This window comes from Neodiprion virginianus, chromosome 2 (genome assembly GCF_021901495.1).
Source record: "Neodiprion virginianus isolate iyNeoVirg1 chromosome 2, iyNeoVirg1.1, whole genome shotgun sequence".
Lineage (NCBI taxonomy): Eukaryota > Metazoa > Arthropoda > Insecta > Hymenoptera > Diprionidae > Neodiprion > Neodiprion virginianus.
This window is the reverse complement of record NC_060878.1, coordinates 39262858-39333675: the sequence shown is the minus strand read 5'-3', so window position 1 is coordinate 39333675 and position 70818 is coordinate 39262858. Positions and strand designations below refer to the sequence as shown.

Sequence of the window (70818 nt, the reverse complement as noted above, 5' to 3'; positions counted from 1 at the left end):
CACCGCTTTTTCAAAGTTCCCGACGAATAATCGTTGCTCTTGAGAATATTGGAAAACTTGCAATTAATCGGCACACGTACCAATGACTCGACGTCCGATACCATCTTCCGTTGCGGTGGTTCCGTTTGCACCTCGATCATCCTGACGCGTACACCGGACGGTGCGTCCACCGGGCAATCGACGTATTGTCGACGATGCCCAACCCCCACCCTCCGGAATTTGTGCAGGTTAACCAAGTCGGGGTGAGATGGTCGTTGGTAGTCGCTGATGCTCGTCGTCACGTCGTGAATGCCATCCTGAGTCACGCAGTTTACCAAACTTCAGGTGACGAAAACTTATCCGAGGAAGTTAGACTCCCGATCCGATTACTTACGTCGTAAAAGACTGGCTCGGACGTCACGACTGCCCTCGGTGAGAAGTCGTTGCTTCGTTTGTAAATTGTGGTTACATCGTTCGCCGGAGGACCGAAGGAACACTCCTCTACCCTCATGCAGGATTGACGCCAACTCCTGGAGAAATGGCAGCGTAAAACAGTGTGATTCGGCGTTTTGTGTTACTTACAGAATCATTAGAGTTATGTCCAGGAGAAACAGGACTGCCTCGATTATGCACAAGATCATGACCGAGAGGAGAAGGACATCCGGATGCGCCAAGTACAGCAGGATGTAGACGCCCTCCGCCGCTGCGGCGAACATCAAAAATCCTATTACGACGAACAGGAACATCTATTGCCGAGAAATTATTGAAACTTGGTGGATATCTTGATCTGTATGCGCAAGGAGGATCAAAAGTAAAAAGTAACGGGGAAAAAAGTCAAGTTTATCTCACCGGCGCGTCGGGTAATGTTCTTCCCGCTATTTGGCTGATCGTGTCGACGCCGAGGATGAATAGATAGGTCGCGAAGAGCGTGATTAGAACTATGACAGCCCCGTCCGTCAGCAGCTCGTTGTGTCTCTCCACCACCATGTAGATACTCAGCGCTAATAGACCCACGAGGATGAGCTTGTTGGGTGGAAATTCGAAACTTTAAACCTCGATAGAACTTTTGGAACTTTGAAACGAATTTAAGTAGATGCGAGGAGTTGGTTTAATGCGGTGAAAAAGTATGAATAGATAATTCGCACTAGCTCAATGGTTCTCAGAGGCCTTGATATTTGATGCATGCGGCCACACCAGCATTTTGGTCTCTCGGAAACTGTCTTGGGGATTTTCTCGCTTTTCTTCACGTTTGAACATTCGTTGTCACTTTTGAAACGCACCGTCGATGAGCAACCTCTCTCTTGACCTTCTGTCGGAAAAGAACGTGAAAAGGATATCATTCATTGTCAGTCAAAGTCCCATTTGGAGTTGATACGACCACGAAAACAAATATCCGAAGCAATATAGGTTGAGTGTGTGAATTTCAAGTAAATTTTAGTCGAACTAACCCATGACAGAAAATTCCGATTTCGGTCCTGTCGGTCTCCCTCGCGATGCCTGCCTGAGCTCCTGGTCTAGTCGATATTCTCTCAACTTAACTTAACTTTGTGATATTTACTGAATAGAAATCGATCAACTGCTTAAGGTATTCAGAGTCTGACATTGATATAGCGATGACAGGCCGTTTCTTTTGTCTTCGTGAGATTGGTTGCCAAGTTGCAAGATGCACGTGACTATACGATTTGACATGTTTAGGATACTGATCGGTAAATTGATTCTTCTTATCATCAACATCTTGTACGAGAAATCGCTGTTACTTCATTACGCCGTGAATTTTTATTCACGTCAAAGTAGATGGGATACAAAAACGAGTAAAACACTTTATATACGTAAGGAGCAAGCCGGATTTGGAGTTGAAATTTTGCTGCACTTTAATAGCCGTAGAGAAATATGAGTAGGACGTCGAGGAGATACAAGACCGCACAACTGCCTGACAGGCAAATAATCAACAAAAGTTCCCAGGATGATCTTCTCGACCAAATAAAAAAAATACTACCCGCAGCTACCAGGAACGATAGAGTGCCAACAACACCGAAAAGGAACATCTGAAACAGCGATACGCTAGTTACACCGAGCCAAGAGTTCTGTCATTTTTAAACAAGAGTGGGCTAAAAAAATTTCCAGCCAAAACAAAAATGCGAAGCAAAACTAGTGGAGAATTACCGGTGTGTCGGGTATCGGATCGCCGCCAAACTGGCTTATGATATCGATTAGAGCGATGAACAGGAAACTGCCGAAGAGAAAGGTCAGTAGAATTGCTGCAACGTTGTCGAAAGGAGTTGGCTTCTTTGAAATGGACCACACTGTGATGCCGAATAGAATCGCGACGATCAACTGATTGAAGGAACAAATTATAGGAACGATTGACTTCTCATTACAAGTAAGAAATCACTCACGAATTGAAATATTCGAATGGGTTTTGCCATGGGAAGGGTTATGTCGTCGTCCGATGTGCCCATTGACGGTGCGCATCCCTGTCTGAGAGTGGGACACGATGGATTCATTATCTTTGTTCAAGGTCAAACGTGATTCGAAGACCTGTTTATCTGAATTATTGGTTTTTTTTCATTAGCGCGACACACAATATAACGCCGATAAACCGATGTAATAAGACTGAAACATTTCCTATTGCACTTACACACTCACTCTCGACAACGTCGAAATCTGACGTTGAAGACATTTTGCAAATTTTGTTTACTCTGAAGTTTTCTTGAATCGATTTTCCATCTCTAGCGATGTGTAATTTAGCTTTAGGGGGGGGGGGGGGGGGGGGTAATTGCGTGTGATTTCCTGGTTATATGCAGTAGTAAGACTGAATGTTAAAAGTTCACCTTGAAATGCAAATCTGAAACCGTTCAGATTCAAAATTAATCTAGTCCTGGAAGCAAATTGGCCTTCTTTCGTATAGTTTCGTATCAATAACAGCTCAGTTTGTTCTAAAATTGTTTTTTTTTTTTACTCTAGCCGAGCAAAGTGCTTCATGTGATACAGTAATTATTTTCCCGGTAATTTTGTGATGTTAATTAACATTATTTAGAACATTTTCCATATTTTCATTAAAATTTTATTTATAAACGCGTGGGTATACAAATATCTACAGTAGGTATTATGTAAAATATGATATATATATGTATATGTATGTATATTGTATAATATATGTATTATAGCGCGTTGTAGGTCTTGTAATAATCGAGATACAATGTGTAGTATAAATACATACAGATTCAAACATTAGTAGATAATTATCATGCATTTTCAGTACGTCGTTGAACAGTGGAACATATTACGACCCTTAACGTAAGGCACAATTAGGCATACCGTTATAGGATTTGGACGAAATTGTTGAACGTGCTACGTTGTAATAATAATAAACCTGTATAAGTAAATGATCGAATCATATTTTCTTATATTAAATCGAATCTACCAATATTTCAGTGCTCGAATTTTCGTTTCGTTTAAAACGTGAGTTCTGAAAAGGCGAGGGAATTAATTCCAAATAGCTCGGGATACTCAATGTTCAAAAGTGCATCGACTTTCTTTATGGTTATCCGTGCACTGCAGTTGTACTATGTGAGCTCGATGCGAAAACTAGCGACATGAAAATGAAATATGTAAAATATATTAATAACTACGATTGATACATACATCTGTTGTATAGAGTTGAAAGTATATGGCGCACAGCGAACAATTATTACAGTTATGGACTAGTTATCGGTTGTTGTTAAAACTGTCGAAACATTCCAAGTGAAATATGTCGTATGAAATTTACGGCTTATACGTGTAACAGCATGATGCAGGGATAAGGCAATATAACGTGTGTGATAACTCTGAATTATGGTAACTAACAAACCTATATTATTAATAAATAACAATTGATGAACAGATTAGTGATAATAAAAGAGGAAAAACGATTTTGAACACTGGAAATTAATTATAAATTGTACACCTACAAGCTATTTAATACATTCATTAATTCATTAATTATACTGAAAAACGGACTAATTTAGAGGTATAAACGGATAAGAAAAAAAAAAATCTTTGGCGTTTTTGGCCAATGCTCGTCGTCGTCTGAGACTATATGTTTTATGTATAAAACTCGAGTCTCTTTATGTAACGTCAACGTCCGTGTGTAACGTTGAATATTGAAGTGTATAACCGAAATCTTTTTTCTTTCGTCATCTTCTTCTTTGTTTGCTGACGTTGTTCATTGATCGCTCTACAAATACTGGTGAGTGATGTAAACGTCGAGGGCGAAGACCGCTGCGTCGATGAAGACGAATACCGCCCCCGATATCAGCATATCCATGTACTGCTTGCTGGCGAAGGTAGCGTTGTTGGACACATCGACGTAGTTTCCACGAAACTTTCGCCAGTTGTGAACTATCACGCTTCCGGCAACGACGAAAAGGAAGGCACCAACCGCGGGAAATAAGACAGCCTGAAAATTTCACGAAAAGCAAGAAAAGCAGGATTAGGATCGTGTCTCAAGCGCCGCACAAAGGATATCGCTCTTTCGGCTGTTCGGTGTGAACGACGGCCTAAAGCTCGCGTCTTTATGCTCGCCTAAGCGAAAAACTGGGTCACGTTAGGTGGACTCGTATGCCTCTCCCTACGCTTGCTCGATTTTCTTGTATGCATATGCCTGCTCATAACCATTTCAGTTTAATAGCACGCGGTTCGGATTATCAAACAAACAAACATGGCCTGGTATGGCTGTAGTGGGCTAACCGTACGTACCTTCGAGGAAAATAAATTGCATATTGCTTTACGACCTGGTTGCATCCGGCGCAGAACTGATGCACTTTGACCGCATATTGCAAAACGTTAACAAATCGTCGCGATAAGTTCAGTCAGTAAAGTAAGCACAGTTGTGACTCATTCGTGGTGTGATCGTCATCGCTGATGAGTGCCTGTCGTCGGATCCGAGGGCACGTAGCTAACCCGCGAATTTTCGACGTGCCATTGTAATGATGTGCCAAATAAACGGCGCCTCATAATTGAGACCGAAATATGATGTAATTTCGTACCGAGAGCCACACCTGATAAATTATCCCAGTTGATTTTGAATTGGTAGGAAACTCAGGCGAGTTGTATAATAAGAGACTGTGGTTGAATAGCGTGTAATGCGTATGGCATCTCATCGTAGGTACATGCATATTACAGCAGTTGGGTATGCCGTCGAGTATTGAATCATATATTCTATCTCGAATGCCTTGGAAAGATGAGAATTGACACACGTGCAAAACGGGTTTCCTTATGTACACTTAATACGCTTGTTTGCTTCAATATCGATTCTATTACAACTGTCTTACTGTGGAAAGCAAGTTTTAAGTCACAGTAAATTTCATGACGGTATCATTTAGTGTTCATTCACGTACATTTCATGCATTTGCATAAATATGTGTATAACTTCACAGCCGGTATGGTGGCGCAAATTGTTACTTTCAATTCTTCAAGTTTTGTACATTTTCTAATCACGTAAGGTTTTTTACCCACTCGACAATGTTACCGAAGCAGTAATTATCGACTTTGGCAGAATCGGATAAGTTCAATAGCTTTGAACGACTGAATATCTGGGATCTTTTACTGAAAAAACGAAATCGGAAAATGAAAAATTGATAAAAATTGCCAACGGTTTTTTTCGTTCTCCCATTTTGCCCGTAATGGAGGACATGAATAGTGTAATACAAAATATTGAGTAACAAATGACAGACGTTGCATGTATGGCTAGTGAAGTGAGTTCAAACTTGCAATTGTGCCTATGTACTCGACAATTATCACCGAGTGTGTTACGCAAGTGTGAGCAGGTATAATGACAGTAGCGGTTATTTACCGTTTTCTTTGGTATACGATCACCCATGAGGTATCCGACAATGATGATCATGTTGATCAAGATATATCCGGCTATCGGGACATAGATTATACCGACATCGTCCAATTTCATTAGAGTTTTGTTGCCAATCCTGTGAAACGAGTTGAACGGATCAACGATCAGACCGATCGCAAAGACGGCTAGAATCTGGACAAAGAGAAACAGAACCGATTAGAAATCACTGCGTGTCAACGCAAAGTATCGAACGCTTGCTTACCACTTCGAGGATTTTCACGCCGATTGGAATAAGCTCATTTGAGGAGCTCTCTTTCGACTCCTCCAAATCTGGAACGGGATCCTCGGCCATCCTGACCCTTTGGTGTCTTGCCTTGCGTTCCTCCAGGTTTATCGATTTATCGATCGTTTTTGCGAAAAGGGTCAATCCGTCGCGGTTCGAGCTCTTCCTCGACTATTCGGGACAAATTCGCCTGCCGCTTTCACCTGCAAAGACCGTGTGCACGGTAATTAGATATCATAATAATTCAAGACGATGCCCTACGTGAACGCACTAACTCGAGTCTCGCAGGAACACTAGAATTTCAGTTCATCTATGACTACCTAAACCTAAACTTATACCCTGCTACGTGGGGCTACTGCTATGCCCCTTTATACTACGGTGTCAAATTCCCTCGTACTGGACACCCGTCGGAAAAACTGTTCCGTTCTCTACGAGCAACGAACTCAGTGATCACGCCTCTCGTATAACGCGGTTCAAAACGCTGTGTTTTGTTCCCGAGTCAACAGTTGATCGCTTCAAACGTTCGACCATCAAAACCCAGGCCGGAACAAGTTCGCTAGCTGTTGAACACTTCGAACCTTAGAGGCATCTCATGCACGAAAGAATTGTAAATTAAAAGCGGTAAACGTTCGCGCCAATAATGTTTCCGGAGTGGTAGCTTATAATTTTAAACCGTTTAAAACGATTGTTTGTAAAACATTAAGGCAAGTTTTCCCGACAAACTATTGTGCGTCAACATCCATATCCCGTTTCCTGTTCATAGTCAGTGAAGACGAAAACGTTTGTCATGATCGCGACGTTCTGTATACCTAATAGATTTTAAAATATCTTAAACGCGACACACCCGTGGCTTAAAACAGTTTCACGTTGTGAGTTGAAGCACACCTGGAACTTAAACTACGGGTAGCTTTCACTGAAAGTTTCCCCACAGCGTGAAAATCGCAGCGTGTTTTCACTGTAATCCATGATCAGACCGGTACCTTGGAAGACACTGGGCGTAGTTTCGGCACTTCTAAACTTCTCTGGAAGTGAACTCCGGACAGTAATGAGAGGATCGCATTCGGCGGTGCAGCGAGCCGTGGATGGTCGGTTGTACGACCTAAACGTGAAAGGGCCACCAAGTTTCTCTGTGTTCCATACAACGGAATCAACGAACCACAGCAAAGCGAAACTCACCGAGGACCGAGTGTTTAACAACACGACACACGCGAGACTGAACCCAGCAGAGCGTCGATCGGTTGCAGAAGGCTGCACAACTTTGACTCACAACTCCCCTCGACACTCGGTTGTGCCCTGCGCCGTCAGGCCTGGACGAAGTTTTCCGCCACCACGACCCGCGTCCGCCGACCGTGTCGTCGTTCTCATCGTGCACGACTTCTTTATTCGTAATTACTAATTACACTCGGAGAACCACTTTATTGCAACGATCGCTATATCAGTGGGTAGGTGTGGCATCAGCGTCGTCAACGAATTTGCAATTTCCTTCTCGATGCGTCATTACCACGCTCGACTTACACGATAAAGCGAATTCTGGTTCCGGTTGTTCCTGCTTGTTTGCGACTTTGTTGATAGTTTTCATCATCGGAGTCATTCGGTTGATGATCGACTAATCTGCCTGCAGGTTGGGAAACCGATTGGCTCGATATTCACTCTTTTGGTTTCTTTGTTCACCGAGGTAAACGTTGGAGTGCTGGGTCAGTCAGATTACTTGGTACCTAGACTTGGCCATTTCCTTTGACACGCACCTACCTACTGCCTATTTTCTAACTGTTTACGTTCAATGCCCGAGCACGTATTCCGTGACCCACATGGTTTGAATGAAAGCTTGTTGAATCGGTCGGCGTTCTCTTGCGCGTACTACGAACCGTAGGTGTATTGCATAGAGTAGCACGCAACACGCAGTGTGCGGGAAGGCATGGGTGATAGTCCGATGTTGTTCTATAACGGTAAAAGTCGTTGGCTGCATGAATTCCCGAAATATCACGTGGGCCGAAAGGCATTAGACGAAGAACCTGCAGCTGCACAAATCAAAATGGTTGTACAATGTACAGTTATTACACACACTGGCGGTATTCTACGTCGGTATAATATGGAATTTCGTTTAGACAATCGCATCGATCCACGGATTGCGCAATCGGGCTTATGAAAACGGCGTGTTCGCGGAGGAGGTGCGGTTTCCTCTCTACTTCTCTCTCTTTCTCTCGTTCGCCTATCCGATGGCCAAGGTTACGTTTTACCAAACACCAGTATCGATTCACTCGTTAGAAACTAGTTTCACCAGCAGAGATTATTAACCGATAGTAGCAACAAAACCCGCGTGCTGCATGTGTCATGGGGGGATCGATCCACCTGTCCCCAATTCAGCGCGCCCTTATTACTGCGTGAAACTTTTAGTCAATCCGCGAATGAACGAACTGCCGTAACCAATTCTCAAATTCTCAAATTCATTTCATTTCTCAGATTTAGATTTAATTCAACTAAATCCAATATGAGATTGACTGCTGAAGCTAAGCTCGCGCAGTTGATGTCAATTGACACCACAACAAACCCGAGAACTACATCGTTCCGGTTAATAGCTAGAGAAGCAATTAGAATGCCCTTCATGGTGTCATGAATGAGATTCGACCCCTGTCTTGCTTGTTGAATTGACCGAATTTTGAGAAGGACGTTGGAGGTAAAACCGTAATACATCTCTCTCACGAAAATTAGCAGCTATGAAATTCGCACAATTAGGCTCTTCTTACAGAGAAGTCACTTACTATTTATATGAAAGTCGCGAACCTAGGTCACCATCAATTTGTTTATCATGTTCACGATCCTTTTACACCGGCCCTTTGATAGTTTGTGTAGTAAATTTTTGGAATGCCAGGTGCAAAGCAATCGGAATTTTTTTTATTCATCGTTTCAAACAATACGGGACAACTTTACCAAAGGATCGATGAACCTTGTGTCGTTCTCAAAATGCAAAACGTTATATTCACAACTTCGGACCTGAGATGCATTTTTAGTCAAGTCACTCGCGTTAATTATATGCAGCAAGTTCTGTCTTTGGACTCTCAGGATACAGAAGATCGCTCGGCTAACTCGGGGTCAAGTCGGGTCAGGAAATTACGGCGTGGGTGCTCGTCATCCGGTACTAAGAGCGGTCACGAAGTCAAGTAGATCAATTAGTGCAACTTGGCGTCGTCAGAGGTTGCGCCCGCCTGGACAACCCCGTATCATACAGTCTGACGGTGTGTGATCCGCCTAGGTGGCCACGTTGAAGAGGATCGTATTTTTGCTTGCACTGGAATTGTGGACTCCGCTACTCGTCATGACAAGAGGAACTTAGCGCCACTAAAGAATTTCATCTGATGCAGGCTTGAGACTAGCTTACAACTTTTGTCCCCAGTCGTCACCTCGATTCTTGAATTTTCTAATTAGCGTGTCGTCAATTATAGCACTTAGAGATGCCCCAGTGACCCAGTTAATAAAGTAGCACTAGGTACTGTATACAATGCGTTTTCCAAATTCTCTCCTCCACTTTATCACCTCGCATTATTCAGTTATTTTACAATAAATACTTCGTCATTCGTCTGTGGATCGTCATGACGTTGGTCAACCGAATCTTCGACCAAGGCTTGCCTCGCCCATGGAAACGCGTAATGGACGAAGTCGATCAACAGCACCGCGGCATTGATCAGACACGAAATGGCCAAAATCAGTTCTTGCCACCTAAAAATCCCAAAAAATCAGGCATCGAGACTAAAAGACATTGCGAATCAGCAAAAAGCATCTACAACGTCTTACCCAATTGTTCTGGCGTCTCCTACTACACTGCTGAACCACGATGCCCATTGATATATCTCGAACACCCCGCATATGAAACTCACGATGCATCCCAAGCCGGCAAACACCATTTCCTACACTTGGCAAGATTAGTGAATGGGGTTATAATGCGCTTGGAGAAGTTAATTGACAGGTTTATTATGCAGTCAAGTTCACAGTTGGCTTCCTTTAGAGATACGTGAGACGAAGTACTCACTATGAAAGTATGTGGACGTCCCATCGCGCTCACGGATATTTCGGAGAAGTTGACGATTATGTACCCGCTAACAAATGATGGTATCAGGATCCTGATCCAGTTCGGATAAAAGACGAGGACTGGTTGGACGTAGCCATAGGAGGCTAGACAACAACAGCACTAGGATCAAGTAAGAAAAACAAATGTCAAATCTGAGGGGGAGTTGATCCATGGATATATTTTACGTTTTTTTAGCCATTGAGGGTTATCTCACCAAGGAAATAAATTTGCACGCCAAGGATACGTTCATCAATCAGTCAAGACTTCCACGTGCAGTTTTACTCCGAGCACCCCATTGACACATTCTTGAAAGGCTGATAAACTCGTTTTATTCATTCACGAAGGATGCACCAAAAAAAAAAAAAAAATGTTACGGGACGAAGGCAGGAATTATAATCAGCTGTCGAAGATTTATTACCGCATTGGCATGTGAGTTTTGCAGAGGTTCAGTTTTGTTTTGGCGTCGAGTCGGCTTGTGGCAGGCGCGAACGATAAGTCAGGGTGACGGACCTTTACGCAAAATATTTATTCTGTATAGGTATGGAACAGTATTTTTTTCCAACATACCCGCATCGCGTTTCTTAACAGGCTTTGTAAAAATGGTTGCGAGGGCGTTCGAGCTTCTGAAAAATCCCAACTTCGTGCTGAAGATTGTAGAGCTGGTATTGTGCTCGAAACCATGACTCTGCCCAACGTTTATTTCTATACTGTTCGCGAAATTGACAATCATTTGTAATTTCTTAACAGGTCCTAGTCCTGGTTGGTTTCGTCTTGGTATTGCTTCAGGATAGATTCACCTGGCCAAATAGCTTGACGATGGTATTTTGCATAGACACAGGAACCTATACGATCATATTGATGGTTATTTTGCTAGCCTATGTGCTAGAGCAGCCACATCAGCTGATCGTTAGTTTACAGTAAAAAAAAGAATGAGCTCTGCCGGAAGTGGAAACTGCAATGTTTTATAAAAGAAATTCTTATGAAAGGAATTGAGGTTCACGGTTATTGGCGTCGTCGTCTTCGTGATTGGCAGTATCATGGCGTTTCGTAACTACGAAGAAGTGCAAGATGGGTCAGACGGGAAAGTTTCAATGCTCGATTTCCATCTGGGCATCATCCTCTCGGGTTTGTTCAGGCAACGCAAATATAATAAACAGTAAAAGTATTGTCAAGAGATGAGATTCTCGATGAAATTGCCAATATTCTAAACTGCATTTTCACTTTCAGTCACAGCTATTGTCATGGTCTTCGACACATTCCTCGGCATGAAATATATCGGCGATGTCATGAGCCGAGACTGAATTTCAGTACGATGCTGGACGCCGACGATTCAATAATGACTGGTTAATTTTTTTCTCTTGAATGATTATTAATGTTACATTATCATAGCCAGATACAATGGAAACAGTAAGAAATAGAAAAAGCAAATGTTCGGTCAGGAATGTTTTTTACTTATAGACATATCTGAAGATCTTTATTTCTCATTATCTTTGAAGCATTTATGGAGCATCAGGTGGTCTCGGTGTATCGCGATTTCCTCCTGACCCCATCTTCATCCTCGTCCTCATCATCGTTTGAGCTGTGCGTCTCAATTACTTTTGGTGTAGAATTGCATGTCAGGTCCAGAACCATGGTGATGGAGCATGCTTAAAAACTCAATATTATGTAAATACCATCAACTTTCTTTAAAATAACGACCAATTATTCATCTGCTTACCGTACATCCAGAAAGCCAACATTCCCTCGGACACGTAGGAGTAGGGCTTTCCATCTTTCGTCTCTCTCTCTTGGAAGACGAAAACTCTGAGCACCATCAAAGTAGCTGATATGAAATTGAGGGCTGCTCCCAAGCCCGTGAAGAGAACGGACTATGTTAAGAAACAATGTCACAAGAAAATGAATGGTCAAACGATTTTACGGTTCTTACCACAAAATACTGCGGCTTTCCAGACAGTCCAACGCATATCAGTGCAATTGATATTAAGGCGTAGCCGATCGTGCTGACGACCAAGAGCGTGAACACAGGAACGTTCCAGTAGCTCATTCGCCAATTACTCACGAAGATAGAACCAACGGCACAGAGGCCCTGCAGCAAACGTATAATATTTTGACCACGTTCAATCAGTGTCCGAATCGCATTTACGCGATCAGTAAATGCGTATGCTTGCGCCTTTTACTTACGGCTTCGGTTATCTTGAATCCAATTAGTCCGTAGTCGATGAGCTCAATTATTGCCATAGCGGTAAATATTGCACCTTGCAGATGTACTTTTAGGCTAAACTTCGACGCTGTCAGTCTGTTTCTTCAAATTTTTTAAACGATTTTAAGCGACGTAACATAAAGACGAGATCGCGCCTTCGTGGAACTTAAAAGCACGATTGGAAGCTTTGAAAAAATTAACTACAGATGCATCCGATCTTTTTTCGCGGTAGCAAGTACTGCACAAAGCTACTGGAATGGGTTAGAAAAAACAAACAAGTGGAGTTATTTTATTTCGTGTCAAGATTTCAAAGATTTCGCATTTCGAAATTTCCAAGTCCACATCATATTTCAAAAATAGATTACATGCTTCGTGTGCATCGTCTCTGCGTGTTACATGGAGGTAGATTCTTGGCCACGAGGGGCATTCGTCGTAGCATTGACGTCATGTGGCACCAGTCTCGTGATCAGTACCGTCTTCATCGTGTCCCACGCGACAAGAAACGTCCACGAATTCACCGTACGTACGAATCAGCGAAAATATTTTCTCGGCTTTGTTACACGAACTACCAATGCTGTGACATTTTCTTTCAGGAAGCCGTGTTCGACGTTTTGTGTATAACAATTTTGGCCGTTGGAATTTGCGTGTCAGTCAAGCAGCGGAGCGGTAATAAACTCGACGAGCTCTTCATCGGCCTTTTGGCTCTGAACGTCCTCTTCTTTCTCTCGGACTTGGTCGTTTATCGAATAGTATACGACCCCGTTTTGTGCTGCTGGATAGCGGTGAGGCCATTGGTAAAAACCGACGACGATCAGAATGAGCGCAACGACGATTAGCTCCAGAGAAACCGCTCCAAATATTTGACCAACTTTTCTAATAGATATATCAAGATCATACCCATCACTCAGAATTGCGCGTCAATTTAAATGGGTTGATATAAGTCGAGAATTTTATTCGTGCGTCAGCTTTATTTTAAACTCAAACACGCGCTCGGGTTTTTGGTATTCATGAATATACATTATATAATGTACAAAAAGATGAAACTGTACAAGTTTGAACACCTGTTCAGCTATCGTGGAGTACATGAATTGGCAGTCTTATGCGACATGTTTGATCGAATGACTCGTTACAGAACCCCACGCCTATCAACAAATTGTGAACGAGGCGATTGGTACATTGAAAAAGAATGAAGAAAAATATAATCGGGTTGTTATAATCATTAATTGCACTTATCATACGTAAAATAATACATATTATATACCTACATAATATAATGTAATACCTATAGATACTCAAATGTGTGTATTATAAAAATATTACCATTTCTAACTTGTACTAATATTTTGCATAACATTTCGCGACAATATATAATGTTTTATGCAGGTGCGATAATTGTCTGATAAGTTATCAAATTGTCGGTAAACTTTGACGAAACGTCGTGTCCAGTTGAAATGAAATTAAGTGAACTTGGAAAATCGTTCACACGCTATATCAAATTTAAAAGATGTATAACTCGAAACCTTTATACTCGCTTATAAAAATTGTGCAAAAATGTGTGATGAAACGAAGCAACGGTGATGTTTTGACGGTAGAGAGATCGTGCACGTATACATCGTGAAATATTATGATGACGCAAAACTTCGGAATAGATCGATTTACTGGGATCAATTTTCTTCTAAAAAGACTGCATATATGCCTACTTTGCCGAGAGCCTGGGGATGATAATGAAAATGTGAAGTCTGCAAACTGAATGAAAAAAGACGGCGAGGTGTTTCCGTTCTTTTACATAATTGAGACATCATCGTCGAGGATCATTTCTCCTTTAGTTCAAAACTTCGTTTGCGTATTCGAGTACCGACAGGACGAGGTCGATAAGGTAGGCGGCTCCTTCGATCACACAGAGTGACCCTAAAGCCAGCCCAATCTGTAATTTTAAAGAATATTTGAATCATTTATCAGCTTTTCCTAAATTTTGCCAAGTTTATCTAACTTTACCTGTCTTTCAGTTGACACGTGCAAGTACTTGTGCTCGCTTTGATACCCGTGCCAATAATGCAGCGCGATTGCACCAACTGCGATGAACATGAACATTCCAACGAAATTCATGATGATTTCCTGCAAAGAAATAAAATTTTTTGGAGTGGCAATGGTTGAAAAGTCAGAGCCAGCACAGCTGTAGATTCAAGGATAGGATGGCTTGGACTATGTATAAATAAAGAGACAAATAATTGGCACTGGATTTACCACTAGCGATTTAGTGTGGTCCGTATTGCCGAAGCAGAAGGTGATCGTAACAACGAGAGTGTAGATGAAGAATCCAACGAAGATACCCGATGCCACGATTTCGACATCCGGATTCTTATCCTCGTTCAAGTTCCATGTTCCTCCAACACCGAGGAATTCGCCACCGTATCCCGTTCGGTAAAGAATAATGATGATCAGGTTGATCACCTGCGATAAATTGATTTTAGTTAAACGCTGCCCAAATCCTTTGATCAGTTATTAATCTGTCCGTTAATCATGTGGTGGTAAAGCTAGTATGCTCATTGTCAGTTATGATAATTGAATATTATTTTTCTTCGACTATTTAGCGACCAGGAAAATTTTTATCGGCAACCGTTTAACACATAAATTGCATATCGGTTTTTCATTTACGTTGACATAGTTTGCTAGTCGGTGCTTTGAAATTGAGTTGCTGGTTGCAGGTGTTCTAAGGCATTGAGAGAGTGAAATTGTGAATGTGCGTTAATGTGTCATGCGTTATGATATCGCACTGTACAAACAGTGGTTGCTTATCGCTTGCCGATATGGAGGAGCAAAAATGATTCACCATCGAAGTTGCAGTGTTTTCTACATTTTATTTTTCATCTCAAATCTTCAATGTTTAATTCGAACTAAACGTAGACTCTGACAGATTGATGAATCCTACCATCCGTTAAAAAGTATCCCACATACTAGCATTGCGGCTAATCTATTGGGATTACTTTAATCTGTTGAGTAAATTGCTACGATTGACTTGAAAACTCGAAACGTGGATTGACCGAAGAATACCATGAATCGAAACGGCCATTTCATTCCAAACCGAATATTTGTAACTACAAGTTGTTCACTGATTATTGTAGATATCAGACACGGTTGACTCATAGTACTGTTAAAACCTGTACGTGTGACAAATTGTTATCTCAGATTTTCCTCAGGCTCAGCCAATGATAGTGACTACTATGAAAAATTTCACTTTCTTGAATAGTACAGCAGACGTTTTCGAAAAGTGATCTTCATCAATTGCATGACTTTTATTGTGAGTCTTCAGGGCATTTATAACACTTTTAGACCTTTTAAGGTTTGAGGTGTCAGTGGCAAATGGAGATGATCGCAAATTCTGTAACGAAAATTTCAAACTCTTCAGCGAAGGTTTCCTCACCAGTTTCAGCACTTTCAATACTATCCCGCCGATCGTTTGTATGGACATCATCTTGGCGGATGGAAAAAAGACAGTCCGGTTTAATGTGACGAATGAATGAACCGAATTTGACCGGATAACTAAAACCACACTGCACTACACTGTACCGTAACTGATCAAAAACAATGGGTAAAAGACATCTGCTTTGCACGCTAGCTGGACTCGATACAAGACCAAGCCCTGTTTATCTAATCTTACAAAAAGCCAAGCGTAGCGTGGATGAAACAAAAAGTATAGTTGGGCGCAGGCGCGATTGCCGCGGTGAGATTCCCTTATCGCTTATCTTTTGATAATTCAAATACGTGTTGGAAAATGAGCAGGTGATACGCTTGTCCCACTTTTCACCGTCGTTGAAAGATACCTGTAATTTGAATTCCATTAAGCCTGTCTCGGCTTCAAATTCGTCTCAAGCAGCCATCATATCCTTTCGTTATTCCATATCCAGCCAGGGAATCACAGCTAACGCCATCAAACCGGTCATATTGAACCCCTCGTCTCATTATCTCTCGATCAAATGATTCATGCTCTATTGATAAGGTGAGGTAATCCCGAAAGTATGTTGGTAATCACGTTTCCAGGAATTCATTTACTATTGGCTACCTGCTCACGGATGCACAATGGATGACGAACGCAACGATAATAATATGATACTACGTACGCTACAACTGTCTGCCTATCTGTAGATCGATCCTGTCCACATCCCATTGATTAACTTTAAGCTGTGGTGCTATGATTTCCAGTCTTGTTTCCAACACCTATGAATCACCTTCGGAACCAACCTTGAACCAGATTTTTCGTTTCAGGAACTGGGGCTGAGCATCACTCCCGATCAAATCGCCGAAATGGAGGCGCATCTTGATGACATAGACTTCTCGGCTGCTGCAGCGGAGGAACGAAAGACCAGGCATGATGTCATGGCCCACGTTCACGTATTCGGAAATCAGTGCCCCAAGGCCGCCCCCATCATTCACCTTGGAGCCACTAGCTGCTACGTTGGAGACAACGCTGTGAGTCTGTTTCATTGGAAAAATGAGAATGATGAGAGAGAGAGAGAGAGAGAGAGAGAGAGAGAGAGAGAGAGAGAGAGAGAGAGAGAGAGAGAGAGAGAGAGAGAGAGAGAGAGAGAGAGAGAGAGAGAGAGAGAGAGAGAGAGAGAGAGCATGATTGTAGTAGCGTAATGACGAAATGATCTTTAAAGGACCTGTTGATTCTTCGTGCCGGATTCAACGTTCTCCTGCCAAAACTCGGTGGCGTTTTGACTCGACTGTCTAAATTTGCTCACGAGTATCGGTCGCTGCCCACTCTCGGATTTACTCACCTTCAACCAGCTCAACTGACGACGGTTGGGAAGAGAGCGAGTCTCTGGCTCCACGATTTGCTCATGGACGAAAGAGCTCTTCGCAGAGCGAGGGATGATCTCAGGTTCCGTGGGGTCAAAGGAACCACAGGCACGCAGGCTTCTTTTCTGCAGCTCTTCGACGGTTAGTCTTAAAATCACACTCTGCAAATTGAGAAAATTGTTTTCAGCTATCGATTGGCTTAGCCTCTCTGCTGTTGAAAATTTTCACCAATCGAACGATTGCAAGAAAATTGTTGAATATTAAGTTCGCTGCGAAAAGGTGACGGAGAGAAAGTAAAGCAGCTGGATCTTCTGGTCACCAAGATGGCCGGTTTCGAGAAGTGCTATCCCGTTACTGGTCAGACATATTCGAGGAAAGTCGACGCTGAATGCATCAACGTACTCGCTTCTCTAGGATCCACGGTGCACAAGGTGAGTATCTCTTCAATTTTGCGAGATTGCGAAACACCGATTGAACACATTCTGTAAGTCATCTAGGGAGACGCTGAAGCCTGGAACCACGAAAGTTCGACAGTTCCGACAGTCTTATTTATTTTTCCGCAACAAAAAGGCAACGAAACCGCATATTCCACGTCTTCCAGATTTGCAGTGACATTCGTTTGCTGGCCAACATGAAGGAGGTGGAGGAACCCTTCGAGACGACGCAAATAGGATCGAGCGCAATGCCCTACAAGAGGAATCCAATGCGGTCCGAGAGGTGTTGCAGCATCGCTCGTCACCTCATGACCTTGGCGAGTAACACGCTCCAAACAGCCGCGACCCAGTGGATGGAACGGACCCTCGACGACTCTGCGAACCGGCGGATCACCCTTGCCGAGGCCTTCCTTTCTGCGGACGCCGTTCTCATAACCCTGCAAAACATCACCGAAGGTCTGGTCGTTTACCCGAAAGTCATTGCGCGACACGTCGCTCAGGAATTACCGTTCATGTCGACGGAGAACGTGATAATGGCCATGGTCAAGGCTGGTGGAGATAGACAGGTGACTCATTTTCTCCATCTTTCATTTTCCGCTTTTCAGCTAGGCTATTTTACTTCACTGCCGAATTCGTCTTATCCTCGCTCTGCTGGGAGAGAGAAATTGCATTGAAAAAAAAACACACTTTGAGCTGCTTATTCAGGTTTGCCACGAGAAGATTCGCGTGCTTTCGCATCAGGCTGGTGCCCAAGTCAAACAGCACGGACTGGACAACGACTTGGTCGAAAGGATCAGGAAGGATCCTTACTTTGCGCCGATTCTCGGGCAGCTAGACGGACTTCTCGATCCTTCAACTTTCGTCGGGAGGGCGCCGGAGCAGGTTGAAGAATTCTTGAACGAGGAGGTCTATTCTGTTCTCAAAACTTACGAGAATATCGAACAGGCGCCCGTTACTTTGCTGATTTGAGTTGAAACTTGAATTTGCCGATTTTATCGCGCGCGTTTTTTTTCTGTATAAAACGGTGAGGTTCAATATCGTTGAGATAAAAAAAAAAAACCAGAAAGTCAATTGTAATGCATGCTTCTGTTCAAGTTTATTGTGCGTAACATATTGGTATCTAATATTATTCCCTTATATACTTATATTATACAAGCATTTATTTTTCACATATGTGCATGCGTGTAGTATATGTTTATATAGAATTATACATATGTGCCGTTTCTATAATCGGCCGATTTGAAATCGTGGACGTATATTGGGTCGAGTTTTAATCCAAATACATAAATTGTAATATAATCGAGACGGAGAATAAATCGTTTTACGTTTCTACTGACTAAACATAAATCGATTATCTGTGACAGCGTGGGGAAAGAAGAATGTTTAATTTACGTTGAAATTTATAATGACAGTGATCATTGAAAAGAAGTGATACAGTCGCTACAGAAGCTTGTTGAAAAAAGCACTGAAAAATAGACAGAGTTAATTAGCATATAGAAAACTTTCACATAATGAGCAAAGTAACGAGTATAATCACCATTCAATAGGTACGAAAGCAAACAAATTGTGTCAGTGTTTCTAGAGAGAAATTTGTGAGCGATAGGTGTAGAATTATTGTATTGATGGCAATGAAAATAGAGAAAAAAGAGATAGATAGTTATCGAGGAAAAAACAAGTTCGTCGCTAACACAGCATGAATGTTTAAACACATGAATTTAGGACAGACTAAAGAGTGTAGAGAGGAAAATTCTGAACATTGATATTTCATACAAGAAGAGGAAAAGATGGTTAAGGAAAGTGAGTAGTGATAGTACAATAATTGAAATGCTTTAGATTAGGATAAAAATCACATTTTATTACAAAAAATAGTATAGTTTATAGAGAGTCAGGTGGGGTGATAACAGATACTTACGAGAAGACAGTCAGTCGTAATAGGATAAGAAAAAAAGACACGATCGTTAACAGTCTTAAGAGATATCCTACGAAATTTTCATGTTAAAACACACATCGGAAGTAGGTACGTACACACGTATAATTAAGGGAGAGTATAAAAGTAGGGTATAACAGTAAAAGTACGAGAACCATAAGAATAACAGTATCAAGAGTAAATCGTACGAGTTATAGAGATAGTAAAGTATGTAGACGTAGTAAAGGGCACGTTTAATATACGATAATCACAGCATTGGGTTTTTCGTAGTATCTTTTTTTTTTCTACACGCATGTTATTTTTTTCTTCATTCTATTGAGAATTGTATAGAACTTGGTGAAAGAAAAGATCAGTCGAAAATGCGTAGAAAAAATAACGACTCAAAGTTCAGACGAAGTAAAGAGTAGAGATAATAAAAAGACTCGTAGAATATGAGGAAGAAAAAGGACGAGGCGAAGCACAGTGTACACTATCTAACAATTGAATAGGTATTAATGAAACGAAGAAAGAAAAAAAGGCAGAAGGTTTAGAAGAGGTGATAGATATGATTGATAGACGTCCCATTCAGAGTAGAATCTTAGTTCATAGGCAAGGAAGTGGAGAAGATTTCGTAGTTGAGATAAAAATTATAGAAGAAAAGAAAAATTAGGTCCAGAAACGGAAAGAAGAAACAGGTAAAGAGAAAGACAAGTCAAGGAAGGAAGAGTAGGTGGAAATATAGCAGAGACGAGGATAGATGCTGTAGTGAGCGAAATATTAGGTCTAAAGAAAGACATGAGAGCAAGACAAGTTTGGATGTGGTAAAAAGGTTGGGATGTCATAAAGCTGAATTGTGAGCCGAGTGTGATATGCAAAATTGGAAACGGTGATTCTGTGATTAACTATTATTGCAATTATTTAGATGGATAGTTTGTGAAAAGCCAGACTTATCGTGGTTGTTAAGAATCAGTTGTAATACTGTTCAGTAGAGATGTTTATTGTGCAGATGCGGTAAGACTATCATCATTCCACAGTGCTTCATACATTGATGGGGTAAAAGACAAGCTCTAGACGAGGTAAAAAATGAAGTTGAGATTAAAGAAAAGCCTAAGGGGTGGAAAGAAAAGGAAAGAAAAAGATAAATAGAAACGTAGGGGAAAGATTTCAGAACGAACAGATGAGAAGAAAGTAAATAAAATAGAATAGAATAGAACGGAGGAATATGGAGAGTAACAGATGAAAGTGGAAAAATACAGAAATTTAGCTTTAGATAGATAGAAAATAGAAACAGAGATAAGTATAAAAGGGTCGTCAAAGACTACAGTCGGAGTATAGAAAAGTATTTCAGAAAAGAGTTGTAAAAGGTACGCGGAAATTTGAAGGCTAGAAAAAGGCCGTGAAGAATAGACAAGTACTTGTAGATCATTAGTAGATCATGTATTATACCTACGGAAACACCCTAGATAATGAAATTATTTATTAGCTAGCGTGAAATCCAGGAATGGATCGAATTTGTTAAGATTCCATGGTAATCAGTAAAGTTGTAATTTGTAAGTTGTCTAAGAACTTGAAATTTCAGGTACATATAGTAAGTTGGAATAGAATAAGAATCGTGTAGAAGTTTGCTGAGGAAGAAATAGGCGCGAAGAAAAGATGAGAAACTGAAAGCGTTCGAGTTATAAACATAAACAGGAGAAACAGAACTTGATAGAAAATTGTCTGAAAGAAAGATAAAGAATGAGGTGGGAGTAAGAGACAGACTAGAAAAGATTGAAACAGAAATAAAGAACTGAAAACTTAGAATAAGTGCTGCCGAAATTGAAATGTAAATATAAATATTGTAATCCTTGGCAAGATTTGGCTAAATTTTGAGATCATAATATCGGTTGGTCAGAGTGGAAGAACAGAAAAGAGAAGAGAGACTGAAATATAGTTGAGAAAAGAATTGCACAATAAAAGTGAAAAAGGGAAGAACAGGGTTTATTTGTGCCGTGGGAAAATAAAAGATCATCGCGAAGAAGAATTGACAAAGGAAAAGAGTATGAAAAGGAAAGTTGTTCATTTTCGGAACATGGATTGTAGCGAATCATACAAGAGTAGTGAACAGAGAGATAAAAGTGGAGTAGCATTGTTTGCGGGTAGAATTCCGAAGGGAAGAGAAAAGAAACGGAGAGTAAAATTTTCAGAGAAGAGAGAAGGAAAGGAAAATTGTCAGAGAAGAGAAAAGGGGGGTAAAATTGTCAGAAAAAAGGTGAAAAAATTGTCAGAGAAAAGAAAAGGAGAATAAAATTGTCGGAGAACAGAAAAGGAGAGTAAAATTGTCAGAAAAGAGAAAAGGAAAGTAAAGTTTTCAGAGAAGAAAAAAGTAGTTGAGAATGTAAGAAAAAAATAGGAAAACCAAAGATGGAAACGAAGAAAGCTTCAGAAAAGGGTAGAGAAAGTCGTGGAGTACAGTTATTAGCCTCAAAAGCCGAGGGAAGACTAGATAGAAGAGGAAATAAAAGAAGAAAAAAAGACCAAAGGTGGTTCGAAATGGATAGTTTTCAAGAGCAAGAAGAAGAAACAAGGAAAGGATACAAAAGACGAGTCAGGAAGAAATAGAACACAGGACAGCGGATGTAGGAAAGAATAGAACAGTAAAAAATAAAGATTTGTTGCAATATTGCAGGACGAGACTTGATGGATATTTTACGATTCTTTGAAGCTATTGTCAGAAGTGAATTACAATTATCGATTGTGGAAACATATTTAAATAATTGTGGAAAAATCTAAAATCAATCGATAGTTCTCAGAATAAGTTGCAAAGAATCGGAAAATCATCTGCAGGGGGGGGGGGGGGGGGGAATGCAGAATATAAGATTGAGACGAGTATAAGTCAAAGGTAAGCTATCACAGTGCAGTACAGCCATTTTCAATTGATATAGAAATATTGTTGTGTCTTTCGATCCTAACGTGTCAAAAGATTTTTGTTATCCCAATTAGGAACTCTAACAATAAGATTTAGTCGGAAGAATCGTGCTCAGATAATGTTAGTCAATATTTACAACGTGTCTATGTAATAAAATAAGTTTCATAATAATATATAATAACAAAGCGACAGAAAAAGTTCATGGACGTGTCAATTGACATTTAAAAATTTCTGGTGGGAATGTTTCGAAAGTGTTTTAAATGCCGATGGTAGAAATCTACGACTTTGTAAAGACCTGTGCATATTAACATATCTTTGCTTTTTTTTTTTCTTGAACTCTTAATTCTTATCAGTTCAATATTTTGTTGTTTTTTTTTCAGCTGATGGCGACAGTGACGGGTTATCCAATTTTTTTCACAATAACAAATTGGCTGTCGAGATTCCTGTCATTATATATCGGCTTTAAACGAAGTTTCTAGTTTTTGGAGGATTGCATAAAATGCTCACCCAATTATGTTGATTTACCGAATGACCAAGAGCTGGCTATAAAAATGCCGATGAATATCAAAATCTGTCCGAAGTGACAACTTTCTCGGCATTTTTATATCCATTCGACATTGGTTTTGGTAGTCTTTAATTCGAATATAACCGATCTGCGAGTCCGTTGAAGAATTGCGCGCTATTGGAGATCAGCAACAAATCGACGACGTAGATGGCAGTCAACTTGATTTGATTTCGTCGGTTAAGACGGAAGAAAAAATCAAAAAGATGAATTAAAGAAACGTGAGACAAACAAGAATAAAAGAAAAAAAAGAAACAAAAAAGAAAAGAAAATAAACGAACAAACAGCGAATAAGAGGAAGAGTAAAGAGCAAGAAGGTCACAGGAGTCGGAGAAAGTGGGGCTTCCTTCAGTTCATCACTTCTTCGCCATGCGATGGCCGGTGAAAGTAGCGCCGTCGGATATTTTTCCCGACTCAACAAAGACGGCGAGCTGATCGCCCGCCTCCATGTCCAGGAGGACCAGGTTCGATCCTCCCCCAGGACCTACGCTGACCACGGGAATCCACGATTGGCTTCTGCTTCCTTTGCGCTTCAGAGTCAATCGCAAATCCGAACTACCGTATCCGGCAAAGCTGAACTGGTAAAGCCCCGGACAGTGGGTCGTGAATGTGCCCGTTGCCGGCACGTAGCCGACACCTTTGTTGACCAGGGTCTCCGAAAGCACGACCCTCGCATCCTTGAAGAAGGATATTGATTGGTGAGGCAAAATTTGGGAGAACCTAAGCTTCAAAAAAGAAGGTCCTTCTTCGGCTTACGATTATAACTCGTTATCAGAACTTCTTCGTCCTGTTCACCGTTTCGCAAATATTCTAGTTTGCTCCTTTACAGGCAATGCTTACGTTGATTTGACCGTGAGAAGCGGCAAAGGCTACGACGCCTAAGCAATCCTCGGCGGTGGCGAGCTTTCGGGCTCCGACTGTGGTTGTCCTGGCAGTCGGTGGATCCGGAATTGCGGCATAGCTGAGCGAGGCGATTTGCAGGAGGAGAACTGACCACACCACCCACCTGTAAATAGATTTTTCAATGTGAAAACAATCCGACATGCGTACCTGTAACGGACGTGTTGGTTTAAATACACTTTGCCTAATTGGGATTCTGAATTTGAGACGCCACCGTTTGATACTATACGAGTTGCAGAGTTCAATTGGCCGAGGTTCAACTTTCACTGCTCGAGGCGACGACGGTCGAGCTAAGAATCGTTCGAGACCAGACTGCCAAGCAGGTATTCACGCATTCGCACTTTCGGAATCGTATTCGAGGCCTCGCGTGACTTCTTTGACGGACGTGAACGGCACTCGGGGATTCGTTTTCCGATATGGTCACCCTTGACTTCCGACTTGTTCGTAAGGAAGCCTGACTGTGAGAGTCCTTTGAACGTTGACGCGCTCGTTTACTTTTACTGCGGACCATTTTGGAGCGAAAGAAGAGGAGATTTTATTTAACTTTACTCAAATTGTCCGTTTGCCATCGTTTTAATGTCGTTGGAAAATTTATCAATCGGTCTCAAATCGCGTGTTAAGAATTTTTCATGTTCAATGAAAGCTTCAAAGCATGAATAGGGAAACCTTGAGCTGGAAAATCATTTGAATTCCCTGCCGTTATACCGTTCGGTAAATAAGTCGGAGAAAGTAAAATGTTGCGTAATATTTCCATGCGAGATGAGCAGGTACGTACGCGTTAAAGTATACAAAACTACGTTCTTTTTTGTAAAATTGTATTTATTCGGTACGTGAAGACACTTCCGCACATTTCAGTGTAAATTAGCTAACATGATTTTAAAAATTTCTAACCTTCTCTGTATTATTATATTACACTCAACTGCGGCTATTACACAGAGATTGAAGTTTAAGTGTTTCTGTAGCTTCTTTTTAATATCTGCATAATTATAATTACGTCAGAGCTCAAATATTTTATAAGAGGAAACTGTACTGCAAATGTGCCGGAATTTATGCAGCTTCGAGTCATCGATTGTCAATGTTGACGACGAATGAACGAACAGATAATTTTTCATCGAAATGTCCCGTATAGAAAAATGTAAATATCCATCAATTCGTAGATCCTTTGTCCGATGACGATCGTATTTTTCTCCACATGCGTTTTTCCCTTGAACGAAACCTCTGAAGATGAATTTAGTACTGCCATTGTGACATTGAAGAGGCCAAGTTTGTATTTAAATTGAGCTTAAGGAAGTTTCGAAAAACTTCAATGAAAGTGGGATCGTGATCACTTAGTCAAATCGCGCAATTAATTCACCGCATTAACGCTACGTTCTTTCAGGTTTATCGGCACGCGATTAATCAAGTTTTGTCCAAACGAATAACAAAAAGATTACACGAAGTTAAACTCGAAAGCTGCAGCAGAAATGAAACACGTCCATACAGGTGTGTTCGGAAAATGAGGCCAGCTTGAGCACATTATCATTGCAGGAATATGTCGCTGACACCAGGTGGTAATTAGCGTCTTGTACAAGGACGTAAGTGTTTCATTATACAATTAGATCCAGATGTATAAATATTGTATGGTGAACAGAGTTCACGCCCCGATAATCCTAGTGCTGAACGAGAAGGATAAAGATAAGCTGAAGAAAGAAGTAACAGCAGCAAAAAATGGAGGATATCGTTCACGCGCGATCGGTCTTGTAAATCAGTCGCCCGAGTGTGTCTCCCGTGATTCTGGTTTACTCTACTTTCTATTCGCTTCGTGGGGAAAGTTTTCCTTCGTGAGGTTTATACCCAGCTATTCACGTTTTAATCCATTGTCAATAGTCCCAGATGTAATACTCGTTATACACTGTATTTTCCAACAAATAACTAACCATTTCACGTACAATTCTCACTAGAGTGAGTGAAGAAAAAAAAAAAAAATGGGTCGTAAAGATCTGGCTGATAACCATTGTGATTTATAACCGAAATGAATATTGCGCAAACGCCTGCTGTTTACTTTTCTCTCTCTACGGTTCTACTTTAATATTATTGCACACGCTGTATTTTTTTACTTTTATTTGTCAAGCTATCGCGAGGTAAATCTACGAGTCCGTAACCCTTTCACTTTCTTCAGTTTCAAGGCGACCCAACGGAAAAAACAAGTCCGCATGGCTGCTACGTGACCCAACGCAACGCTCCTGAGTCCTGTCGAGATTTAGATCAAAGACTAACGCTGAACGCGGTATTGAAACTAAAAGGAAAAAAGTGCCAATAATGAAAATGAAAGGCGAGGGAAAAAAAATTAGCAGAACGACAACGCAATTCACCCAGCGTGTTTCTGGCAACGTTCGCCATCGCTTATATCGTAAATTTTTCATTATCTTGCACAGTTGGCTTGATCGATAGTACAAGTTACAAGGATCAAGGGAGAAAACGTCATGGATAATTAAAATTCGGCCGTGTTAAAAATAGGACGATAAATGATGATTGAATAATTAGCGAGGCGAAGAGATTAATGTGAATCGAATCTGACCCGCGACTGTAATTATAATTACGAAACCCGAAGCGATTCGTAACGCATTTTTATGTAGCTTGACTAAATATCGATCACTCATTGCACATATACCTACACGGATCTTGTGGATCTCGTGGATCTTGTGTCACTTGCATTGCGACAGATGAACCCAGTTACATCGGAGAACGTCGATCGTTGTTCGTGGAACCTTTGACCCTCTTATTGGTAATTATTATACACGAGAAGCTGTGCAAAGTGACCGTCGATGCAAATACGCGCCTGGTTCTCTACTTGTAAGACAGCTGGCAATTTTTCAACTATTCATATCATACAGCCGGTTATGCAACGTTTCGCAACATGGCTGATTGGCGTTGTAACGCTTTTCTACGATTGTATTACAACAAAAAAATTGATCGGCAAAAAATAATGATTACTTATGCATCTGATTTGCCGAAACGTTTTCGTTCAAAGTACAGAAACGTGGTGTTTTTATGTTAGTTGAAAAAATTGAAAAAATCGACAGAGATATACGTGATAGGGAATTGCGAACTGCGTATGACTACGTAATTTCGCAACGAAATCCGATCGTTTTTTCGACACCACCGACATGCATGACGCCCTGATAAGATCGGAGTCTATTGTCTTGTTCCACGGCACGTGTTTCGTTTTTGTCATGTCAACATTTTTGTTCCCTCGCCTAACATACCTGCGCAAGGCACAAAGAATATGTTGCAAATATTGAAAGTCGAATACGCGATACTCTACCGAAACTGTGCGGAGCTCAAAACGCCTACATACATACATCGGTTAATGTTTCTGAAACGAGGTGTCTTAAAAAGAAAAATGCAACGCAACCGAATCCCTGTCTTCAGAAATATAGTAAAAGTCGATGACTCCTTGCACACCTATCTCCTCGACAATCCACAATACATACGGTGTTGCATGTGAAACGCGGCTGAAAGTGGGTCGCGTACAGCGATCGGTTCGGAACACGTCTGCAAAGTGGATTAAATCGCAGCCAGATATCTTGAAACTCGTGAGTAAATAACCCAAAAATACGAGAACGATTCGATCCGGAGATCGAGCGATTCTGGAGGCTCAGTGAAACGGCGATACGAATAATTGGAACAAATCGGAGCCGCTGACACACTTCAGACCATTCGATCATAAATCTGTGTATTAAGCAGGCGTGCGAGTAAAACGCGCGAAGGTAACGCTGTTCAAAGCTCACTTCCTACTAGCGATCGTTATCCGTGATACTGCTACACCTACTCGTTCGCATCGGGCGCCGTCCAACCGTGGAAAATATGGCTCTATCAATACACATTCAATGGGGTAAGTGTTAGTGTAATTGCATAGTGGGATCCGGGCGAGGCCGATTCCGCCGTACGATTGGAGTCAGTGGAACTACGTGCTTAGGAGATTTCATTGTAACGATCCAGGACTTATTGGGGTGGAAGGATGAGGGATGATGATTGATCGGTTTCTATAATGCACCATTTAGTGTTCCTCTGCCTTGTGCAATTCCTTGTATATTCAATTATGAGAAAGCGCTATATCTTGAGAGTAACGACGCAATTATGAAGCGTTTTATTTGGCGGAGCCGAACGGCGAACGGATAATTATATAACCCGGAGCGAGTGAACCGAGGCAGTTTCCTGCCGAGCAGACGCGACGTGATAGAACAATAAATATTTCACTGGAGAGGAACGGAAGTTTCGACGAGTCGCTTGAAGCTAAATTCACAGAGTGCAGAAGCTGATTGAACTAAGTGAGCCAAATTTGGCAGCTAAAAATACGAGGAGAACATATAATGCATGCATACAGTGTCTTGTGACCCTCTGTTGTTCACGTTAATAATTCACTAGCATAATATATTTCAATCAGATTCATGAGCCAAACGAGACATGTGAGATGTGAAATATTATCCAATTTACATAATCGCATAATTATCGCGTGTTTTTTACGTGTGGGATTAAACGTGGATTCTAAACCAAACGCTATGAAATGAAAATCGCATGCCAAGATGGTGCACCAAGGTCCCTCTCTCCTTTCTCTCTCTGTCTTTTTGCTCTTTATTTCGATTTCTTATTTTACCTAAATTTTAACTTTTTTTTTCTGCTTTATATTCTTATCATTCGTAATAATCGTATTAATTTTCCATCTTTACGTACTTGTTCAATATCGCTACGGACATAAAAACTTATATACCGACATCTATCTCTCTACATCTCTGATGAAAATTTATCAACTAAAATGTTTTCTCCGAGTTCTAAAAATCGCACCGCGAATCAACCAATAATATACAATAACGTCCTTGAAGTTGTACGATAAATCGTTTCGTCGCGTAGCCGATTTCCGTCTCGAACGAACCGCACCAATTATCCGAACACTCTGAACCTTCCTCGCCAATATCGTCGGGGCGTTAAAATGGCAGAAAAATTGACTCACATGATGTTTTGAAGTGGAGTGGCGGGCAGCGGCAAGGCGTTCCGATATGTCCGGTGGTCCGGCCGCAGTTGCGAAGACAGGAGAAGCCCGGAGCTTTATATCAACTCGGCGCGCTCTCCAAGCGCCGTTGAGCCACTTGCCCTGTCCCAGCCAGTCCCCGAGTCCATATCGCCTAACGCCCCTCCATTTCGTGCCGCAGGATTCGTCGTCACGGGCGGAAACGGTTCACCGAATATCGGGAATCGCGGGGATTCATCGCAGCTTTCCGCCCGCCGAACCGAACGCTTCCCCTGATCGCGAGCCGCTCGAGCTTGCGCAACGTGTCACGAACCCTTCGAGCAACGGATCTGAATTATGCAACGGAATTGTTTATGTAAGGCGGACGTAACCGCGGACCGTGGTTTGAGCGTAAAAGTTTAACAAATTTTCGAACAAATCGTGGTGCAGTAACGATCAGAACTGGAATCGATTGCCAGTATCGGGCACGCGTTTTTGAGCGAATTTTTTTTCCCCCGTTCAAAAACGCGGCCCTTTTTCCGCCTTTTCCGGCCTGCAACGCGCTGCGTCGAGCGAGGTGCGCTTCCTACGCGCCGAAGCCGAAGGCACGAAGACGGGATTTCTCGGCTGACCCACTGCACTATTTTCCTACCGCACCGTTAGCTCTGATCAGCCGTTAAGAAGTCATTGTTTAGTAACAGTCTATTTGGCATTATGGCTAGGACGGGATACGCGTCCCGGTCTTCGAAGTCCGGCAACTCGGATCGACGCCGCGTCGAACCTGACACGAAAAAGTTGGTTAGAAAATAATACGTAATTAAAACGCAGTAGGTATAGGTATGTATAGTGTCTTCGGAACTTTCTCCGCTCTGGAAAAAAAAAAAAAAAAAAAACAAACAAACGAACGATAAAAATTAAGAGGTGAATATAAGAAGAGTGGGAAAAAGATTTAATGTAACTGTAATCCGTATCGTACGATTTATTTATTTGCCTACTTTCGTGACCGATTCTTACTGGATCTACCCGCATTGTACACCACCCAACAATATGCATTAAGAATTTTCGAAAATACCCACAGCTCAGAAGAAAGTAGTTTTCCTATAGACAAAGAGGCAAAGAGTGGAAAATAACCGTTTTTGTTGCGCCGCAGAAATTTAAACGCCACTATAATAATCAATATACCTACATCGATTTTTATGCGTCGAACGACTTTGGATTTTTACTTACCAAGTTTCCTTCGGTGAGACAAATAGACAAGAAAAAACAAGAACTGAGCACAAAAAATCTATTGACAGTCAGATCCCGACAGAATGGCGCGGGATTAGATACAGATCGCATTGTCGTGTGTAGGTATAATGTAATGGCGTGCGATTTGCACACGGGACATAATGGGTATAGTAAATACCCAGCCGGAAGTGTTAGACGTAATCATTCGGCACCTACAGCTGTTCGTTGGCGTAAAATTTATTCCATCGACGATAATTTGAGCCAACAATACACGGAACGGGTATATCGGTGTGACGTTGAAAAGAATTAAACAATTAAATCCCGTGCTGAATAATTCTCGATCATGAAATGCGATTAATCTCGTGGACGAGATCGTGCCTGGATTCTGGTTGATATTCCTTACCTCGGGGCGTGATATCTTTACGTAATAAATACGGTCAAAAGCTGCTCAATAAAGAAGTAATTAATTTTGTTTGCTGAACTCACGACGCGTCTCGAACGCCACCATTTTTATTCACTCTCCCTGGGCAAGTAGAACCCGTTTTTTTTTCGTCGTCGTTCACCAGATCATTCATTTCTTCCTACTTTTGCGGATCCGGTAATGTCAAAACTTTTTATAACGGAGAAATGTTTTTTTTTTTTCGTCGAGGTACAGTTCTGGTCTAATATTTTGGTTACAAAATTCAGGGATACGGAGAGGAGAGAGAGAATACGATAACTGAACGGAGAAAAAATCGGGCTGGCTCTCAAAATTCAACGCCTACACCGGATGGATGAATCGATTTGTATTCATCGGTTGCTCTCGGATGCGGAAGGAGTCGGCAGTTAGTTGCTGAGAGGCGCGACATGAGGCGAGAATCGTGAGAGTGGTTTGTCGAAAATGTACCAGTGGGTCAATGGAACGAGTTCGCTTTTAAAAAGCTGCCCGAAGACCTACTGAGGCACGCGTCTGGTGAATCTGATGAATTTTTATAGCCTAATATATTTTCGTGGTGTGCTCGATTTGAGCCGGGTTCAAGGGTCATTCAAATTCAGGAGCTGAGTGGCAGAATATACAAACGTGAACACGAATATCGGGATACCTATCCTTGATGAAATTAAAAATTCAACCTCGATAACGGATAGTTTATCGTTATAGTGTGTAAATTCACCACTCTCCACGAAACAAATTATCGTTAATTTAACTTTATAATGGGGCGTCGACACTCGAGTCACTTTTCATTTCATTGTCGTGAGCTGCAAGCTCTGAAAAAAAGTATCGCCAAATATTTTGAGCGAACGCTTTTTTCGAAGTCAAACGATCTCGTTTCAGTTTTGCGCTCGACAGCGAGTACCCTTTTAATTTCATGACCAGTCCAGAGGAAGTTTCATCATCTTTCCATCGCGTGGTACCGGACGATGAAAAGGGGAGGGAACTTTTCTCACGAGAAACGCAGACAAAGATCGAAGTAAAACGGGAATACGAGAGCGTGGGTGGTTGGCGGATGATCTCTTTGCATTACGATCGCTGGTGGATCTTGAGCATAAGAGGTGTTACGAAATATTCGCATGTATCGTCTAACTTTCTTTCTGCTACACAGCCTTGCAAAGTCCGATATGTAGCCGGCGTAATGATCAACCGTTGCCAAGATGTTGCGTAGGCTAATGCGAACCGGGTTAATCTTCGGAGCCAGAGGAGCAAATAATCTACCAATTATTATTTCAGCGCGAAAGTTTATCTCCGTGCAGTTTTTCAACGCGTTCAGCCGCTCGTCAGTCTGCGGGATGGATATAAATCACGGAGTATCTTATTTTGCTGTTCAGACCTATATGATTATCGGCTTTTACATCTTTCACAAAATTCATATACATACATCATAGATCCTCGCGTTTATTGAACTGTGGATAAATCCTCACGTCAATGATACGTGGTTGTGCAACACTGACCGCTTTTTTAAAAATCCTGCCAATTTTCCCCTCCAGTAAAATTCTCGACTGCACGTGTTTCCGCAATCGCGACAACGTCACAGAATTTTATTACAATGCAAGCCTGCGGCATTAGTGTTAATCGTATTCAAATTACGACGTGGGCCGGCAATGCGCATGAAAATAGTACACCATCAAAGACGTCAGAAATATACGAAGAAGATGCTGAAACCTTGGATTTTTGACGCTACTGTGCCGAGTTACTTCGCTAAGAATTTGTCACGGAAAGAGAAGGTACAAAAATTTTCGTTGTACTTGATGAAAAAATCCGAATGATAATGTCGTGAGGAAAATGATTGAAGTAGTAATTCGAAAAAAGCGTGAAAATTACTCGTCAGTTTTTCTAATTCGCCCTGCTTCACGCCTCCGCAGTTTATGGTCACAGAGTTCACAACCGTTCGCCGCTTTCTGCCAATATTTAGCGAAACGTGTCTCCGGTTTTCTTCACCTCGTCTTCACGTTGTTTCTCGAATATCCTGAAAAGTTGAGGCGAGCAAAAACCACCGAATGTCAATCGCTGGTGAAAGTTAGTTGCATCGTTGAAAAAAAGACCTTTTCCGTCCTCCATTGGCTACATCGAGTTGTTGCACATGGAAATCGTAATCGGGTCTTTGACCCTGGTTTCCAGTCGAGTTCGTACACTTGGCAAGGTTTTAATTACACTTGGAACAGGTGAAATGTGGGCGCGAATTCTTTCCAGCGTTGGTACATATTCACAACATTCAAAGCTTGTTTACAGGTGTCCGTAACTTGCCTACCGTTCCATAACAGGCAAACGAAGGACCGGGCTTGCAGATACCGACTGACAAAGAGATGATTGAAAAACATTTTCGCCTTTGGCGAGGGCAGAGCCTTGAATATATCCGACGTCGTGTCACCCGCAATTACCCAGCTAAATTATATCCGCATTGAGCTCAACTGTATCTAAGTACTAATCACGTTGTCACTAGATGAACGTCGCCTGGAGTGCCGAAGATCAAGGATACGGGACTCGTCGATTTCCTGCGTATAAGACTCAGCAGCGATGGCTTCGGGGCTTGCAATTTCTCGATAGAAAACGAGAACGGAATTTAAAAAATGAAAGAGAATTGTACGCTGCGAGAAGAAAGCCGCGCCAGGATAAAAATTTACGAAACGTAATTTCAGCAACGATATTATATTCGCCGAGGTTACGAGTGTCCGGAGGGCAAGAATGGACCGCTGACCACACCTTGCCTGTCAACGTTACCCGTTCTGTCAGTCCGACGATCTTATTTGGAGCAAACGAAAGTTGGCTTCCAGCTATCAGAGCAGGCTTCATTTTAAGCCCGGGATTTCAACTCAGCGTTAATATTCTTCTTATAGGTACGTTCGAGGCTGACCAGGAGCGTTTAAAAACATGGCCGACTGTCAGCTCGGCTAAAAATTGTCGAAGATAAGTGCACCTTGAGCTCTTAGCGCCGTTCCAACGTTCTACGTCTACACGCGCACGTATCATGTATAAATCGTGAGGCAAATGAGCACAACGCAAGTTGTTGAACTTTGCCGACTTGACGTGTGCGCACGACGGATCTGCAGGTCCTCCTCTCAGATCGTAAAATGTGGAAATTTAAGACAGGCAAATATCCCACATCCGATCCGAGCATCGTGTCGTAATTTTTGATTATATAACCCAAACTCGTTAGATTAATGATACAGCCCACGATCAAAAGGTGCAGATATACTTTGCAAACAGGCTCAATTGCTGCACGCGTTGGCACACCAGATACAAAAAGCAACAATTATATGTTTCCAATCACTTTCATATATCTGGTCCAGATATTTCTGCACTCGCACTTTTATTCTGATCTTACAACGCCAATTTTTTACTCTTTTTTGGCACCCCTCCTGCTTATCGTTGTTTTTCTCCTTATGGGATATTCCAAATCGGCAAGCACGAGACTCGTTGTGCATCCGTTTATTGCTGGAATTTTACAGTGTACGTCTGATTGGTTGATCGATTTTTTTTTCTCATATATATTGCGTAGCGGCCAACCTTGTTTGTTAATCGTATACGTAAGATATCCGGCTACAAATACTCGCTTGAATTACCGGGCTAGGCGTAAGTATTACAAAACAGGTTTACATATCAGATGACCATAAAATTTATTACGAAAACAAGAAACATGTGGGCGGCTCTCTTACGAGTGCTGCACTCAAACTTGCCGAATTTTTTCACCTTTCGCATGCATCATTTCCGAAATTTATTTGTCGAGTGTTACCTTTCTGTTACCTTCAACATTCATCCGAATCTCCATCAATTGCTTTCTTACAATGAGTCGAGATGAAAATATCGTTTGGAATGCAGCTACTTGAAAAACTCGTTATTGCAAATTGTAAAACAATAATAACGCTAACGAATACTAGATGCGTATAAAGGTTAAGCAGTAGGCAAATCGACGTCCATGTACTATCGGTGTAGCAATAACAGGTAATGGTAGGTAATGACGTATGCCTATCGTTAAGTTTCTTTTAAAATACATGTAGACACATAAAATGCTAACCAATGCACTGGCCGTTATATGCAGACATCCCGTGCATCACGACCGTGTAATTTTGACACCATATAATTCTACTGTGTAATAACGCCCAATTACATCTCGAAACCGGGTACTTAGTTATTCCACTACGGATGTCTTCACGGAAGCTTTTACATCTAGCTTTTTCTACTTTTATATCTATCTATTGTTCTTTTATGACATAGCTTCATGAATTTCTTCGAAACTAAAATCACGAAGTTAATTGACGTTTAAAGTCCGTCATTATTATAATAAGTTTGAATTTATGCAAGCATAATTTTGCGTATACGTAAAGCTTTTTTCTGTTTTTATTTTTCTAATTTACTTTCGAATCAGAGATGAAACAGGGGAAATAGTAAAAAATCATTCATTAATTTATATTCTTTATTCAGTAAAATATTATTATGTAAGAAGTAACCGTAAAGTAATGGCACGGTAATTATATTATAAGCGCGATTCAACAGCGGTTGTAGAAAAACACAAAAAAAAAAAAAAAATACAGACGAGAAAAAAGAATATTTCTTCAGTATTACCAAACGTGCAATACTCTCGTTATAAGCTGGACGTGAATTATCTGTCGAGTTGTCTTATAACGTTTATACTTATTGGTTTGATAACTATTATATGTTCATCAAAACGTTAATTTAATGTTTTGATGCATTTATAAATCTTTTCATAACTTTGTGTTATACTGAATTTCCTTACTCGCTAATGAAAAGCATAAATAAATTATTATCAGAGAGTATACGTAATATAATAGGTATAAGAGAAAAGGATTTCGTTAAACATATCGTGAAGAAGGAATAAAAATTCAGCTACATTTATAAAAACGATAAAAAATAATCCTGCGAATAAAAAATTCGAAATGATCGTTAGGATTAGAGAGATAAAAAATCAGACGAGCGATTAATCCAATTTTGGACAATCGATACATATCAGCAAATGACCATCCAGAAGGCGGAAAATTATGCGAGAAAATGAGAATATCAAAGCGATAGATTAAAAAACAAACAAACAATTATCACTCTTTCAATTATGAGTATTTCAACGATGTTTCATGAATCTCCGAACAGAAGAAACAGAAATATTACTGAACCTTCGATGCAACTCAAACAAGTTTTTTCTTCTTCTATATATATATACAAATTTTGCACCAGATCACTGTAGCGCCGTACATCACTCGACAATCGCGGGACAAGTCTTATTACTTTTTCATATCTCTCTTGTGTCTCTTTTTTCTTTTTGTCCAAAAAATACGCATGTCCCAATATATACAAATTCAGAAGAAATTAACGTAGAAACGTAAAATATTTACACTGCTCTATATAAGCATACAGATTTCTTCGTGTATATTATATGTATACCTATACGATACGCCTATATATTTATATATTATATATAAATGTTATTCAGTATACACGTTAAATACAAGGTTCAACTTTTTCGCTGTTATAGCTACGCGGCGTTCCAGCCGATAATTGCGAGCTACTTTCACCCACGGAACGTTGGACGTGTTCGCTCGCTGTCACCGTGTCTGGTTTGAATTGTCGCGGAATATTTAGTGCTGCGGTTGTAGAGAACGGGACTCCGAAGAAGTGTATAAAAAGAGAGACAGTAATTCACAACGTTCGTTTTCTCGTTTACACAATGAAAGTTACAAGCTGTAAAACGGTACCAAGCATGACTTTGATCTCGATACTGCGATGAATAATTTTGCGAAAAATCTTCAAGCCGCGAAACCTTTCACTACGTAAATCGAATTCTAAGCTGAACCTTGGATCTTGGGGTATAACGAACCGCGCAAAAGCGGCTCTTGTAATCACCGTAATGGGGGATTTCTTAAACGAGAAGATTGTCGTCTTGGCAAGCAGGTCCCGTGGTGGGCCAGTTGCAAGCACCGGCGGTGCTGTCGAAGCTGAGGTGAACCGGGCAGTTGAAGACGTGGAGTGTGAATTTCTGCTTCCACTCGTCGTAGTGGCAGGCGTAGAACTTGTTGCAGTACTTCGGATGGCGGAAAAGTCCGGCTCTGGCGCAGTCCGAGCCGCCCTGAAGAGTCTCGTCGTCGTTTCGCCATCCGCCTGGTCCGTACCGATCGAACGCGGCGCCTGCGCCGCCGATAGCATTTCCGATCGCTCCGGCGCTTCCGGAAGTCCTTCCACTCTTCCTTCTAACTCCTGCAGTGCGACCTACGGGAGCACCTTCCTTAACGAAGCCTTCTGGAGCGGCGACGAATTGGGTATCAGCGATGTCCGACGGGCTTCCGAGGCCCCCGTCATCAGGAACAACTATTACCGGACCGGAAGAACCACCGATCGTTGAGGGGGTCGAAACAGCCGGAAGGTAGGCGGTAGACGGCTTGCCGCGAGACCTGAAGACCTGCGGAGGCGCCGGAGTTGTTACGCCGAAGATGGCGGTCGCTGGAGTCCTTAAGGACGATGCGGAGGGTCCTGGAGTCGGGGATCTGTAATAACCGACGGATTGGCCGGGTTCGCGATCGGCTTCAAGGTCTACGTAAACGTCGGATTCGTCGTACTTCGACAAGTCAATCTTTCCCTTGTTGGATTTTATCAGGATGGATTTGGCGCCTGGACCACGAAGCGTCTCGAACGGATCCGACCTGCAGGTACATTGAGCGCCGAGTTTTCCCAGCAGAAGAGGGTGCAGGTCACTCAATTTCACGATCACTTTGCCCTTTCCTTCTTTCGTCGGTGTCTGCACCGTTGAGATTTCGTACGATGGAGCTTGCGAAGAGTAGTAGCCTGCACCTCTGTAACCGGATGAACCGCTCACTCTGCTCGAAGAGTACCTGCCGTAGGCATTTGAGCGAATATTAGAGTCCGGAGTCGTTGGTTCGTAGGAGGGCGACGCCGTTGAGGATACGAAGACTGTCGGGGTGACGCTCGGCCTCTTGCCGAAGTCCTTGTAGCCGAAAGCTCCTGAGTTGTCGACACTTCCGATGCTCTCGTCACCGTATGAATTCGAAGTGTACTTGACGCTACCGCGTTCATAGTTGCCGATCAGTTTCTTGACCTCGTCTTGTGGGATATCTAAATTAGTCGGAGAGCCACCACGGCTACCTGTATAGTCGGGACTTGCGGTCGAAGAGACGAATTTCACCGCTGGCTTCGAGTATTGGTAACCTTGCGCTCCTGCAGAGGAGAAGGACGTGGACACGGAGCCGAATTCTTTCTGGTAAGTCGGTCGCTTCGCAGCTGGACGGGCAGGGATAGACGGTCTTTGGTACGAGCCATCAAAGTCTGGAGCAGGTGTGCTGACCGTAGCGTATTTAACCTAAGTGAAAGGGAAACTGTTTTAGAAATCTGAAATTCGTGAATAGTATTCGATCGACAATCACCCCAAAACAATGGATTCGACTCACCTGTTGACCTCCGATGTTGTATTTTGGTTGCTGATGAATGGTCACTGAAGGAGTGACGGTGCTTGGAGAATTGTAGCTGAGCTGATTCGTTGGTTTTTCGTAAGTGTAGCCGTCCTCGGTGTTGGGAGTGGGTGTCGAGCCGAAGGGTATTTTCTGAAACACTGTACCAGGCTGCTGGTTGTCGATGTCAAATTTGTCGGACGTCAGACCGCTTACAGCTGAACTTGTTTCAAATCTGCTGTCCTTGTAGAAGTACTGACCGGTCGTGACAGCGACCGGAGCAACTGTCGACGAAACGACGGTCTTATATCCGTTGTCGAAGACTGGTGCGAGACTGGAAACTGCAGCGGGTAGCTTGGCTGCCTCGAAGAGAGTCGTTTTGTAGACGTCCGCTGGTCTCGTAGCGAAAGCGATCGGGGCTGGGGTCGAGCTTACAGTGAATAGCTGCTGGTCACCTTCGACAGAACCCTGATAAACAGGAGTTTGAGTTGGTCGTCTGTATTTGTAGCCACCGGAGGCAGAGTTTCCAGTTGAGGAACCTGTGGTCTGATACGAAGGTTGCTTGTATCCACTGGAAGGCCGTCTGTAGCTGTAAGTGTTGACGACGGCTGGGGCGGCCGTGATTGGTGCCGACGTGACGACGGACGGAGTGTTGTACACTTCGACGTTCAAGTGTGGAGAGGCTGGTGTCGTGACGGTAAGAGGAGCAACGGGCTCCTGGTAGGTTACGGAGAACGGAGTTGGAGTCGAGGATGTTACGCTTCCAGTGACAAACTGTACCGATGGCTTGGTGTAGCGGTAGCCAGATGATCCACCCGTTGATGCAGGGCCAAGATTGATCTTGGATGTGTCGATGTGACTCACGTCCGGTGCGACGGTCGACGTGACGTATGCGAGACCATTAACGTCACTTCCGATCGAACCACCACTGGTGGAGTACCCCTTGCTCGATCCCTGACCCGTTGCGAAGGCTTGGCTGCCTATGTTCTGGTGGGTTGGTGATGGCGTAGGTCGACGGTATCCTGTGTTGGTAACGTACGATCCAGTGCCGCCAATTTGAGCGGTCGTGATACCAGTCTTGGTCGGTCCAGTCTTCGTGAATTGCTGGCTTGTGTGCCCGTCATATCCGGCTATAGTATTTCCCAGGACTACGCCTCTACTTCCCTCTATTCTTCCGCCTGAGACGATAGTGTCTGGCAAAGAAGCGTAAGTAGGATAACGATCTTGGAGCTCTTTTTCGGTGAACTTTGTAGTCGTGTAGCCGTTGTTGTATGTCACGCTTCCGCGTCCTCCGTTATCATGGTATTCGTTCGTCTTGTAACCACTATCTTGACTGGAACTTACGCCCCCGTTAACGCTGAAGGCTCCACCCTTGTTGCCTGGAGAGGCACCAGTGTTGCCATAGTATGTGGTCGATCCTCTGACACCAGCAACATTCACTGTAGAGCCGCGGGCGCCGGCTCCCTTATAGGTCTGCCCTTCAACGTAAGAACTAGGACCGGCATTACTTTGATAAATAACTCCAGGTGCGGCTGTTCCCGTGATGAATGTTCCAGGCGTGCTCTGACCATAAACGGTCTTCGTTACTCCATTGATGACATATCCTGGAGTCACAGAATTGGTCTCGACGTATCCAGGCGTGCTGGATCCTACGTAAGCCGAACCCTCATCTTCGTTGCCGGAAATGACAGTGCCCGAAGAGCCGTCGTGAGATAGAATTGTTCCTGCATGCACGTCACTCGTGACGAAACCACCTCGAATACCATTTCCATTGGTGTTGGAAGTCTTGGTGGACAAATGGCTGCTCGAGCTTCCTCCCTTGCCATGGTACGTCGTTGTTCCAGTGAAAATTCCTCCCTTGCCAACCTCGCTGACCGTACTGGATGAGCCAGTATCCACGTATCCGCTACTTCCATGGTTGCTTGACGTACCTCCACTGATACCGGTAACGTGGTCACCTTCGTAACCCACGCCATGGTATTCAGTGTTCGCTTCGTTGACGAGGAAATTGCCGCTTCCGGTTACTCCGCCAGTATAACCTGATCCTGTTACGATGCCACCTGCACCCTTCGATCCAGAAGATGAACCGTACGTTACGCTTGTCTTAATGCCGGAACCTGTGACCGAGTATCCAGGGGTCACAGCTTGCAAGAAAATTTCTTGCGCTGGTGTTACCGGCTTTCTGGTACCGAAGACACTGTAGGCTGGATTGAGAGTTGTCAGAGGGGTGGAGTACCCACTTCCAGAGCTCGAGACACTGGTGAACGCGTTTCCGGTTATGGGTCTGCTGGTGTACCCGCTTCCTGTACTTCCGGTGACAACAACTGAACCGGAGTTGATTCCTTGACCGGTGTAGCCGCCAGCTCCGCTTCCGGTTGCCCCACTCACTACAATAGAACCTGAATTATGTCCTCCGTTCACCACATCTTGTGCGTCGAAGTCACTCTGTCCCGACGAGGTGTACCCCACGTTTTGTTGCCCAGCATATTCACTGGCTCCACTTCCACTAGTCTTGGTCAAGAACACCGAACCTGAACTTATTCCGCCGTTGACTACGTCCTGTTCATCGGAACCGCTGCTGCTGCCATGGTCTCCAGAGTAATCTCCAGCTGCTCCCGAAGAACTACCATAACCGGATCCTCCCGTCTGAACAGAAACGGAGAGTCCGTCTTTGCCAGACCCTCCATATTTGGTAGAAGAACTGAACCCGTTGTAGCCGCTATTTCCAGCAATGCTCGCGGTCTGTCCGACGGTCGAAACGTATCCGCTTCCCGTTGTTCCGGTTTGGTAAATTGAAGAACCGGGTCTCTGCCCAATAGGCACCGGCTGTATTACGACTCCAGGTTTTCTGGATCCCCCATATGTCACGGTTGAAACGCCTTCACCAGGGTACACGCCGTGGTCAGATCCACTTCCGGTTGATCCAGAGTATTTCGTACCAAATCCACCAGCTTCCGAGTATCCTGATCCGCTGCTGTCAGCTCCGCTATATCCAGAGCCAGATGAGATTCCAGAATCTGATGAGCTGGTTGAACCTGATCCCGTGTACCCGGTGTATGTGCTTCCTGTGTACCTCCCTGAAACAGCATTTCCAATATATTAATTTGAAACCCTTATCTTGGATTAGAAGCATATTTTTTGTGCCCGTAATGAGTGATGATCTTACCTTGGCCGGATACGTCAGTTCCCAATATCGAGGATCCACCGTTTGCACCCGCGTATTTTGATCCATCACCTACGGATCCGGAATACGCGCTTCCATCTGATCCCGAATGTATAGACCCTGCACTGCCTGAACCAGAATACTTGGATCCTGTACGTCCTACGCCAGAGTATGCAGATCCTGTACTACCTGCTCCAGAATATTGAGATCCTATACCTCCTGCACCGGAGTATTCTGAGCCTACGTTTCCAGTGCCAGAGTATCTAGATCCTGTACTACCCACTCCAAAATATTGAGATCCTTCACCTCCGGTACCAGAGTATTCAGATCCTGCATCTTCAGTTTCGGAATGTCCATATCCTGCACCAGAATATTTAGATCCAAATTCAACACCTCCTGCTACAGCATGCCCAGATCCTGCTTCTCCTGCACCGGAATATACAGATCCTGCACCTCCCGCGCCTGAATATTTAGAACCGATACCTCCTACTCCAGAGTAGCTAGATCCTGCTCCTCCTGCACCAGAGTATTTACCTCCAGAAACAGAATATCCACCTGCTCCAATGCCAGTATATTTAGACCCTATATCTCCGGCACCAGAATATTTAGATCCTGCATCAGAGTGTTCAGAACCTGCAACTCCTGAAGATCCAGTGCCAGTACTTCCCGCTCCAGAGTATTTAGATCCAGCACCATCTTCTCCAGAATATCCAGATTCCACTCCTTCCGCACCAGAATGTCCGAGTCCCGCGCCTCCAGTACCAGAGTAGCCAGAGCTTGCTCCTGAACTTGAATACTTCGATCCAGCACCTCCTGCTCCATATATTCCAGATCCTTCACCTCCTACTCCAAAATATTGAGATGCTCCTCCTGCGCCTGAATACTGGGATTCACCGCCTCCTGCTCCAGAATATTCAGATCCAGATCCTGCTGCGCCAGCATATTGAGATCGAAGGCCTGCTCCTCCGGAGTATCTTGATCCAGCTGCGCCGGTACTTCCTGCTGTAGAATATCCAGATCCCGCTCCTCCTGCACCAGAATACTGAGATCCCACGCCTCCTGCTCCAGAGTATCTAGATCCAGCTCCTCCGGCATTTCCTGCTCCAGAATATCCATATCCAGCTCCTCCCGCACCAAAATATTTTGATCCTGCTCCTGAACCTCCGTCATTTCCGGCTCCTCCTGCACCTCCTACGCCTCCAACACCTCCTTTACCTCCTATGCCTCCTCTGCCTCCTGCACCTCCTACGCCTCCAACACCTCCTTTACCTCCTATACCTCCTCTGCCTCCAGGGCCTCCCACGCCTCCTACGCCTCCCACGCCTCCCACACCTCCTACGCCTCCCACGCCTCCCACACCTCCTATGCCTCCTTCACCTCCTGCACCCTCCGCACCAGAGTATCCTGATCCATCAGCTCCTTGTCCTGAATAACCCTGCCCCCTAAAGCCTCCATCCCCGGGATACTTAAGCTCTCTATTTGCCCCATCGTATTGGCCAGATCCAGTTTCGGAATACCTCGATTCACTGGGATTAGATCCTTTGTATAGGGGACCGTCAAACTCTGATCCATACTGTCCACCTCCGCCTATGCCAGTACCAGAATAATCTCCATAGCCCGCATCTCCGTTACCCGAACCCTGTCCATATCCTGCTCCGTGTCCTTGCTGCCTAATACCATATTCTCCTCCCCCATACTCTGTCCTCGAGTATCCTGATGACCCACAGCCAGGTACAAGCCATGGCCATTCGCAGATCAGTTTCTGTTCGTCGAACACCAGGCCGAAGGGACAGCGGAATTCGTATGCCATCGGTTCTGGTTCACCTGTAAAAGACACGGTAATCGATCTGGTTAAATGAGTTACATTTTAACCCGATGCAATGGTTCTTGGTTACAGCCACGCACCTAAGTCAAAGCAGGCGAAGAACCATCTGCAGTTCTGAGGGTCAGCATAGTAACCGTCACGTTCAGGACACTGGAACCTAGCGCGAGGAACTGGGGCAATCTCACTACTTCCTGGACAGGGTGATCCTTCAGTCAGAGATCCAGGCCAGACGCAGACCTCGGTACGTTCGTCGAATGCCAAACCAGCTGGGCAGTCAAATTCGAAAACGGAGAAGTCGTCGACTCCCTGATCGAACTTGACGCAACGGTAGAATCTATCGACGTGAGTGATAAAAATAAAATCAGTGTTTAGTCGGTGTGCTTTGAGTACGTCTTTTATTCTTTATTTCTTATTTATTTTAAGACAGTTTACCTGTTACAACTCTTCGGATGCACAAAATATCCTTGTCTGGTACATATGAACTCGGTTTGCGTGTTCTCACGGATCGCATGGATTGCACCAGCCGTATCGACTACTCTGACGATCCTGTATCCGGAGGACTTGACGTGCCTCGATGTGGGGATTTCCATATGCTGAAAATCGAAATCCAAGGTACACCATACGTTTAACCTTTGATCTAGATAAGAAATAGTTGCATTCCGGCGTGCGATAATTTTTCGAATTGGCTACTCATATCTGCAACCACGGTACTCTTGTAGAAAATTCAAATTTTGACAAACCGTTTGATTACTATCGGCAAACCTAGAAGTAGAGACCGTTCTCGCATTGAATAACCCGACAAAACAGTTTCAAGTAAATTCGCAGTAGACCAAGTGAAGGTAAGACGGTCGGTAAGTTAGCGAGACCTCAACACTGCTAGTATTACTGGTCTGTGGTAACTATGCAGCAAACGATCAAGCGCGACTGAAGATTTACTCATAGGTGGAATTCTATCGCTTTTACTGAGAGTAAGTTCGTTTATACTGCTAGGATTACTGGTTTCTGATAACGGTGCAGCAAACGATCAAGGGCGATTGAAAATATACTCATGAATGGAATTCTGTCGCTTGCACTGATCGTAAGTTCATTCATGATTTGATACGATTGATCGCCAATTATTACTCACATGGATGTCATTCTCCAGCGAAGCCAAGACTGCGCCACGTGTCTTTCTTTTCATGTCCGTAAAGGAATGGTAAACCTCGTAGGTAATCGGCTTACCACAGTTGTTCTTCTGATCATTCTCGACGTCGTGAATTCCCAGACCAGCAAGTTCCCGTAGCAAGACGTACTTGCCCTGAAAATGAGGAATTCCCACGGTTAATACCTAGAGAACGTAAAAACGATCGCTGCATTCTATACTCCGAAATTAAAACAGACCTTTATTCCGACCGAGGTCTTGTCCTCGAAGGCGATCCACGTGGAATCCTTGAAAGCGTAAGGGGCGGTCAGGTCCGTGTCCCTTTCGACGGTCCATTCACCCGCGCTCATCAAATCGCAGAGCTAAGAATCAAGACAGAAGTCAATTAGGAAATATTATTAATCACGTCATTAAATGCGGCACGTGCGGATGCTGAAGACCACGCGGTCTGACCGCCTTCAATTCATCTCAATCCCTAGAAAAGGAAAGAAAAAGATTCAAAGAGATGAAAAAAAAGGAAGAAAAAAGAAACAGACACTCGGAGTATACACTAGAACCGTACACCGGCACAAAACTGTGCCGAGTTCATGGACCACGACGCATGCCGCACGCGGAATACGTTCGACACACTTTGCAAAAGTTGACTCGCTACTATTCCTATATGCGCGTGTACATTGAGCCTTGGTCAATTGACCAAGACGTATTGCTGCATTTAAGCATCCACCTACTCACGAGTAAAAAAGTGAGAAAAAAAAATAGTAGAACGGCTTCTGTTCCCATTGATTAAAATTTCTGCAAACTGATAGTGAGAGGTGCGTGGGAATGGAACGAATCGGTAGTAAAGGTGAGGTAACCAACTTCCTGGCCGATGATACATGTGTGTGAAAAAAACTGTAAAACCCATTTCAACATCTTCGTTTCTACCTCTTTCTGGCTGATGACCGTTGGCTCTTTTTCTTCAGTCGGTGATCCTGGAATTGTCTTGTCCTTCGTTTTCAGGGTGAATTTGTAGGCGCTAGCTGGTACAGAAATGAGCAACTTCTTTTTCGGCACTCCCAAACCGCTGGCCAGATCGACCAAGCTATCGGTGTTGAGCATATCGAAGATACCCATGAGTCGAGAAGGGTGGAAGGTGTTGGACGATTCAGTTTCGTCGAAGAGGTAGTTGGTCGACATAGTGAAGAGATCAACGTATCTGTGGGATAACAAAGCAAAAGGAAAAAATTATAAAATGCAAAAACCCTTTGCTTGTCACTACCATCAATTACTGATATTTTTCTCAAACGAGTCGACAAGCCCTTGTAAGTGAAAACTGTTTCCTTTCTGTTACGCGGTTACGCCACGAATTCAGTATAAATTTCGATAATTATGGTTTCACGTTTCTTCGTACGTGGTTTGAGTTCTAATTAACATCATGATGTGGCAAAGAGTCTCATCTTTCTATCCTTGAGCTAGATGCGTAACTGGAAATGCGATCCTTGCCATTTTTGCTCTAAAGGATGCTGCCTCAACTTCTACACGGGATGATCAGCAGGATGGAATTGGAGATGTGCTCGAAGGTATTTTGCGCAGCCATGTTTTACTTTCGTATTCACTTGTTGTGTTATTGCGTCTACGTGCACATTGCCAGAATATCGAGAATTCATGTGAAGACGATTTGATTCATCGATTTAGGCATGCCAACGAGTGTACAATTGATATAACTCTTACTTTCGATCACGTGTCAATATGACTGAATTAAGAATTAAATTTCACAATGTCAAACCCACTGGTTAATTGGCAATTCTCGTCAACTTCTCACGCTCGCCAATAAGTAATATAAAACATGATTTCGTAGTTTATGTGGATTATCCAGAGTGTCTGTACAGTCTGAGAACTCCGTTCTAGAAGTGATTACATACTCCATCACAGTTTTAATCTTGATTTAGTAACATTTGATGGTTATTTTTTGCACGAAAAAAGCGATCCTTGAATTGAAAATATTCGTTGCTCTTCAAGCAATTACGAAAAGTAAAAAAGCGTAGCGTCAACACGTGTCCACGTAATTACGGTGCCACGTGGAGAGAAGACGAGGTTTTTGCAACTGTCAGATTCATGCGTAACCATGATATTTGTCTTCGTTAGGTTTCCGCTGCTAGCGGTACGACCCCATCAATCCCGGGCCAGCCGGCCACGCTTAACTTTGATGTAATTGTGACTTTGCATGGGGTCCAGACGCCGCGGGCAGTTCTGGGTGTTCAAACACCTCTTACTTTTGGCTCGTAGATTGCACGCTGCGAGGTATTCAAAATGACATGCAATCTCGACGTGGGGTGTAGCAAGTATTGTTCGTTCGTCAAGGTAGAAATGGAATAGTGAATAGAACGACAAGCTAAGACCAATAACATGCTAACAAGTTACCAATACCAATAGATTGTATAAGATCAACTCGTGGTGCGTATGCTGAAAATCTTCCTTAATTCATTTGATCGATGATCAGAAATTTGGTTACAAGTACATATGATATCTTATTTATTCAAAATGTGGATCAATTTGCATTTGATCGAGCTGGAGTTGGAGCGTCGAGTGATTACATGGCGGAGAGTGGTCATTATACGGGATCAAAGGTCAATGATCAATGACATTGCGGGGCATTAATATTCAACTATGATAAAACGCGTGTTCTTACTTTGCCAAGGCCTTAATATCGTACTGCTTCGCAAGCTCCTCCGGTTTCGTTGGAAGCGCCAACAATATCCTCTTCTCGTTGGATTTCCTGGTCATCTCGTCCTTAAGTCCCTTGACGAAGTGGGTCAGACGTTCCTTGGACCCGGCAGTCATGTCGAGTTCGACTCCGTCCACCTGAACATGTGACAAAAAACACTCATTCGAACCCCGTAAAAATGTTTATAAATTTTGGTTCATCGGTCAGCCATGAATCTTTACGCATCTGTGTCCGTCAAGCTTGACGTGAGAAATCGCGAGACAGTTCGATGAGCACGCGTTCAGGATACCGTGGCGTTAAACGTCCGGCGGAAGTACCGTTAACTACGTACACCTCCTAGTTAAATGCACGTACAAGCTTCTCTTCGAGTTCCTCAAAGAAAGCAAAAACTGGACCATTCTCTCGCGTGCTTCGGAGCGCTGACCGCAGGTTGACTTTCATTTTCATTCCCTCGAGCCCCCGCGCTATCCGAGCACCAATCTCTTCTGCTGCGGCCAGAGCTATACCATCTCCGCAGGGCTAACGTCGTTCCTTTCAATCGATACTAATCAAACCACGCTTTCGGTTTTCTACCGTTACACATGCCCGCTTGTGCCTATACGTGCACCCGGGTATAAAAACATGACGCGAGCAATTTGCTTGGCGCAAAAAAATCTTCACGTATGCGAATTGAACTTAAAAGTATACAGGATCCCGATTTCGTTGGTCCGCGTTCGTTTTTTCGCACGTATTATTTTCAGCTATGACACGCGGACCGGGTCGTCGACCGATTAATTGCGAGGGAATTTTGTGGCAAGCTCGTACGATCGTCACATTATAATTCTTCATGTTCTTCTTGTTTTCTGTTGGTTCTCCTTTTTTTTTTTTGGTTGTTCCTTTATCTTGCTTTTTTACACACTTCTTTCACCTTAGCTGGTCCTGTCAATATGTCAACTTGTCGATAATTACCTGTGACAGAATATTGGCGAGGCGTCCCGACGCCGCCTGGCGCGTCGTTGCGGACGTCCTGAGAGAGCGTTGCGGGTCCGTCACGGATATGACGAACTGGAGAACAGGATTCGACTCCTTGAGGACCTTCTGGAGCTCCTCAATCCCTGAAACATGGCGTTAAAAACTGCAGGTTACGCACTTGTCCGTTTCGAATGTGTGATAATACAGGTACGGCGGATTGATTATTCATTCGGCATTCTGACACGGCCCGTAATTGGCTCCGCCCCAACCGAACGCGTACACATATTTAACGCCTTATCTAAAGATACTATCTAAATTCAAGTTTAGGTAACGAAGTCAAGACCAGGCGTTAGATAATATACGCTCCCGTCAATTTTTGACGTGTGTACAATTATCGTGCGTGCAGGAATACAGGCGCCTCTAATAATCGTTACAGGTATGCGTACAGCCTTGTACCTCTTATACCTACGTATATCTGTAACCAAGGTACAGTTATCGTGATGTATACATAGTGAACGAAAAATCAACCAGTAAGAATGAAAACTGGACAAACTGCTGCAATATCGTCGGCTCGTTACTGAAGAATGCAATTGAACACGCTGTTATTTTACTCGTGCAACACGATTATGTATAACAGAATAATATGTAGATCCAACCTGTAATATCGTACAGTATACTATACGATGCGCGAATTGCGTGCCACGTTCATTCATCCGTGTTTAACGCGCAAAACGCGCACAGTAATTTTTAATTTTCAATACGACTATGTGCACGTGAGATCTTGCGAAGTAAGTAGGTATTCGCTTTCGTTAATTGAAACATAAACGCTCGGTCATTTGTTTTGTAGGCTCGTTATGCGTGTGTGATGTGGGCAGGTATGTACAAGGTATTTTGCTCTGCACAATGCGTGTGAATCCTAAACGAGAAATTAACTAGCGTGACGATAACTGTTATTCTTATTATTTGTTTTTTACGCCTCTCATTTTGTAGAATTTTAATTTCCGAATACCTGGTTCAGCTCTATAATCTGTTGCTTATCGGAAACAACAACGAGCTGACTGTGTGGTTTTTGTTGTTTCTTTTTTTACTTTTTTTAAATTTACATTCCCAATCGTTTGTAACAAACGTATGAGAAAAAAGTTAATTGTTGAGATGATAAAAAGCGTACAGCTATCATGACAGTGTTGTGAAGAGAAATAACGTACGCATGCAATACATAAATTCGTCTTTTTTCTTTTTGTTTTTGATTCTTTTCCTTCTGCATATTACGTACAGCCTGACGTGATGATGCTCGGAAATTTGTGCCTGTGCCCGGCTGCTTCGGGCAAGGACGACTTCATCTGTCGATTAAGAGATTTAGAATTTAGAATACTGTTGAGACGTGTTTTTTAATAGGTATCCGACACACCGAGATTAAAATCGTGCCGTCAAACTCTCGGTTTTATATATTTATTATAATCATTTTTACGCCTCTGTTTGACATTTGTTTTTCTCACAGTAATTCACGTCCTTGGTTGTTTTTTTTTCTAGCATTCTATTTTTCTGTTCTTCTTTTTTTCGATTTAATTCAGGTAAAAAAAACAATCTCACTCACGAAAAATTTACGGATATAGAATTCTGTACCGGCTTTTTTTCTGCCCTTCTCTTGCTTGTTTCATCCGCTGTAATCACAATTTGAACCAGGATATTCTAGAACTATTGTTTCTATTTTACCAGCCTCCAACTCTACTTCGGATTTTATATCGAAAGTCACAAGGGTAAATCGATTGAATACAAAGAGCTTTTGGATAGCGTGTTATTACCGAAGATGAAAGTGATGTATCGAGTCGATCACCGGAGCTGGTTGACCTAGGCTGGCCCCTTTGGTATAACACGCGCAGCAGACTCGATGAAAAGTTGGAACCTCCAACGTTTGAAACGGATTTGTGCAATCGCCTCGAAGATATTTGGACCGGGGAAATTAGTTACGGATTGCCTTACGTGGGAGCTGATTTTGATCGGGTGTCGACGGGTGTTCGCGAATGAGACGTTGAATAACGAGCCAACTTTATCATCGATATTTCATATCTAGGTCCATAAATGCCCTGACTGACCCAAATCAAGACACACGCCGATTTCAAACCGGACGAGGTCACGATTCTTAAGTAGCCGACGACGAGTGCAGGTTGCGAAATTGATACACGCCACCCACGAGTCTCCGTGCAGGCACGCATATATCCGCAATACGTAGACATATATATATATATATATACATATGTATATAAATACATTGATACGTAGGTGCGGATTTATCTGCATCCACAACCGAGCGCCGATTCCACACGTGGCTGTATCTGCACACATGTACGAATTTCTATACCGCAATATTTGAATTGTCGTTCAGACGAATGTCGTTTTTATTCGTTTGTAACTTTCGTTCTCGTTTTTTCAGGGGTCAATCCGCTTGACATACAAGCACATCGTATAGACAATCATAAACGAAACTTTTCAACGACGATGCGGCATCCGCATGCAGGTAATTAACGAGCGCAAACGTCTTGAGAACCTACAATGCGAAACCTTCGACGTGGGCGAATTCCGTTTTTGGTACATCTTATGTACAGCTTTCACTGCCTTCCAAATTGAATTGTGTACTTTTTGCAATGTTAGTAGGAAATGTTGATAACCTGGAGACTTAGCTTAAGAGCGAGGAAGTGTGAGTGTTTTTTTTTTTTTTGTTTTTCTTTTTGCGAAATAAATTGAATTTCGCGTATACGGAATCAACGTCTTCCTACACGCGTCTACTTTGTAATTAACGTTTAAGCTTTTGGTTGAAGACATTGCGAATATTAATCATAGCTCAGAATACTGAGTGTCGAGGAAGAACCTCATCAACATCCAATTAGTCACACATCAGGCCAAACGAGCCATCTCCGTGCAGAGTTATGGAGCTAAAAAAAATCTTGGTCGAGAAAGTGTAACAAGTGGGGAATTCTTTGTGAAACCACACGCGGTTCAATTCCGTTTCTAATTCACGTCATCGTCGAAAATCCCGTCGCAACGTGTCAATTAATTCTGGACTGTCAACGCAGCGGGCGACATTAAAAAAAAAAAATGAAAATAAAAAATTCCAACAAATGCTCCAGCTTCACCGTAAACAAAATTAATGAGAAAACGAAAGTGATATAGCTGTGCTGTTACCGCAGCCTAACGGATGTGATCAGAATTCAGATCAAAACTAAGATCGATATGAATATTCATATCTATAGACGATTAAGAGAGTTTGTTCTGCGCAGTTGTTATTATTATTATATATCGATGAAAGGTACACGACTTTGATTCACCGTTACGTAAACTAATAGAGAAATCTTTTCGAGTACTTGGCGGTTCGTTGTACGCGTATATTGCGATATTTTGTCGTTTGAAATTCTCAATTGCTGACAATTTTGCCAAAATTGTTATTAAAATCCATTTAACTTTGTCCAGGTAAAAAATCTTCGATCAATGATCGGTTGTTTCAGTGTCGATTCGGACCTTTGTGCAATTTTGAGCCTAGAATTATGCATGTGACAAGTGCAGCTGATATGCAATGTGCTGAAGAACGACTCGCAAAAAGAAAGAGTAAATAATTGTCCGTTCCACCTGTGTTTGCTCGTCTCGCTCGAGCCGCTTTTATCGTCCTCGACTGAGTCTCCATGTATACCGATAAAAAACGTTCACTTTGCGTGATATTTAAATGTATAAATATGCATACTTATGATTTTTCGACCGTTGAAGACTGTACATGCAGACTTCGTCGAGAAGATCCTTGCCGAGTAGAGAAATAAAATTTCAACAATGTGTTTTGCGGTAAGGCGACCCTGTCTACGTTTAAAATATCTTTATTACACCTATTTCAGAATCAAGGAGGAACATCGATGCCATGACGATGTCACGCCTGTTGGAGAAATGAATATCACTCGTCGTTACGTCATCGATAAGAATCCCTGCGAATGGGAGTGACTTCATAATTAATTGCCTGTGTCGGGAAAAACAGAAACATATCAATCCCGATAAGGGGTAAAAATCATCGAGAGTTAGAAATCACTTTAATCAGAAATCAGGTATGATCGCAAAATTGAATGCATCAAAGTGCACTAATATCTAAGTGGAGAAATTCTCAACGATCCTTATGAGTTTACTTTTCGAGCCGTAGAAAAAATACCTAAATATCCGAAATTAAATTATCAAGTGATACTCAAAATAAGTGAAATGTCAACGTTCCGATTGCCGATTGCTCGAAAATATGACACAACCACGCCTTGTGAAGTAATCTTGGCGAATGAAGTACGGACAAAATAATTTCGTACTAATTTGTATCACGCGATGAATCGACGCCCTGTTTTTCCTTGACAACGGAAGTCCGTGATCATATTCTCGTGCCTGTAGTTAATACTTACGAGTTAATCGTGATAATCTAATACTGAACGACCTTGAGCTTTGTTGGCTTAACGGTTCTCACGAAACGTCGTAACCAAGGTCCGGACGTGCAGAACTGGCTTAGGTTCTTGACCAATTCTAATTTCGCCTGTTTTATACTGTGAGAAAAACGGTTTCGAGTTTAGCAATGTTTTTTCGGTTTTCGTTTTTCTTTTTTTTTTTTTTTATACTATTTTTTCTTGTTACATTTTCGCAGAACCAAAAGTTTTTAACCAACTATAAATTGCAGTCACGCTTAAAGCGGTTTTTCGTATCTCCACTCAATTGCGAAATTTTCATCAATCTCTGTCCTAATTGATGCTAATCCGGAGTTGGAAGATCACCAACATTTTTTTACAGCTTTTTAGGCCATTTGATACAAGTTTAAACAACGCGCTAGAAATGTAGTCATAAGCATCGGTGGTTCAGTGGTAGAATGCTCGCCTGCCACGCGGGCGGCCCGGGTTCGATTCCCGGCCGATGCAAAACTTTTTTATTTTCTTTTTTGTTCCAACAGCCAGTGACGCAGGCTTACTAATTGTCGAGGAGAATCAATAAAAGGCTGTAAATGCCACTTTTTCAGAAGCATACTTTTGGTTTAGAAAGTATGTGCGTGCTAAGGCCAATGTTTCCTGAATAAGAAAACTTGAAAGAATGGCGGTTAAAGTATTTTTTGATTCTCCCCTTGAATTGATTTGCTCGGTGAAAACGGTCTGAATTCCTATTTCCACCTCACCAATCTCTAACTACTAATGCACTGATAAGGACGCGTTAATTAGATGTACGCAAAACGTAAACTGCGCTCACCGGCGAAAGTAAAATACACCACATCCGTAAGTATAGGTAGGTACTTAAACGATTCAAAATACGTCAAAGAAACTTCCACGCTTTCCCTGTTTCCACTGATTAAAGGTGAAATTAATGACCGGTATAATTTAGCTAAATACGAATGTCTGAAAGATACGGTGTCGATGGTGGTTGATCTTATCAATCGGGGGAAAACTCATGGGGAAATTTTCCGAAGGATTGGACATGCGATTGGGAATAGGGAAAGTTTATTGGTAATGTATTTTCACGGTGAAATGAAAGTAACGATAATTGGTTGTATGGAAATTCTGAGCGATATTACACGTCGGATTTCATAAATTTTGAATTTGTCTCGTCGAAGTGAAATTGTTGCGAGTATCTTTAACGATAAAGTTCCACCATTTTTGCAGCTCTTAAAATGCACATTTCCTCCGATCATCTCTAATCGTGAAACGTGAAAAGTGCGCGCAGTGATTAGTTTCGAAATTCGAGTCGAGGCTTACCAGCGGTTGTGAGATTGTGGAGTTCATGTCCCTGGTGAACGAGCGTTGTACATTTGCAAATGACGTCTGCCAATTCTTCGGGGTCGTTGCTGGACGTGTAACACAGGATTTCCTTTCCCGGCGATGTTCTTTGCCTGGGGCATTCTGGAATATGCAGGTTAATAGACATATTATTTCACGATAATTTCAGTTCGAAAGTGTCTGAAAAGTTGTTACAGCTATTACGCTAATTGGTGCGTTACTAAATAACGTCGTATATTAAATAATATTGGCATCATTATTGCCCTTCTTATTTTTCTCTCTGGTTCGAACAAATCGAAGGTGAAAACACCCGCAGCATCGATTAATCGATTACGCAGAAACCAATACACATGTTTTTTTCATCGCTTGAGATTAATACGTCTTCAACAATCTAGAAGAAGTCCGTCGTGCGTTTTTGCAGCGATTGAGCCTATGATTAATAAAATTCCGATTCGATGATGAACGCTTATGCAAATCATTTGTATTTAATATTCTGGAGTTTTGATTTACTGTTGACAAATCGGCAAGAAAGAAAGAAAGAAAGAAAGGGGGAAGGGGAAATAATATTGGACAAAAAAACTAATCGCCCGTAGCACAATATGTTATACCGACGGTTTCGAGTTAACGTGCACCAGCAGCAACAACATTCCTTGATTAAATGAGAAATATTGAACGGTCATCACGTCATTTGCTTACAGAGATTCGCAAGTGGAGTCAAGTCACTCGACTCTGATCGCGCAGCGATGCTTCCGACGATGAGCAAAGCTGAAATAACCGCGTTGAGATCATCGCCGCTATAACATTCGATATTACGGCTCCTGTAAGAGACGTTTACACAGACGAGCCATAAAGATTTGTTGTTTTTGATAAAATAAAAAATTTGCCAACGCAACACAGGAAGATGGATGAGAAGAATGAATAAAAAACTTGATGAAAAATAAACGAGAAAGGCCGGGAGTCCGGTCGTACCGATATATCATATCCATCGTTCAATCGTCGAAGAGCAATTATCGCGAGCCTTTAAATTATCCGCGCATCATCCAATTTTGCTGTTAACAAGCTATCATTACACCTGAGCTGCCTGTGTTCATAGAATATCAATTCAGCAGTCTCACTAGCCTTCGATAAAGTTCACAAACAGCTGACGCTGATTCACGTCTGCCGGCCAATATGGTCAGGTATTCGCGACCAGACGAGACTAGTATTTGTACAAAATCGTGTTACGGATTTTTGCTTCTCCTCTTCTATCCGTTTAATTTTATACCCGAAAATATTTGACTCGACGATTTAGAATTTTTTCGCCAAAAAATCCGACCACATTTCAATTGATACTGGAAGAGTTAATTCAGGTATTGTAATTGGCGGAGGTAAGAAGAGTCAGGAGAAACTGTCGCGGTTAATTTTCGAAGATTAAATCGTCGGAGAAACAATTGTGGTTTGATATAGAATGTATACTGTGGGCATGACTTTCTCTCCTGAGTAATTTCCGATCTGTGGTAACGAGTAGAGCTAAGTTTATAATCCGACCAAAATTGATTGTTTAGAATTTTGCCCGAAGCATCGATCCGAACCGCAATTATCTTTGGCACAATTATTATAACCAATACGGGAGCTTAGATGATTCGGTAACCGATCGAGATAATGAAGATTTAATGACGTCGCATCGAAAATCGTAACAATCGTAAAGAGTACAGTGATAAATTGGAAAAATCTTCTTCTTTTTTCTTTTTTTGTTGCAGGAAACTAATTTTCGACTCGCCAAAAAATTCAGAGCACGCAATCACGGCGATTATCAAATCGGTTCAAGTTTTTATCCGTACCTGATGACGACGTGTAACATGTAATCGTCGAGGGAAATGATGCCGAGTGATAATACAAAAAAGTGGCGGCTTGTCGGCACAACATCCGTAGAAAGTGAACTGCGCTGAGTGTTTTAAAGAAAGGGAAATGAATGGCTCCAGGAAATTTACGTTTAGACCCATATGCGGCACGCCTGCTACATTTCTTGATCTGTCTCTATGATTCCATTCATACGCGTCAGCGGTCAATGTATCTGCAGGGAGTGGGTACTTCTATCTCGATCAACTTTCTTGGATCCAGATCAGACTCCGTGATTAAGACAACAATTATCTCCACATATACGGAGGTAAATGACTCATGTAACTTTTACATTGCTCAAACAGGATAATCGCGTCATTGTACCAGTTTCAGCTGATGCAGCAGCTATGTTATTCGAATTTTCTACTAATGCAATTATCTCCGTAAATTCCTGTTCACGACGAAGATTATCTAGTTATTTCTGTGGTTTCAGTGAGAAAATGTGAGAAAAATTCTATTTTACAACACTACCGAAAAGTAATAAAACTGTTGACATGTTTTACGGACATAAGAGAGAATAAACGGCACGATTAATTATACGATTCGTCCGTTTTATAAATTCGGAAAATTCCTGTGACGAATTTTCAACGACTGGACAACATTAAAAAAAAAAAAAAAACGTGAAGAGGCAAATGTAGGAATGTCGCGATCGGGGAAAATTTTTTCAAAGTCTATTATATTTCTGAATCGTTTTTGTACTTGCACGAGAAATAGAATCTGATCACGAGGAGTTCTTTATTCGAATAGCAGTGCGACAGAACGAAGCATTGCGTAACGATTTGTGGTGACAATCGAGCCATTCTTCGATATCGATTCCATTCTTTTTTTTTTTTTTATTAATATTTTCTTTTTCTTCTCATCGAGGGACTGAAAGCGACACCCGAAAGACGCGGAAGGATCAAGATTCCGCGATAGGTTCACGAGACTGGCGAGTATTTCCCTCGTGCCGAGACGTGTCAAACAACTCCGATGGCCGAACGGTGATCGTAGGTAAATGAAATTTATTTAACGAGATACGTAGATGGAGCTGTCCTTGTGTAAAGACATCTGCTCCAGTTGCCGATGGCGCAACTTAACCTTAGAATTATGAGTAACTATCGTAAGATCACTGGATTACTATTAGCGGACCGAGATCGAGCCGAGAGGCGAGCCCAGCCAGGCGACTGGATCAGGAGCGCCGGAATAAGTGGCGTGAAATTTAAATTTCTTCAATTATGCTGTTGGCTGCTCGAGCCCGTTCCTCTGAATAGTTTGTACCACGCGCGTTCTTGGCACTTGGCCCCGTTTAATCTCGGCTTAAGGTGAAAAATCAGGTCAGACTTACTTTCAGCGTATCCAAGCGCGAGCAGCCCCAAAAGGGGTAGCAGCATCGACAACCTCATGTCGCTCCCTCACCCTCACTTCCGATGGTATCAGCCTCCTGTGCGTCACAACTTGAACCGAGTATTCGCAGAAATATACCCAGCGAAGCGTAAGATATGATCGATGGATCGTGGTCGGCGCACCTCCGACTCCTGATCCGATTTCGAGCTCGGAACGCGTTCGATGATAAAAAAATTAGCGTTAAGCTTCGGGGACGAAAGCGTCACCTTGTCGGATCGCGGTGGGCCTACCAAGGACCAACGATACTGGTATTGAAATTCTGAATCCTGAACTCTGATTTACCGATGCAATTTGCGCTGGGCGCACGATCGTCGAGCTCGTCGAGGGTGTCGGGAGGAATCGCTCCACTGTTCTTCGGCGCACGATTCCGACTGAACCCACGGCGTCCCGGTGCCTCGGTAGTAAACCCTGACGGTCGGCCCGGACCAGGTGAAATGTTCGGTGATCGCGGCGCGTGGCCAGGGAGAGACAGGAGTGCGGTGTTCACCTGAGGTGGGGTGCTTTGCCCCAGATCGCGGTTCTCTCGCCGGGGAGAGAGGAGATTAAGGTTCAAAAATCGATACCCCAAGAACTTAAAGGCTGTCGTCGGCGTTGATCAACGGAGTCGCGGTGTCGCGAGATGAATGCCGGCATGGGCGATGACGGGGTCGTAAGCTCCGGACGGACGGTCTTCGCGTGATCTTCTCTCGATGCCGAGGTTCCGACTGGCTCACTAGCCACTGACACTCTGCTCGAAACGAATCCTGTTACCCAAGATTACACCGGTAGGTACAGCCCGTTTTCCGTACCGCTGCAACTGTTTATATCTATAGATGATCGACGATATATGCTAATCGCCGGTGACGGTCAACAAGGTCTTCTCCGTACGACCGCGTTATATGTATGTATATATATATGTGTGTGTGTGCGTGTGTGTGCGTGTGCGTATGCATATGTATAAGCGTACGCATCTCTCGATCTTCTGCCGGCTCCTCACCGTCTATTCAATGACGCGTACTTGCACCTCGAGCTGTTTATTCTGGCTTCCACAACGATTGTATAACTCATCTCGTGCTCACGATGCTCGATGATCGTCATAGGTGGATGACACTTCGAGCTCGGCTGCTGATCCTTACTTCTGTTGTACGCCTGACGACGAGATATCGAGTCCCGAAACGAGCGGATAGCGAGATATTATGCACCATACGTTTCCACAAGAAACCAAGGGATCGAATCATCGAAATTAATCACAGCTTACAATTTTCTGTCTCGTCTCGTAGTTCGAATACCGCCGATTTAGATCGAGAGATTTACACCTCGTGCTTGATCTCTGGCTTGCTACACCCATTTGCCACTGTGGAATCACTTGTCATTCGTATATGCAATGAGATAATTATGCGGTTCACCAACGGTCGCATCTGTGCCCGGGTTTGATGTAACGTTCGATGATGTGAGACCGAGTATCGACGCCGATGATTCCAGTGATTTCTTGGAAAGGAAAGACGCGCGTTAATGAAACGACCGTGAATTACGTGATTATTTCGCCGTGTAAATATCGAGGCGGTGTAATTACTATCGAATAATGCACTAACAATATTATTAACCAAAAGGTCAAGCGATCGATAAAGTTTCTATACACGGAGAGACTTTTGGCCTCTCAAGAATTATCAATGTTTGTTTTATTGCGTAGCCGTAATTACGTACGAATTTAAGGATACTCGAGGCATTGTCATCATCAATTCTGTAATAATAGGAGATCATAGTATTTTTATACGAATTGTTGTAATATTGACGAACAAGACTACTGTACGTTTAGAAACGGTATTATTTAGTGTTGAAAAATTAGGAGTGTGAAAAAGTGACAATGATAAATAACTAGTATTCCAAAACTGCGACTGAGAGTAAGTATTTCGAATAGCATAAATTCTACAGAATTTATGAAACTTTAAAATTCTAAGTAAAATACTTTCAGCAAGTAAAATTCACGAGAAATTCCAAAAGATTATACGAAAAATTGTTAAACAATTCCGAACTCTTCCGAGTTTGTCCAACAAAGTTGACTACAACGACGTGCAATTACTGTAATTATCTTAATGTCAGTGTCTAATATTCTTATAAGTCCATGACTCCAAAAACAGGTATTAACTACGAGTGTTCACAGTCGCCATGCGACTTCTTGTAACCGATCGCGCGTAATGATAAACGTGCGCGCGTAAAAGTAAACGAAATTATCGTAGATGTATCAAAGGCGAGTGTATTTTTATACGGACACGATCGCAACCGCGGCAACTTTACACAATATGGTTTCTATCACGCGATTGCCGAGGAATCCCGCAATGAGGAATTAGAGGCATGAGCAGAAGAAGCAGAAGTCCTTCTACATATCGGGAAACCTTGAAAATTATACTCATCTCTGCATCTCGCCCAACGAGATTCCTTCCATCTTGTATAATATACTCTATGTTGTTGAACTTGGCTGCATTGCTGCTGCACAGTTGCAGGCTACTGATCGTCTTGTATGCGTGCAGGTAGTGTATAATGGAGAACACTTTCGTAAGCGGGTATAATACATACTTTTAAAAGTTAACAGCCCATTTTTCATGACATTCATTCATCTGCTCCGCCTTCTTCTTCTCATCCTCATCCGCCTACCCTAAGCGATTTGGAAAACGCGCATGTGTTTCCATCGGGTGTGATTAGACGCCTCGACGTTTAGCCTCACTTGTCATTCAATCCTAGATGGACCAGATAAGAGATCAGGGTTCGAAACGCGAAACCCGACCAAAATGCAGATAATCTATGGAAAAAAACGCGGCGGATGTCGATGATCGGTGAATCATTGGTCATCGTAAAAACTGAGCAAGCCTGTGCATCGCCTAATCATGCAGTTACCACACTGAAAAGCAAGTCTAGCCGGATAAGGCCGTAGAAGAAGAAGAAGGAGGAGAAGAAAAAGAAGAAGAGGAGGGAGGTGAAGCAGGAGGAAACGGAATTACGTCACCGTCGAGAATACTTATTAAAATTGTGCTAAACGCCGATCGGCGTCGAGTGTCGCGAGCATTGGGCCGATCTTAGGCGCGGTCTCTGAGGATTTTGAAACTGCATTTTATCGACCGAACGTCTCTCCTACGGGTGCAGAGCTGTCTCGATGCATGAATTATGGAAGATTGTAACGACTCGAACGGGCAGCAATTAGGCGCACACACGCGACAACATCGGTTCTAACTGCCGGGCTGAGAGGTGAACTTTGAATTTTTATCTCCTTTCGATATTCCCCTGGTGCACGCTTTTAGCTCCGCCCTGCGGCGACCGGTTGGGTTTGAAACCGATCTGATCACTTTTTCTGTTAACCAGGGTCTCCTCCTTCCAAATTCTTACCTCGGTTTTATTTTTCATTCACATCTGATTTTTTCTTCTTTTATTTCTACAAAGTCCATCGATTTTTTGTTAATTTTCTGTCTTGCTTTTGAATTCGCTGGTCACCGATTTGTAAGGCATAACGTACCCATATTCCGATCGAAACTATATAAATCGAGGCTTGAATTCTGCGCATCCTCCTACCAAATATCCGTGACTCAGATTAACGAGCCAAAGCTGTAACTATGCGACATTGACTTTGGAATCCGCGCGAGTTCCTGAATAGTTCTTTCATGCTAATTATTTTCACGCCCAGCTTGTGCTTACAGTCGTTTCGGGCTGGGCGAATTTAACACGATAACGCGATGCGATACAGTGACATTCGCGGACCGCGCCGACGTATTTGGCCACCGTTCTATTTATTTGTTTTCATAAGTTACAAACGCGCTTTTTTATCCTTCGACTCAATTCGCGCTGCTGGCGAACAAATTTTTCCGTGTACACATCTCTCTGTGCACTTCTTTGCAATTACATATAGCGCGCAAGTTCAGGGTTAAATTTTTACTTGAAATTTTGAAAAAATTTTATTGAAATGAAAAATGGAAACGCCATCTCGACTTGTCGACGCATTCCATATTATACATATTTTAAACCCTTCGGGCTCTCTATCTTTATTTTTTTTTCACTCTCTCTCTTTCTCTCTGTTTCAGCTCTTTCTGGCGACAGAAAAATATCGCACACCTCCGTAACCGTGGCACTTATAAAATTCAACTGTAACATACTTGGCCTATAAAATATAAATCAATAGCCTTGCCTCGCGGGCATTGCGTGGTGATATTATAATTTTAATATGGTGGAAGGCATACGTATATTGGGTTAAATATGCGTGGAGGTATTCGCGAGAATAGGCTGTATACTCGGTCGCGTTATTCCCACCTATAAACAAGACGAATGTCTGTCATTCTCCACTTTCCCTTTTATACGAGACGCGATTTTCATCGGTGCAAATTTTTTTTTACGATTCTCAATCACGTCTTTACGGAGAATCATAGCCTGCATCCGCTGTGAAAGAATATCGTGCGCGTGGGCTGCAAAAATCCGCGATGAAATATGCCCTGAATTTCTGGATGCAATTGCTGCAAGCAATTTGCGACATCCTGCGTGACGTTTTTAATTAAAATATCTGTTCTCTTAACCTTTGGTTCCTGTGAACTCGCTAGTTAAGAAAATGATGCAGCTCCGTCATTGCGCCGCTGACGAATTAACCAAAAGTAAGAACGTCTTGTAATTAAATAATTAATCAAGAAAACTATTACTTCGGTTGAATTTATACAACTATGACAAATATTTGACTACATACAAACACATAAGTGGGTGTATAAATATCTCGTTAAAATATTGAAAACAAATTTTTTGCTCGGTGTAAATAAAAAGATCGTTTATTTAAAGCCCGAAAAGATTTCATTCCCGGTTTACAGAAATCAGCGATACGCGGGATCAACGAATATCGTAAGCCTATTAATTATTGCCCGGTACGAATATCTCGACATCACGATTCGTTATTGGTTCAACGGTTACGTAAGCATTGCGGTTCTGGTTTGATTCTTAACTAATCCCTCACGAATCCACGAATCTAAGCCTGTCCTCTAGCTATGAGAGTAGTCCGGACTAATAAGTCGAGGTGAGGCATTCTGCGGCAAATCCACAAAATTAATTATACCGGGTATCAAAATGTCAATAAATCGCTTTCTCCACGCGGAACAAGTTTTCTGAAAATCCGTCATAATATGTGTAACACATTGCACCGTGTCTTGTTCACCGCGAAGTGACGGATAAAAATTATTCATCGCCGTATTTTTCTTCCCGTATAACCTGTAATGCGAGATTGAGTTCTGCGCATTGATTATCGCTGATTGAGATATCGGGACACCACGTGATCGATCACGGCATGTGAATTTGTTCCCGTTAATTACCTCGCACATAAACAATACTGTTCTCTGCTCGGCCCTCGTAGCAAAGGTCAGCCAATTCCGCCTGGCGCAACTTCGAGGTCTCCGGCGTTATAAGGTCTTCGAATTTTATACCGCGGTCGAAACCCGCGAAACTTTCGTAAATCCGTTCATTTGTGCTCGTTCGAATATTGGAGCACCGTCATCGAATCCGTGTGCGATTGGCGCGCAGGTGTTCCTTGCCGGTTTCAAACCGAACCGATAAATCAAGTTGGAACAGGATCGATAAAGAACGATAATAATTGCCATCTCTGTATATTCGAGGGTACGAATTATTTCGATTTCACAACTACGTATCCCGATCACCCGATTCCTCGCCGATATTCGTATGCGGTAAATTTTTATTTCCAAGTTATCGTAAACTTTATTTATCAGCAGGTAGATATTTTCTCGAGCATATATATGGTTTGTTCCGATCGTATGATCGTTGCCTTCATCCAAAAATAATGTGTACATGTAAGTCAATGCGGAAATAATTTCATAATTAATCGGTTACAGAAATCGTGCAATTATTTGTATACTCGTTATGTATTCCTTGGCAGATATGTTTGATCAGCGATAGAGAAAAAATACATCTCGGATAAGCTGGCGGCCGTCAATTTCATACGGTAGGTATGCACGGAATCGTTAATGATATATACGACCGTCGTATTCGTGGATACAAAACGGGAGCTGATTCGTTTTTAATTAAACACCTTCAAACCGAGTTAGCGTGGCGCCTGCAGCTCAGTTCCGATCGATCGCCTAATTATCTTTGATTTCGATTTAATCACATCCGCACGAAACGTCGGGATTCACGGATATTTATCGACTCGCATAACGTCCCGTTACGGTAATGTATTTTGGCAATAAATTAAGCGTGCATGTAATCTGTACTTTATACCAACTCTGCATACATTTCCCTCCTCCTTTTTTTTCCTTCCAGACGAGCAACTCCAAGTCAACTTAATTCGATCGGAAATTCTGCATCTCGGCGAACGCGTCGAGAGTTGCAGCTGGTTGAGCAATTTTAGTCATGAATATGTAAGCGGATCAGTTTTGGAAACGCGGGAACGCCTGACTCGCGTGGTCCAAATTACAGAAAGCCGTTCGATGCCTAAAAATTATATAAGTAATCGAAATTCATTCTTTCACGCGGTTTCACGGCACGCAATCATTCGAGGCGACTAACGGATTACCGGAAGTTCGGTTAGTCAGACATCGCAGCGAGCAGTTATGGAGAATGATCGAAACGATTATGCATTTTTGGCGTCGAGCTTGCGTTATGCGCTATACACGCACGTGAAATAGGCTGGTACTGCATCAAGCCCGATCTATTGCTTTCACAAAAAACATCGATGCTGCAGGCAATTAGGCGCGGTTCTCCGCCGATATTTATACCTATAGGTACAAGATACTCCGAACGCGTTAAACGCGCAAGGCATAAAGTACGAAACGGCGAACACTGCACGTACTGTAATAAGAAAACGCTGTTGGCTGCGTTTTGCAGCTCGGTCCGACCTGCGACAATTCAGGAAGAGTCCAGATATCTTTACTTTCGCCAGGTGGTTACGTAGTCCACGCCCTGCTTCGCTTCGGATTCGTTGCACCGACGAACTGACCTGGTCACTCGAGATTCTCTTTCTCATTATGTGTGCACCGAGAATCTCGCACACGTAGGCGTCCTTCTAAGATCGCCGAGATGCTTGAGATGAGGAAAAGTTCCGCAATCAAGCTCCGGCAATTACCCCGATCAGTGGGCGACGTGTGTCGTTTCACCTAATCTATCTAGCGCGCCAGTACGAAGCAGCTTTGACGTAAAGTCGGGAAAATTATGGCGGATGTTCGCTCGAGTTGCTTGTATTTTGAAAAATTTTTTTTCTCAAGACGTTTCGAAGAGACCAGAAGTGTTTCACAGATCTTTGATACTCTGAGGAAAAACAAAGATCCGTTCGCTGACGAGTGGATTATACTGAAATTGACGAAATGCAGTCGCTTTTCTGAAATATTATAACATTGTTTCTAGAAAAATATAATAGATTTTTTTTGTTTTTTCTTATAATTTTGGGTAAAATATTCTCCAGCTGTAAGTATATCGTGAATATATATTTTCGATAAAGAATTCATTCGTCGTCGGTTGTTACATTTTTTGACTATTTTAAAATAAGAAAAAAATGAACGTGGAAGATCGAATTCGCCGGATCATCCGAAAACCTGATATCTTGTTACGTATTCCGTTCTGCAGAATATAAGAATCGTCGAGATATTAGCCTGATGGAGACGAATGCGCGTATGAAATTACAGGTGTCTAATGTCAGTCGAGGTTATACCGTCTGATTGTTGGTAATTCTATAATAGAGGGAGAGCATGAGCGATAGATGAGCCTAGACGTATGTGATATCGTTGATGCCCGCATGGATGTTGGGAACGAGCGTGAGTTTGCGGTGGAATAACACATATATCGGTGTACAGGAAGTGTTTCGGATTTCGAGAGCGTCATAGATGGGGCAGCCTTCGAGATCAAAGCGATATAAAAACGTTGACATTTCATCTATATAATAATCACGTGGGATTGGTTGAGAGAGAGATTATCTCCTACCTGCGGGATGAGATTCGCAGGCGAAGCTCAAGGCCGTTATAAAATTACACTAATACAGAGATCTGTGTTATTTTACACGCGGAAACAGCTAGCTGGGAACAATGAGAGATATCGTCTGGGTAACCCGATCGCTAGAACGAGATACGAGACGACATTTTTCGCTGTATTCTACCTCGGCCGACCCGAACAGACACTGCGAAATGTCACTGCAAATCCTTTTGCCAAAATATATCCTGACCTGATGTTACGTAAGATTCCGCATTCCCGGTTCCGTCATCGTCTATGTAGTATAATTATCGACACCGCGTCTAGGCAGAATTATCGAAATTAAATCTTGTGACAGGCAGTGTCGCAATACAGGAATTCATGGGGGAAATAAAGCACGCCTTTTTTTAAGCGCTATTTACCACATTAACCTTTAAAAATACTAAAATTACCTTGCAGTTTTGGATATTAACTTTTTTCACAACGTCAGGTATCAATTCTGGCATGGTATATGATTTTTCATAAGATATGTTGCAGTTAGACCAGATTCTATTCGCTGCTTAAGTTCGGTTATATTCAGGCGGATGGTTTTATATCTTTTCGCGAACGTTCAATTCTTCGGATTCCCGAAGGACGATTACAGCCGTTAAAAATTTTCTTGTCTTTCAAAAATCTTTAATTGATCGACTAATCAAGTTTTTATTCTCCAAACCCTTTTCTTCGTTTGTATTCTGTGAAGGATTTTAATCTCTTTTTTTACAACTCATCAAAAATCACGCAGATTTTTTTCACCTTCTTTCAAGCAGATGTCAAACAAACCAAAAGAGAATAACGTAAAACAACGATCGTGTCTCTTGTTGTTTTGACTCCGTGATTACAGCTTTCAGAAAATTTAGATCGTAGAAAAATTGCGTAAGATCTCCAAGGTTGATAACTTCCTAGCTACAGAATGCCTTGATTCTATTATTATCATATTTATTCTATCCTAACACGGACCTTTCTGAAATTTTTCGACGAAAATTTGAGACGCTAATAAGTATCATTTAACAGCCGATATCTATAATTCTCTAATAAATTTCTTACACAGAGAAGTCAAAAGATAATGTTAAAAAGCATTCTATGACGAAAAAAAGGTAATCTTCCGTGATTTGTTTTTCTTTTCCACCGTGTCGGTAATATTTTTTTGCCACAAATTTATACAGAATCGAATGAAAAAGAATTAAACCATCTTCGTTTCGGGCGTTATTTAAACTATATATAAAACTAAAAATCGATTACTGCGGTCCGTATAAAAAATGCTGCGTGGGAGATCAACATACCTAATGAAATGATAAAAACGACAATATTTCTTGTCCCTTGTTGTTTTATTTTTCTCCTCCAAACATTCCAGCGCGAAGATTATAGTCTCATATCTACATCGAGTTGGCTCGCCCAGTCTCATTCCGATATCATCCGATTTCGTGGGTGTTTGCGCTACATCCTGCACGTAAAATTCTACATCCGGGAACGATTCGTACGTAACGTAGAGTAAGTACCAAGCCGGACGGAATTGCGAAACGTGCAAGGTAGAAGGTAAGTAAACTGGCGGTGACAAATTAGCCCCGTGATATCTCGAGGCTAAATTCACAGGCAAAGTACAATAAAAATTGAATAATACGGTGGCAGCAAGAAGCTCTGCAGGGCGAACTCTGTGGAAAAATTGTACGTAGTGTAGAATCGCCAGCGCAACGCAGGCGAAAGGGAAAGACTCGCTTCAGGGCCCGTTATGTAGGTACGGGCGTTGTCCAAGAATCACCAACGCCTCGAGGGCTTCTCCTGCCGCAATTATTGTACACACACACATGCAGAGAAACGTAGAGGTGGGATCGAGCAGGCGTTATGGATCGGTAAAAATCGCCACCGACGGACGGACGGAACGAAATTTCGTCTGCTCCGTATTTGGGCAATGGTTTAATTCCATGAAAAATAAATTCAATGTAAATAATAGCCGTGATTTTGCCAGCGTACGTGATTTAGGAAATCCTTGCTCCGCAGCCTTTATATCTTCCACCAAATTCGCTGACGTGATTGAGGCACGCAAAGCGTAACGAGCTAAGTTGAAAAAAATTTTAAGAAACAGGTCCAATTCTTCAACGCCTCGGGCCTGAAGAGCCTCGAAATCCTTGGAAATATTTCGAGCCAATTGCACATTCGATTCGAACTTTCGGTCACTCGGTATGTTTATATGTGTTATTTTCTGGTGGGAAACAAATCGCGCGATTGCGAAAATCCATTTGCTGTTCGTGCACGACGCTATTTATTGCCCTAGAAATTTACTGCAATTTCAATTTCGATTTCGACTTACTCCCGGAACCGGAGTCGATTCGACCCAACAAAAGGTTCGGTTTCAGCGTCCTTCGCCCGGGGTTACAGACAAGTAACTGGTGTCTGCAATACGGACATATACCATACATTACAGACTGGTCAGCAATTCATTCGCCAACTAATTGCTAACGATAAATCGATGAGTCAGCTGTAGTGGAAAAAGGACCAACGAATCGGTTCCGGTAGTGGAATAGATGGAACTGGGGCAAAATTGTTGTTAACAGAACGGTGATCGAATTTCGCAAATCGCTTTAGCGTACCGAGTCGGCAAGTATTGTAGGTATACAACGCGAAGTTACGTAAATACGTATAACGCGTAACGAGAGATGTAAGAAATAGTTACGCATCTGGTGTAGTATAAACGGAAAAAACGTCCACCTTGGTCATGTCTTTAAATATACAATATCCTATTTGCGATCTTGGTTAGCGGGACTGTCCGGCATTGTTTAGCTCGTTTGAAAAATGGATGTTTACTCCGAATTTTCGACGTGTCAATACGTAATCGAGGAACCAGCATCCTTAAGCGCCGCGCGCCGAGCCTTGTGTAATTATTTTGCGCTTTTTCTGATCGTTTTTGTCTTCCATTCTTCGCATTTTTTTTTATTTTTGTTTTCTCTCTTTCTTCTCTTCCTCTCAGTGATGAATTATGCAGAGGTCTAACGACTCTGACATCTGTGATTGTCGTGGCCTGCAGCCGGCATGAGGAACGATTATTGCCGCAGCTTACTTGGTCCAGCAGAGGTATTCCGAATACATTTAGAAAAAAATACACGCGGTCCAAGTAAGTCCAGTTTCGGAAGATTGTGACACGTTGGATCTAAATTTTTAATTAGCTGCGTCACCGGCGTTTAGTTTTCGAAATAGAGACAGTCAGATTCTATTGAAATTGTATCCTTCGAGGTTTCGGCTGGTCTCTTTTTTTCTCTTTTCTCTATCTCTCTACCTTTTTCTATACAGGCAATTCTTGGATTTGGGCGGCACGATTATCCCACGACGTTACTATAATGCGATGGATGCAACGCGTCTCGCACGCCCCGAACAAACCTTTTAAAGCTGAGCTAAAACGGTCGCGTTTCTTAAACCGGCGCTGAGCTTAATCGCCTCCTTTATCTCTGAACCTCGAGTTTGCAACTAATGTGCGCGCATAACGACAGAGATGAATTCTTTCGAGTGGTAAAGCGAGAAGAGCCGAGTGACGCAGATTTTTTCGTTTCGTTATTGAATACCCGAATATCTGCATTATACCTCCAAGACCTTGGTGAAGTTCTTTACCGTATTCGACAAAACCATGGTTCTCCGAGCCGAAGAACATCGAGAAGATTTATTTTTACCTTCGCACTTCCAATAAATTTCATTCACTCGATTTATACGTGTCCCCATTTTGTCGCTTCCTTACATCGAATATCTTCGTTCTTGGAGATAAAAGATATAGGATAAAAACGAAGGAGAAGAAAACGACGTTCGTTATTCGTTCAATGAAGAGCAAGCACCACGATTTTCGACACTGTAATCGGTCATCGCCGGTAGTAGATATGAATAATGGCTTCCTCGGATGCCGCATTGCCAAGTTCCTCGTTAACTTACAATTGGAAATCGGTAAATCACGCGTGCCTACACAAATACAATATCTGCGTGCATTACTCGCGGCATATTGTTATAAACGCGGATGACTACGATACGCGACAAAACATCGTTAATGTCAGAATTGACCGCGAAGTGTGGATATGATTGCGTTATGCAAAGCATAATATGTAGGGAAAAAATTATTATCGTTATTGTTATTGCCCAAGTAAAAAGAGAAAAAAAAAAAATGACGTGAACACAATATGACGGAATGCGCGAATATATTTTTACACTAAATTGGAGTGCTAATTTCTTTTGGCAACCACACGTAACGATTCTGTAACAAAGTTATACGCCTGAATCTTTATTTGTATGTTTATTTATTTTTTCTTTCATTCGAACTTCCTGTTTCTCTATATATTTACGACGAGAGTCACGGTGGTTGGACCGTTGTGTAGAACCTAAGTGTGAATTTTCTTCAAACCGAAAACGAAGCAACAACCGACTTGACACAACAAAGTGGCGGCAATTCGCATGACCTCACTACACAAGTACCTCGTTAATACCTATAGTAGAACAGGTGTGAATTGATGCGGTATTTACCCAGCCAAGCCCGTATCAGCCTCCTTTCAACCTTATTTTATATACTCACGTTTGGGATTTACCGCGACAATCTTAGTCGTTAGTGCAATTTAGGTGTAACCGAACATTCTTCGCTGTAACCCGGAAGTAACGCAATTTTTGTATCCTGTCAAATCGCGAATTTTATGCAATTTCGAGAACATTTCGCGTTTAGAGTCCTGACGTGCGGATTGCACTTAGTAGTTAAGGGTTACGTAAGCGCAGTGCAATAACCGTAAGACTTGGACAATGATTGGGATCATAATTCATTCGTGAACATTTCATTTCAAGAGATAGGCGGTTATTCGTGTACGTTAGAATTAGAAACTTTTACATTTGCATAGAAATTTGCAACAGTTAAAACGATTTTGATTTATCGCCGACAAGATTTAGTGAAATGTAAATCTTTTCCTATGAATTTATATAATGTATAATTATATAAAAATCCTATACTCCTTGTTATGCTAATAACAGTACGGTTCAATTTTCTCCTCAGATATTATTTAAATCACAAGAATATAAGTTTCGTAAGATACGTGTGTTATTTGGATCTAGTTTGAGGGATCAAACGACATCTTATGTCACCGTAAACTGCTCGCTAAAAGGCGCATTAAGACTGCGTTCGAGCGGTGTCATACGAACATGAATAAAAAATGAACCATAAATCAAGTTCCGTCCGTCTCTGTCTAGACACGGCGATCCTCGTTCTCTGCAGTCTGCAGCGTCGTTTCAGGCTCGAGGAGATCAAAATCGTCCAATCGACACCTGGACCTTACGCGTCCGCAGGACCCGGGCGCACCCTGATAATCTGCTACTGGGAAATCGAGCGAGGCCAAGGAACACGACGGCAGGTTGTTCTTTCGGCAAACCATTAACCGTTTGGCAACGCGAAAGTGGGCGAATGGCTTGTTCGCCACCACGGAGAAACGATCTCTCGACCTCTCGCGCTCTCTGGATTAAACAATGTTCGCCGCCACATTGCTCCACGTGTCATTTGAAATTTGTGAACGTCAAAAAAGACGCGCGTAACATTCGACCTCCCGCCCAACGGAAATGAATTGACACCGTCATAATCTCCCCGTTGGAAATCAGGTACCCATTCCATTTTTTAAACATTTTTACTCTTGTCGAAGGAAAAATTGATCGTCGGTTACGCAATTCACTTGAACTAAAACCTTCCTTTCGATTTTATAGCAAAATTGTTCTACATTGAATTTTACGGGTATAAGGTTGAAACTTGCTCGAATTCTAAAACCGTTCCATGTTTATGAAAACTCATCGAACTGTCAGTTATTACGAAAAATCTTTGTTTTCGTTTGTGATTCCGATGTTTTATTTAGAAAAATTTTTTTTACCAGCAATTATTAGCATCAACCATTGAAACAAGACATCCACTCATCGAGTTACAACCGATCTCTATGTAAAACCGATATCATTGTGTCATAGAAAGGAAGTGGGTTTCGATTAGGGAGATGAAGACACGAAAAATCGATCAGCAAAACGCCGAGGAAAGAGAGGAGGAGGACAAAGCGTGAAACCGGACAAGCACACAAGGCGCAACGGCGAGCAATTTTAAGTGACTGATTTGCATA

At 42.5% G+C, this 70818-nt stretch overlaps 6 protein-coding genes, 2 long non-coding RNA genes and 1 other non-coding gene across 12 annotated transcripts in view; 5 read left to right on the top strand and 4 right to left on the bottom strand.

Moving 5' to 3' along the window:
• Positions 1-18947, top strand: part of LOC124298115 (adenylosuccinate lyase) — a 35519-nt gene extending 16572 nt beyond the window's left edge. The window contains exons 1-6 of one of the 2 annotated variants that reach the window (XM_046749741.1): positions 14642-14773; positions 16616-16819; positions 17011-17293; positions 17432-17583; positions 17754-18152; positions 18292-18947. In XM_046749741.1, coding sequence (XP_046605697.1) covers positions 16655-16819; positions 17011-17293; positions 17432-17583; positions 17754-18152; positions 18292-18555 — 1263 coding nt within the window. In that variant the 5' untranslated portion in view covers positions 14642-14773; positions 16616-16654 and the 3' untranslated portion in view covers positions 18556-18947. Of the gene's footprint in view, positions 1-14641; positions 14774-16615; positions 16820-17010; positions 17294-17431; positions 17584-17753; positions 18153-18291 lie in introns of those variants that run through there. The other variant, XM_046749740.1, reaches the window with a different exon arrangement.
• LOC124298117 (uncharacterized) lies at positions 3439-7439 on the bottom strand. Of its 3 annotated transcripts, none has more exons than XM_046749745.1 (4): positions 6975-7439; positions 6069-6292; positions 5813-5998; positions 3439-4417 (listed from the first exon to the last, which is right to left on the bottom strand). In XM_046749745.1, the coding sequence occupies exons 2-4, from the start codon at positions 6156-6158 to the stop codon at positions 4196-4198; spliced, it is 498 nt and encodes a 165-aa protein (XP_046605701.1). In that variant the 5' UTR covers positions 6159-6292; positions 6975-7439; the 3' UTR covers positions 3439-4195. The 3 variants fall into 3 exon arrangements, with proteins under 3 accessions (XP_046605701.1, XP_046605700.1, XP_046605702.1); XM_046749744.1 differs by having other exon boundaries at positions 7070-7439; XM_046749746.1 differs by having other exon boundaries at positions 7266-7439.
• Positions 9317-12137, top strand: LOC124298122 (uncharacterized). The gene is made up of 3 exons (XR_006906729.1): positions 9317-10282; positions 10348-11277; positions 11380-12137. It is a non-coding gene; the product is annotated as an uncharacterized LOC124298122 (long non-coding RNA).
• LOC124298121 (uncharacterized) lies at positions 12182-13893 on the top strand. Its single transcript, XM_046749750.1, has 3 exons — positions 12182-12612; positions 12713-12871; positions 12946-13893. Exons 1-3 carry the CDS (start codon positions 12559-12561, stop codon positions 13186-13188), a joined length of 456 nt encoding a protein of 151 aa, XP_046605706.1. The 5' UTR covers positions 12182-12558; the 3' UTR covers positions 13189-13893.
• On the bottom strand, positions 13301-15973 carry LOC124298120 (protein snakeskin). The gene is made up of 4 exons (XM_046749749.1): positions 15774-15973; positions 14597-14803; positions 14348-14467; positions 13301-14276 (listed from the first exon to the last, which is right to left on the bottom strand). Exons 1-4 carry the CDS (start codon positions 15822-15824, stop codon positions 14175-14177), a joined length of 480 nt encoding a protein of 159 aa, XP_046605705.1. The 5' UTR covers positions 15825-15973; the 3' UTR covers positions 13301-14174.
• Positions 18948-22702: 3755 nt separating the features above from the next.
• On the bottom strand, positions 22703-29005 carry LOC124298119 (complement C1q-like protein 3). The gene is made up of 3 exons (XM_046749747.1): positions 28853-29005; positions 23803-23968; positions 22703-23639 (listed from the first exon to the last, which is right to left on the bottom strand). Coding segments are annotated over exons 1-3 (489 nt in total). The 5' UTR covers positions 28855-29005; the 3' UTR covers positions 22703-23318.
• Positions 29006-34948: 5943 nt separating this feature from the next.
• On the bottom strand, positions 34949-57522 carry LOC124297824 (mucin-19-like). Its single transcript, XM_046749144.1, has 12 exons — positions 56712-57522; positions 53489-53632; positions 47739-47884; positions 46755-46927; positions 45011-45281; positions 44326-44448; positions 44072-44242; positions 43378-43538; positions 43026-43279; positions 41124-42944; positions 37958-41034; positions 34949-37869 (listed from the first exon to the last, which is right to left on the bottom strand). Exons 1-12 carry the CDS (start codon positions 56767-56769, stop codon positions 36418-36420), a joined length of 7851 nt encoding a protein of 2616 aa, XP_046605100.1. The 5' UTR covers positions 56770-57522; the 3' UTR covers positions 34949-36417.
• Positions 49799-50666, top strand: LOC124299236 (uncharacterized). Its single transcript, XR_006906965.1, has 2 exons — positions 49799-50084; positions 50173-50666. It is a non-coding gene; the product is annotated as an uncharacterized LOC124299236 (long non-coding RNA).
• On the top strand, positions 52593-52663 carry Trnag-gcc (transfer RNA glycine (anticodon GCC)). Its single transcript has one exon. It is a non-coding gene; the product is annotated as a tRNA-Gly (tRNA).
• Positions 57523-70818: the final 13296 nt, after the last annotated feature.

Coding starts and splice junctions, on each gene's coding strand:
- LOC124297824 (XM_046749144.1), bottom strand. CDS start 56,769: ATGAGGTTGTCGATGCTGCTACCCCTTTTGGGGCTGCTCGCGCTTGGA. Junction 46,928..47,738: donor TCGCCAATATTCTGTCACAG/GTAATTATCGAC, acceptor TCACATGTTCAG/GTGGACGGAGTCGAACTCGA. Junction 43,539..44,071: donor CGCTGGAGAATGACATCCAT/GTGAGTAATAAT, acceptor TTCGATTTTCAG/CATATGGAAATCCCCACATC.
- LOC124298121 (XM_046749750.1), top strand. CDS start 12,559: ATGCATCCGATCTTTTTTCGCGGTAGCAAGTACTGCACAAAGCTACTG. Junction 12,613..12,712: donor GCACAAAGCTACTGGAATGG/GTTAGAAAAAAC, acceptor TTTCAAAAATAG/ATTACATGCTTCGTGTGCAT. Junction 12,872..12,945: donor GAAACGTCCACGAATTCACC/GTACGTACGAAT, acceptor ATTTTCTTTCAG/GAAGCCGTGTTCGACGTTTT.
- LOC124298120 (XM_046749749.1), bottom strand. CDS start 15,824: ATGATGTCCATACAAACGATCGGCGGGATAGTATTGAAAGTGCTGAAA. Junction 14,804..15,773: donor TATTGAAAGTGCTGAAACTG/GTGAGGAAACCT, acceptor AATTTATCGCAG/GTGATCAACCTGATCATCAT. Junction 14,468..14,596: donor ACCACACTAAATCGCTAGTG/GTAAATCCAGTG, acceptor ATTTCTTTGCAG/GAAATCATCATGAATTTCGT.
- LOC124298119 (XM_046749747.1), bottom strand. Junction 23,640..23,802: donor CTTCTCACGGTCAAATCAAC/GTAAGCATTGCC, acceptor TCCTTCTTCAAG/GATGCGAGGGTCGTGCTTTC.
- LOC124298117 (XM_046749745.1), bottom strand. CDS start 6,158: ATGGCCGAGGATCCCGTTCCAGATTTGGAGGAGTCGAAAGAGAGCTCC. Junction 5,999..6,068: donor GCGTGAAAATCCTCGAAGTG/GTAAGCAAGCGT, acceptor CTCTTTGTCCAG/ATTCTAGCCGTCTTTGCGAT. Junction 4,418..5,812: donor ATCGTATACCAAAGAAAACG/GTAAATAACCGC, acceptor TGAAATTTTCAG/GCTGTCTTATTTCCCGCGGT.